The sequence below is a fragment of the Falco punctatus genome, assembly GCF_963210335.1.
Source record: "Falco punctatus genome assembly, chromosome: 16".
NCBI lineage: Eukaryota > Metazoa > Chordata > Aves > Falconiformes > Falconidae > Falco > Falco punctatus.
Window position 1 is genome coordinate 8,757,118 of NC_137596.1, and position 67,133 is coordinate 8,824,250.

General features: G+C 46.2%; 3 protein-coding genes and 2 long non-coding RNA genes across 6 annotated transcripts in view; all 5 read right to left on the reverse strand.

Annotated features, from left to right (window-relative positions):
- LOC308054227 (ankyrin repeat domain-containing protein 26-like) overlaps positions 1 to 7,581 on the reverse strand; it is a 15,947-nt gene extending 8,366 nt beyond the window's left edge. Inside the window, exons 1-6 of the mRNA XM_080366674.1 lie at positions 5,507 to 7,581; positions 4,703 to 4,815; positions 4,145 to 4,286; positions 1,989 to 2,270; positions 1,056 to 1,291; positions 71 to 302 (exon numbers count right to left, since the gene is read on the reverse strand). Coding sequence (XP_080222800.1) covers positions 71 to 302; positions 1,056 to 1,291; positions 1,989 to 2,270; positions 4,145 to 4,286; positions 4,703 to 4,815; positions 5,507 to 6,478 — 1,977 coding nt within the window. The 5' untranslated portion in view covers positions 6,479 to 7,581. The remainder of the gene's footprint in view (positions 1 to 70; positions 303 to 1,055; positions 1,292 to 1,988; positions 2,271 to 4,144; positions 4,287 to 4,702; positions 4,816 to 5,506) is intronic.
- Positions 7,582 to 10,781: 3,200 nt separating this feature from the next.
- On the reverse strand, positions 10,782 to 19,464 carry LOC308054228 (uncharacterized protein). The gene is made up of 5 exons (XM_080366675.1): positions 16,903 to 19,464; positions 15,096 to 15,334; positions 14,113 to 14,262; positions 13,095 to 13,128; positions 10,782 to 12,863 (listed from the first exon to the last, which is right to left on the reverse strand). The coding sequence occupies exons 1-5, from the start codon at positions 16,960 to 16,962 to the stop codon at positions 12,651 to 12,653; spliced, it is 696 nt and encodes a 231-aa protein (XP_080222801.1). The 5' UTR covers positions 16,963 to 19,464; the 3' UTR covers positions 10,782 to 12,650.
- A 5,360-nt stretch (positions 19,465 to 24,824) lies between these two features.
- Positions 24,825 to 27,245, reverse strand: LOC308054353 (uncharacterized protein; the record flags this gene model as incomplete). The annotated part of the gene is made up of 1 exon (XM_080366984.1): positions 24,825 to 27,245. A coding segment is annotated over one exon (564 nt), but the record flags the coding sequence as incomplete, so codon positions are not given.
- A 767-nt stretch (positions 27,246 to 28,012) lies between these two features.
- Positions 28,013 to 38,315, reverse strand: LOC308054229. Its single transcript, XR_013924043.1, has 3 exons — positions 35,745 to 38,315; positions 34,830 to 34,969; positions 28,013 to 29,037 (listed from the first exon to the last, which is right to left on the reverse strand). It is a non-coding gene; the product is annotated as an uncharacterized lncRNA (long non-coding RNA).
- A 3,884-nt stretch (positions 38,316 to 42,199) lies between these two features.
- Positions 42,200 to 60,662, reverse strand: LOC308054267. Of its 2 annotated transcripts, XR_013924053.1 has the most exons (4): positions 59,862 to 60,662; positions 57,096 to 57,268; positions 44,644 to 44,779; positions 42,200 to 43,497 (listed from the first exon to the last, which is right to left on the reverse strand). It is a non-coding gene; the product is annotated as an uncharacterized lncRNA (long non-coding RNA). The 2 variants fall into 2 exon arrangements; XR_013924054.1 differs by having other exon boundaries at positions 43,485 to 44,779.
- Positions 60,663 to 67,133: the final 6,471 nt, after the last annotated feature.

The window sequence follows — 67,133 nt, forward strand, 5'->3', positions numbered from 1 at the left end:
ACTGAAAAGCACAACCTTGCTTACAGATACTCTTCAACACTAGTTGAGAACAGTATTTAAAAACGCTTACCTTAGCCACATAGGCTTCAACTCTGTTTCTTGATGGTAACGTATTCACGGTCGGGGTTAGGAAGCTTCCTGCTAGATTTAGACTTCTATTCAGTGCCGGATTGTTGCTAATATGTCCCAGTTCAGTTGAATACAGAACTGGACCACTGACAGCGCTGCTTGCAGTTAAAGGTTTGCTTCTATGGCACTCCTGAAGGAGCTTAGCGTTGGCTTCTGCTAGTCTCTCATTAGCTCTGAAACATTCAGAAGCATACAAAGAATTATCTTTGGTAATAACACCTCCGCAAAGTTACCCTCCAGGTCTTTGATTATTATCTGACTTCTGAAAGTGGAAGGGATTAAGAGAGTCCAAAAAAATCTCCATAACTGGATCCGGTTTTTTTTTGGAGAGCCTATTTCTAAGTAGTCACTCTACCTGCAAGAAGCAGCAAGAGTTAACCAATACCTTGGACTTCTCAGCATTAAGGCCTCAAAGCAGTCTGTGCACACCGTGTGTTTACATAGTTTTTTCTGAAAGGTACATCACCTGCATAAGAACTCTGGGCTACCCTTCCTTTCCCAAAGAAAGCTGAAACCTATGACATGCGGCTAAAATGGAAGCCAAAAGATTTTTGTTGTTCTTCTTCATAGCATCAAATGCCGTTCTCTGAAGGGCCTATCCTTATTCAAGCAGTAAAGGACATGACATTATCTTTTCTGCCATACTTAGAGTAAGAAGAGGAGATTAGAGACTGGCAAAAAGGCTGCCTGTTAAACTCAACTTCAAAAATATCCTATTAACGCCCATGATTGGTGGTATTACTGCTGGAACACTGAAGAGAAATGAAGATAGTTCCAATGAACAGGGGGGAGCCTTATGGTACTTTCATCACAAATATGCTATCTTATGCATAATGCTGACCAGATGTAGAAAAGGTATTTAACGAAGAAAACTGCTTGAGGAAAAAGTAGTATCTTATTATCACCCCAAAAGAGCAGGGACTTACCTTTCCAGTTTTTTTGCTAGGCATCTTCCATTTTTAACTTCCTCCAGATACAGGTCTTTATACTTTTCCGCTTCTGCCTGTGCGGATTCTTTTTGAAAAATACTGTCTCGTTGGGTATTTTTTATCCTGTCCAATTCACGTTCGAGGTCTCCAATTCTGTGTTCTAGCTGGTTTGTCACCAAAGCATGATGACTGGCTCTGATTTGTTCTAATCTGTCCTGGGAGGCTGCCTGCATCTGAAGTAGATACACGCTTTCAACCACCGCAAAGAAAAAGAGAACTCTCCTCGCCAGTCAATTGCGTGCACCCAATTTCAAGGGCCCAGCTCTATTCAGCGAGGCAACTGTGCCTCCTCACTGCCATCAGCGACCAGGGCAGAACCCTGGAACTACCACACCAAATGATTCTTTTCATTCAGAAAGAACCCCCATCTTAGCACTATTACTCATCAAAGCTACTGATGGAAGAACACTATCTCTGTAGGACAGGGCATAGCATTCCTCAAAGAAATCATGGAGATGCCGCACCCCCAGCCCCCACCCTGCAGCTTTGGTGACTTCTTTTCTGAGCGTTGCCCCTTGTGCAATGACTAAGGAAGATGTGTATGGCTGGCTGTGACAACTCTAAGTTGCAATACCCATTCAAGGATAAAAAATGACAACAAGACCTAAACAATGAGAACAGACCAGTGGACAGTGATACCCCTCCAAGAACTGCAAAATGAAAATCTACCTTGGCAAGTTTTTGATTCAGGGCCTGCAGGCACACTGCACGCACATGAAAGCATCTTGCCCAACCATATTCCCTTCTCCCACTGCCCTTCAGGAAAAACAGAAGTACAGCGTAACACATGGAATCAGGCACCACCCCCACCCCTAAAAATGACAACCAAAACAGAAGTCTATAACAGACATACACAAGAAATTAACTTACCTGCAAAAACAGATTGACTTCTTGCAGTTTTTGCCTTATTTCTTGTGCAGCTCGTTCTTCCACCTCTCTTTTGTATTGTTCTATTTGGCTGCGATCCACCGTGTTAGTCTCCATATGGTGTTTGAGATTAGCCACCTCTTCTTTCAGCTGGCTTTTGCTCTTTTCCAGTTTTTCATGGCTCCCACGCATGGTGGACAACTCCTCTCGCAAATCATGATTTTGTGCTTCTAGCTGCATGCCTTTTTTAGACTCTATCTCCAGCTGCTGGGAAAGTTCATCAACCTGTAGACAGGAAAGGGGAAAAAACCAGGGAACTCAGAGGGATCTAAAATTAGTCAAATCTGTGAAAATTGGTAAAGGAGTTGGCCATCAACACTGTATTTACCATCTGCTGATTCAGTGTTAAAACAAAAGCGAAACCAGGCTCTTCTTTTAAAACAAGAACAGCTTTCACATCATTTCTGACAGCATTCCTCAGGTTCCCATCCTTCCTCAGTTCTGCAGTGGGTCACAGACCAAGAGGTACCAAACCAGCGGCATTACACCCGCAGGGCTAGGCTGAAAAGCACTAGGGCTATTCTGCTGCGAGATGTTCATACGATCATAGGAAATCAAACACACCCATACCCAGTTACATCACAGCCACATTCTGGTTTCATCAGAAAAAAACCCCATGTATCATGCTTCAGAGGAACTGTCACATGCTGTCACACGGTCAAAGCTTCGTCACAGAACTGACAAGACAAGAAACGGATACCCTTTCCTTCCATTACGCTAATAGATCTGGAAATAGTGGTTCAGAACACCGCTTTTGCAGCACTGGTGGCAGAAGACAGTCTCTTTAGGTCAAAGCTACAGTTTGTTTTCAAAAGATTTCCAGGAAATATCAGAGTTCCCATAGGTCCCAATGGTCAACTACAGCTTCTATCCCCTTCTTTCCCCCTCCAGAAACATCCATCGTCTATACCTATTAACCATAAAACATGATATCCCACCATCTTTTGTTTTTAAAAAAGTGGGGGAAACCAGCAGAGTCAACACTTGAAAGAGTCTCTAAAATACGTAGAAACTTTACACTTATTTAAAATTGCCCAAACGTAATTCCATTCCCTGTCATTCAAAATAACTCTTCCAACAGGAACACAAATATGCTGCTAACCTGTGAACTAAAAATGAGCCACTCTCAAGGCAGTTGACTCATTCTACAATAATATCTTCTAAAAAGGAGCATAACTTTGAAACACAGCTACTTTAGCAACAAAGGAGCGGAGAAGCAGATAAAAGGTTCCATGCTACCAAACAGCCAGAGCAACCTCAAAAGCGTTTCTGGGTCTCCATGACAAGGGAAAGACGGACTGAGTCAGCTACTAGTAAGCAATAAGTTACTGCATTCATTTTTTCTGCATCACCTCACACTGCATTGTGCCCTGGGAAGCAAAGACACCATTCCGAAAAGCAAACCCCCACCTGCCTCCTGCTCAACTCGTGCCTGAGACAGGCTTCAGGGGGTGACCTTGGGCAAGGCCAACTGCACAGAGTTGTTCCGAGTGACGGTGGCGTTACTCCCCTCTCTTCCGAGAGGGAATGCATCCGTCGGAGCCCGACGATGCTGCCACGGCCTCAAGCTGCAGCCAGGCCTGTGCTGGGCCTTCACTGCTCTCAGCCCTGGCCCTCACCCATGGACGTGACGTCCCAGTAGGACTGCAGACCTGCCCATCCCTATGGACCGGCCTGGTGATCTGCATTCTTGGAGGACTCTGCTTACTGTCCCCAGAACTGTCCCCAGAACTCTTCTGCTCTTCTTGGTGAGGGCCTGTGGGGCTGATCCCTGGCCCGTGTGGTCACAGACCCTGCCAGCCCTGCTGTGGCTCTTGCTTTGCCCTTCCTCTGCAGGACAGCCTACCCCTGATGCGCCCTCGCAGATACTGCTGTGTACGTAACACTTCCATCTTTACCCCTAAGAGCTACATCAGTATTACAGTTGCCTACTACTGTGACCATAGAAGGAACATCAAAAAACAGCCAAATAATTTCAGAAATACAGCCAAGAAAACAAAAGTCAAAGTCAACAACATGAAAAGAAGTACGAAGAAAGAACAGAGGTTCCAAAAGAAAAACCACCACCACCAAAATAACCCAAACAAAGCAAAGCTCACCTTTGCTCTTAATCTGTCAGCTTCATTGACCATTTCAGAATACCCGTTCTTCATTTCTCCCTGCAAATTCAGCTGGGACAGTCCCCCTCTCTCCTCATACACCCTTAGTTTCTTCGTAGCTCTGCTCAGCAGCCTCTTCAACCTGCACAGCAAATTAGTCACAAAAACAATGAAGCAAAGAAACAAAACTGGACTTTTTCACATACTCTCATGTAAACAGCACAGACACGGCTTGCTTCATCTTTAACATGCTTGACACACCAGGAATTACCAGGAAAAACCAGTATTCCTGTGCCACATATGCTTGGAGAGTCCAGATTTCACCTGAAAAGAGGAATGAAAGACTCCCTTTTTCCCTGGAGAACTGCAGGGCAACCTGCATCTGCAGTTGTTTTGGCAGCTATTGAAAACCAGGGGCTGGTGTACAGAAGTACCTTGCAAGAACTAACGCGAGGCTGGCATCTGCTCACAGTTAGGTACACCTATTTTTTACATTACAGTTCAATAAAACATGACTCCTACGCAGGGATACCTCTTCACCACGCTAAAAAGCCGTACCTCTTACAGTCTTTCTGCAGATCGAGGTTTCTTTTCATTTCTTGGTCCAGACGTAGTTCAACTGCGTGTTTCAACTCTACCAGCTTCTTCACTTCCTTTCTTTCACTCTCGCACTTTCAAAAGAGAAAAGAAAGATGTATCACACACACAGAGCACAGGAAAAATACCTACGTACAGTCTGTGCATCTAGCGCTCTCCACAGAGAAGCTGCCGGACGTCTCTATCCGTTAGCCGCGTTCCACAGAATGCCATGGGACGGAATTCCCGAGGCTATTCCACCCATCCCTTCAGGTTTCACATCAAACAGACCAATACGTAACTACAGAAACAGATGCCCTCGCTGAAGCAAAGGCCATCCTCTTCTAGACAAAAAGGTGGAAAAGATGCTGGAGAACACTTTTGGCAGTGCCTCTGCTCACAGTAGGGATTACGTAGGAATGCACTTCATGGGACAACACTGACCCCATCTAAAGCTTTCATGGGATCTTCCACCAACCAGCAGGCAGGGGCTTCTAGAGGAATCTGATCTTTTGGAGTTCTTCAACATTTTATGAACTAAGTAAGAAGAATCACCTTTCTTGATCAAAGCTTAGACTTGGATACCTTTTTTCTGCTCTCTGCTTAGATCTGAGGACTAACACCCCGTTTGCCAAAACCTTCCGCAATTCCGAGAGAAACATAACAAACCAGAACAAATCAGTATTCTTTGGTCCCATGCATATAACATACTAGGTACACTGTAGAAACAAAATAATTTCAAGAACGGACAAACTTTAAATTGTTCTTTCTAAGCATATCCTTTACCTCTCTTTCTACTTTGTCAGTCTCATATTCGAAGACTTGTTCCCTTAAATCAGTACACTTGGCATTTAAATCCTTGTTTTGCTCTTCTATGAGATAAATTTGCTTTTCCCTATCAGCTCTGAGTTTGTTCAGAGTATCATTAAACCGGTCCTGCACATCATTCACTACTTCTTCTTTCATGATCCTCTTGCTCTGTGTATCTTCCAGCTGCTGACGCAGTAAAAGGTTTTCACTCTGGAGCTGGGCCAATCGCTCCTGCAAGGACTCCTGTTTTATTACAAGTTCGCTTACTGGATCTTTCTCAAGTTGTTGAGCACGATCACATTCCTTTGCCTGACGCTGGGCTTGACTTAATTCTTTTTGTGTCATTTCTACAAGCAAAGTTTTTTCTCTGAGGGTTTGCTCCAACTGGTGAAGCTCATTTTCTAGCCTATTAGCTTTGCTTTCAGCTTTACACAGCTGCTGAGACAAGCTCTTGTTGGCTTCTTGCGTGTCGGAGAGGTCATGATGGAGCTTGTCTTGCAAGCGATGCCATTCATCACGTTCTCTGTGAAATCTTTGTTCAGCATCCTTTTCTGATGACCGATGACGTTCAAGTTCTTGAACAGCAGCATTCAGGCGGGAATGAAATGATTTGATTTCTGTCTCTAGTCTGTCTTTACTTTCGTTTGTCTGCTCAAGTTTGGAAGTCAGCACTGCAGATTCTGTCTTTAGTAAGTCCAGCTGTGCATTGTACTGAAGAACCGTTTGTGTTAATGCTTCCTTGTTCAGTTTAAGTTCCTTTTTGAGAGCTTCATTTTTTTCTTTCAAGGTCTTATTTTCCTCTAAAGATTTTCCTTCTTCCTCCTGGTGCCTAAGTCTTACTTGATTGATTTCTAGCCTTAGCACAGCAATCTCATCTTGTAGTAACTGATTCTCGTACAACAGATCCTTTTCTCTGTCAGTGTTGGATTCCTGAATGACAGGGAACATGAATAAAGAGCCAATTGGGAAATGAATCTACAAAAAAAACTTCAGCAATAAACTGCATTTTAACATTTCTAATACTGAAGCATGACTTCAAAGATGAAGTTTCAGGCAATAAGCTACTCTGTGAACCCACGCACATGTACAATGTACGTACACAACGGAAGTGCAACATATCCTTAAAACCTAAATGAACATCCCAAATACACAATACCCCCTTAAATCTACAACCAAATAATAAAATTATTTAAAACATCTCAAGTGTAAAGCTTTTAAAATGACAGTGCTTTCTTGTATGTGCATGCCTTTATAATATTGCCTTTAAGGTTGAATTAGTTGTGCTACAGGTCTGGTAAAAACAAGGCTAGAAAGGGTATTTTCCTTCTCAAATGTCTTCTGAACACTTATCCTTTTGTGTTACTGGAAGTTAGCTATGAAACTCAATCACCCCCGGAATGCAATAGTCCTGTATATTTCCTCTTTATTATATGTATAACTTTTTTCGACTTAAACACATTCATCCTACATTTATTGGGCAGCACAGCCAAGAACAAACAAGGCTTCCAAGCACTGCACATTCTTAGGAAATTCAGTAAACTCTTTTCAAGATCTTTTTGAATACAGTGTTTATGGTTGCTTTTTCTCCTCCAGTTACTCTAACTCCTACAGAGAGTTGAATTCATTGTTGATATTCGATCATAAAATTTCAGTATGTGGAGGTCGAAAAGAAAGGCATACTTGAAGTAAGTAAGTTCAATAAGGGAATAACTAAAAAAAAAAAAAGTAATGGAAACACAAACACTGTCAAACAACTTTCTTCCTGGTCAACCTTGACATAGGTAGCTAGGTGTCTCATTGCTAGAAACCCTAAAAAATGACAATAAAATGTCTGTGAAATGACAAATAACAGATAGGTTAAGAAACGGGGTAAATAGTGTGTTCTATTAGTTTCCGACTTGCACAAGTAATTCAGGTACATACAGGAGTGATGCTGCTTTCCAGAACTTTTAAAGACATAAGAGAAAACAGGAAAGGTATTTACACAGTTAAGTTACACCGGTAAACAGTAAATAAACCATCAAGAAACACGGGAAGTTATATAAGATTTATTATGACTTTAAAACAAATATGGTGAAATCTGACTTATTCGAAAAAAAATATCTGCTTACCTCTGAATTTTTTCCTATAGATCTTCTTGTCTCTTCTTCTAGTTCCATTTGTCTCCCAAGGTGGTTGTTCAAAATTCCTTCTTGAAGGGCTCTGGCCCTCTTTTCCTGAGAGCGCTGTGTCTGTGTTTCATCATGTTCCTCTTCAACCTACAGTAATACAACTGCTTGCATCTCGAGAAAAATCAGAGCTAGCAATACATCTTCCCACTCTCCCCAGAATACCTGAAAAGATTTTTGATTCCCCACAGCTATGACAATCCACCTATAAAGAATAAATTTTAATTTTCTTCTGAAAATTTAAGAAGAAGAAATACAGGATGTTTTGTAGTAATTTTGAAAAAAGTCAGGCTTTGCCTGAAATACAAATGAAACCTACATTCTGAAAAAGAAAAAAAGGATTAATAAACTGCAAAGCCAAAAAAACCCAACAAAACAAAACAACAACAGACCAATTGTGAACCAACTGTTCTCTACTGCCCTCAAAATTTGGCAATAGTTATCCAATGCCTCTTCCATGAACAAAGCACCTCCTTCTCTAGGCATACTGGAATACAAGTGAAAAGAAGCAGAAAAGAAAGTGTTTAATTCATTATTTAATATACCTGTTTCAAGAGCTTTCTCAGTGTTTTTATCTCCATTTCTAAATTCCTTGAGTGTAACTCAAGTTTCTGTTTCTCCTCCCTTTCTTTACAATATTGATCGTCTTTCCTTTGCAGTTTTTCTCTCATTTTCTCACAGAGCACTTCTACTCTGAGTCTCTTTGCTTCTTCTTGTTTCAAAGAACACCTGGGATTTAACAGAGTATTTGAGAAACAAAAGCACTGATACAAAAGTAGATGTTCCACATGATGAACTTGCAGAGACAACTCAAACCATAAAAAAACATAAACGTTTCCAGATTCCATATTTTTACTGTACTTTTCAACTTTTTAAAGAATTCTAACTTCATTCCATTGCCCACGGTATCAGTTGTACAAAATACGGAAATAAACCATTGATTGATTTACCAGTTTTTTGTAAGGTTACACAGGGAAATGCACACTAGTGTGTACACTTCCATCATAAAAAAAATAAATCCTCTTCATATTAAAGCCATTATGTTGAAAAAGGAGTTTGTTGTCTCATCGGATCAAAGCATCATAAACTTTTACTATGGTTAACATACATTTTCTTAGTATACTGAGCCTACATATTACGGATTCAGTGACTAGAAGTAATACTGGTGAATCAGCACGCCACTTATCTATGCCAACAATTTTTCAGCAGCCTTCTGTAAGGCTGCCCACAGACAGAACAAGCAGCTTCTGTTTACTCAAGAAGGATGTCAGTGTTCAAAACCAGATTCAGAAATGCATGGGGTTTAAGCTGAATACGATTAAAGACAGGTTTAAAACCTCAGTGGATCTACCTCTGGGAGAAACTACAGCAATTTCATTTTGAAGCTGACTTACAAGGAAAGCCTTATGGAAGGTCAGCTTCTTTACCAACTGAAACAATCAGCAATGAGCACTGACATGGTAAAAAACGGTCCACGGTGTGCCCACGGTACCCAAACAAGAAAGCAGCTTTGTATTTGGTCATTATTTTGACTATTTTTTCCCATATATTCACAACAGTGAACAAGAAAAAAAAAAATCAAGTGTCAACGTAAGGAAAGAACTGCCAATTGAAAGCCTGCTTTAGAAATTCTGCAAGACAAGAATCAACCACCACTAAAATTACTTGAAAGACTGACAGAAACATTTGTATTTGAATGGCGTATATTGCAAGGAGAAAGCTTTACATGTAGTTTCTAGTGTAATTTCGCAAAAAGTGTAACTTTTGAAAGTATAAATTTAACGCTGCTTGGAGAATTCACTTAGAATGAAAATACTACTTCTTTATACTTGACAGATGTTTGAGGATTTTGAACACCTGCTGAAGTCAAACCCAGGCCAAGCTGGCACCGGCCTCTCTTCCTCGTACCCCCCTCCCCCGCGCTGGGAGGCCCAACTCCCCCAGGCCCAGCTCCCGCAGCCTCCCCTCACAGGGCTGGTGCTCCTGCCCCCGGGCCAGCCTGGCATCTCCCTGCCGACCTCACACGGACTGGGCAAGATCTCCTGGGCTGGGCGGCCAAACACCGGGCCCCGGGCTCGAGACACAGCTCAGCAAGCCCTGCGGAGGGGTGGGCACTCACTGCCCCCAGTGCCCTGGCACTGCTGCCCTCCATACAGCCCAGGCCGCTGCGGGCCGCCCCAGCTGCCAGCTCACGGTGGCTCCTGCTGAGCTCGCTCTCTGCCTGGGCCGCTCCCCAGCCACGCCGTCCCACCGGGGATCACCACAAGGAGATCTCCCCTCCCAGGCCAGGGCTCTGCAGTTGTCCTTGCTGAACTGCCTACGGTGCCTGCTGGCCACCCCTGTCTGATGTGATGTCAACAGCGATGAGAAACCTCACGCCTCCGGGTCTAGCTCAGGAGTGTGGGGAAAGGGGCAATCCCAAACTAGACCTTTCCAACAAACAAACAGGTAAGCAAACAAATGCTCTAAGCTCTGGTCTGACTTGCACTGGGTGGAGTTACCAGAAACCCTAGTATTATAGGCCCACTGAAGCCGCAAGGACAAAATGAAAAAAAATAAAAAATCCAACCATCTCTCAAATCTCTCTTATAAATCTGATTTCCCCATACACACTCTCTTGTTCTCTTCTCTTGCTAGAAAACAAAGTTAGAACAACATCCAGAACATCGTATATGGAGCTGATATCCGGACATTTTTCCCCTCTCACATTATGTACCTCATAGCATAACTGGCCCACGGGATTCAAAATACCCAAACCCAAAAGACTGGAAACTTCTCATCCTGTTGCCTGCACCATCAGAGTCTTTCGGAACAAAACCACTGACAAGATAATACATTATCAGACCACAATTTACATACTTAAGGCTTTGGATATCCCTTTTCCATTCTGCTTCTTGGTGAGCCAATATGGATTTCAAATCTTGAGTCTTCTCCGCTCTGAACCGTGACTCCCTCTTTTCATCTCCCAATTCCCTTACTTCGAGTGAGAGAGCTGTATACTGATTTGTCCCACGTTCTAGTCTCTGTTCATATTCAAGAAGTATGTTTTGCAGTTTTAACAAAGTAGCAGAACCTGGTTTGAGACAGAAAAGACACAAAGCTGCACAAATACTGCCCAATGTATAAGCTGTTCAATGCTTTGCTGCATTAGGTGCAGGTGGCAGGTCTCGGTAGCGGGAAGGTCCCTGTGAAAAGGAGCCAGGGGTCGTCCCGTGCTGGACATGGACGGTTTCGATGGACCCACCGCAGGGCACAGCTGAGCCTCTCAGCCGTGCTGGCAGCTCCTCAGGAAAAACAAACGTAGGAAAGGGCGAAACCACCACACGGGCAGAGAAGGGGAAAAGCATGTGAAAACCAGCCCCGCAAACGAACACCCAGGTCAGCGAAGGAGGAGGGAGAGGTGCTGCTCCAGGTGCCAGAGCAGAGATTCCCCTGCAGCCCCTGAGAGAACCATGCTGGAGCAGATACCCACAGCGCAGTGCTGCGCAGGACCCCGTGCCAGAGCAGGCGGATCCTTCCCGAAGGACCTGCGACCCATGGAGGGCCCAGGCTGGAGGAGATTTTCCCCAAAGGACTGCAGCCTGGGGGAGGACTCACACTGGAGCAGGGAAAAGGGACGAGGAAGGAGCAGCAGAGAGAAACTGCTACGTCCTGACTGCAGACCGCAGCCTCCCCGTGCTGCCTGGGGAGGTGGCGGGGAAGGAGCGCAGCAGAGCTTGAGCAGGGGGGGTGCCGACGTGTCCTTCTCAGGTTTGGGGTCTTTGTTTCTCACTATCCAAATGTATTTTAATCGGTGGAGTCTGTTTGGCCAGTGACAGTCACTGGGAAGTGACAGCCCTGCCTTCACACTGACCCACAAGCTTTTTCACCCCGTTTCGTCAAGGAGGGGCAGTGGCAGCACTGGGCGGGGAGTTTGGCCTTCGGCCAAGGTTAACACTTGCCTAATGAAATTTTAGCATAGTTTAAGAGCCCTAGTAAGTGATGCTTATGTTTATATAATGCCGTGTGCATATATGCAAGCATCTTATGACAGTTGAAATTTGTTATATATATGTACTTACTATTTTTAAGCAAAGCCATTATTTTGCTGTACTCTTTGTCATTAGCTGTTGAGGGGTGTGCTGGTTGTGGCTGGGATAGTGTTAATTTTCTTCACAGTCGCTGGTACGGGGCCATGTTTTACAGCTGTGCCGCAAACAGGGTTGGTAGCACGGGGATGTGTTCCTTATGGCCCAGCAGCGCTCACACAGAGCCAAGGCCTTTTCTGCTCCTCACCCCACCCCACCAGCCAGCAGGCTGGGGGTACGCAAGGAGCCGGGCCGGGACACAGCTGGGACAGCTGACCCCAGCTGACCCAAGGGATGTGCCATGCCACGCGGCATCATGCTCAGCATATAAAGCTGGGGGAGGACGAAGGAAGGGAGGGACATCCAGAGTGATGGCACTTTGTCTTCCCAAGTATTTGTTATGCGTGACGGAGCCCTGCTGTCCTGGAGATGGCTGAACACCCGCCTGCCCATGGGACGTGCTGGATGAATTCCTTGCTTTGCTTTGCTTGCGTGCGTGGCTTTTGCTATTAAACTGTTTTCATGCCGACCCATGAGTTTTCTCACTTTTCCCTTTCCGATGCTCTCCCCCACCCCACTGGGGTGGAACAAGTGAGTGGCTGTGTGGTGCTTAGGTGTTTAGGTGTGGCTGGGCTTAAACCACATCAAGGGGATATAAAGAAGAAAAAGCTCTTGCTGACTTTTGATGACCGCATTAGAAGGAGCTGAACTGTACTTTGCAAGAAACTGCTTCTCCAGCTCTGACTAGACAGAGAACCAATGATAACGTAAGGCACATCGGCTGGTAATGCAGGCAACATCTCAGGTTAGGTGACAGTTTCACAGCTTTTGAGGGGGATCTCTAGTCACAAAGAGATACTATATCAAAATATGAAATTAAAATACTTAGGAATGCATACAAAGAAACCATGTTTTAAGGGGAACTTGTAACAGCTGAAGACGGTGACTTGAAAACATACCAGTATGATCCACACGAAGCTGTTCTAACAGCAGCATAGCCTCCTTGTAGGTTGAAGTTCGTAATTCCACATCCTCTGAAGTTGGGTCAGATGAGCGAGTTAAACCAGGGTCATCAGTTACTTCCATTGGTATGCTGACCTACAAAAAATACAGTACTTTCTGTAATTCCACTGTCTAGTATTACAGACCATTCCAAATGCATGAATGATTCATTCTCTCCTTCACAGCCCACAGATTTGTCTCAAATACAATCAAGCTGCATACCAGCAGCAATTTGTACATCTGGTTGATCACTACATAAACACTGCTCCCACCTAAGTGATTAAAAGCTGATAGAGACTGCTTATCAAGAAACTAGTTTTACAGTACCTCGTTCCTTTCACTCCTGGTTGTTGCTGCAGGTCTAGAAAACAAGAAATATATTTCAGTACTGAAATGCTTACTTTGCATTATGAATAATACCTACAGTTGCTTTGAAAACTTAATTGCAGAACTGAATTAAACTAAAATCTGGTATAGTAACTTTGCTAGATATAGTTCAAGACTGAAACAATTATTGTGTGCTATTAATGTCTACTGGAAGGCTAATTTTTCCGCAAGATATTAAGCAAATAGTTGAAATAACTGTTCCCTAAACTTCACGCAAAGTGACAGAAATCTTACAGCTACAGACATGTAGCTATACGCTTACGTGCATTCCCTGTTTAATACCAGGGGTTTAGCTCTCTTCAGTACCGAGAATCCTTCTCCTACAGGTCAAAGAACTGTAATTTTGGATTCTCTGGTGTCCTGGGTCTGGCTGGGATGCAGTTTATTTTCTTCACAGCAGCCCACACAGGGCTGTGTGTTAGATTTCTGACCAAAACAGTGTTGATAACACACCAGATTTTTAGCTAGGGCTGAACAGTGTCAACAACTTCTCTTTCTCACTTTGCCACAACCCACACAAGTAAGTTCAGGGTGGGCAAGAAGTCAGGAGGGTACACAGCTGCAAGAGAAAAGGTGGAGCGGGGAGCAGGGCAAAAAAATCCTGAGATACCTGCAGTGAAAGAGTGATGTTGCTTTTCTGTAAGTCTCTCCTCGCCCTTTTTAAACACATAAAATACTTCTATGCCTGTGCACACACTCATGTAATTTATCAGAATTTGTGCACAGTAACCTTATCATTAACTTGGCCAGCATGCTCAAAGCACTCTAAACAAAAGCGAAGTGTTTGTCAACACGAAGTGCACCAGGTAGTGTGGTCACAAGATAGAACAAGAATCTTCATATGCATCAGGTTTACAAAAAGCCTCAACACACAACAAAACCTCAAACTTGCCTCTAGCTCTTAGGTCAATTTACATCATTAAGTAAGTTTTGTTTTCAACATTCCTTTTATGCATACCTTCCTTCATCCTCAGATGTTTCACTGGAAGTGCTATCATCCCGTACTTGACCATGATTGCCACTGGAAGAGCTCATCTGCTGATGAGCCTTCTGCTTTGAAGGCTGCCTTCTACTTTTCTTTGCAACTTTGGCATTCAGGGCAATTTTGCTGCATTAAACAGAAAGGGGAAAAAAAATAAATCACCAAGTGAGCAGGCTTACAAAAAATATTTCTGTGAAACAGACATAAGATGATGTCCAGAAACGACTGAGACAAAAAATATCTACTATAAAAACACAGACTTGACTGCAAAGATCGTGGAAGATACCCAAGTACTTAAAACACCTGCCCCTAGGAGTGAGGGGGACACGTGGAATCTGAGCTAGAGCCAGGTTAAGCTGGAATACCTATAATATCCATGTTACAGAAAGCATCTAGAGCAGAGATTCCTTTGAAGGACAGACAGGAAAAAACTCCTGCTTTAGGTTTACATAAAAATACGTGTGCCTTCTTTAGACTTTTGAGATTCGTTTGGTAATACCATCTTTTCCCCTCTCCCGACAAATATTAACTTAATGAAAAGGAAAACACCAACTGCACGGAGATCACTAAAATCACCTAGAAAAGGGAGTAGTAGCAAACCCCAAGTTCCTACTTTTCTTTTCTAGGTGGCCATTTCCTACAAAAATAACTGCTTTTTCCAGTCTTCAGTTCTGGTTTTGAAGATGCATTTTGCCTCAGTATTGACAAGGAAATCACAGGAATTTGGGTGGGGGTTTTATTTTTTATTTCCTTTTCTTTTTTTAGAGCAGGCAATAGATTTGAATATCGTGAGCGTTGTGTTTTCTAAAAAGACATTTTCTTCACTTTTTGAGAAGCAGTGGACTACTCACTATGGCTTTCACCACTGAGGAAACTACTTCACCTACCACAGTATTAGAAAACCTAAGACACTTACATAGTACTACAAATAAGAACTAGAGAGTATTTCCTTAGCTTACCATTTCATTGGCATTTTAATCAATTTTGAGCTCTCCTCAGATGAAAAATTCTTTTTGTCTTTTTCTTCTATAGTGTTTTCATTCTCCATTTTCAAACAGTCATTCTTCCTTACAGTAATCTTTTGTTTCATTTGCCGATTAGTGATGTTGTCTGATGGTATATTTAATTTACCAAGACATTCCTGTTTCGCCACCGCCTGCACTTTTGAAATTCTTCGTTTGCTTTTTTCCTTCTCAACCTATAAAAAGAAAGTTAAGCTTCATGTATTTCTTAGTATTTCTAAAAGACAGAAACACCACATCCAAGATTGATTAATTCAGGGTTTACCCCTGAAATAATATAACATTAGAGAAGCCTTTTCACAAAATTACACTACAAAGCGTATCATGTCATTGAAAGTGCTTTGAATTCACTCATGATTAAAGATAACAAGAATACAGCCCTTAGAAAGAAAACAATAATGTCTCTTAAAACATGAGAACAACAATGAAGTGAAAGCATTACTGATGGACAAAGAGTTAGAAGGACTGCACAATGTCAGTTGTAACACCACCAGAAAAGAATATCAAGTGGAACTGTGCTGGGCTCCTGCTCCCTGAAAAAGGGAGGAACAGAAAAAAAAAGATCCCAAACCCACAAACACAACTGGTTTCACAGGAAAGAGGAATTTTAGTGAAAGGCAATGAAGACACACCACGCAGATATCACAGCACATGAATTATTAGTCAGGACCCTGTTCAGAAGCTATTTTCATTCTTTGATTCAGAATCAGAACCAATAGAGTTCTATGGACACAAGGGAAGGAGTTTTCCCAGTTTCATTAATTTCACCAAGCAGCTGCTTTAGCTCTGCTGTAACGTTTTTAAAACTTGTTTTCAATTTCCTCTTCTCATTTTCAACCCACATTCTTGCATCTCTTTCTTTCCAAGGTTTTGGACTTAGAACTGCTTGTCAGCACTGTGCAATTCCTCATTTTCTGCTGTGAAATTTCTGATGTGAAAATTTCTGCCTTATCAGTGTGATTTTCATGTGCTGTTTTTTCTATCAAGTTGATAGTTTCTAAAATATATTTATCCTTAAGTAAACAGGTACAGACAGAAAGATTATCAAGAAAAATTACTACAGTTAATCTATGCAATTTCTGTTGCAAACTCATCCTATAATAGAAATAAGGCATTTTGAAAGCCATTTTCATTACAAAAATCAAGGGACACTAAATGAAAGGTTCACTGCACACCATCTTCTTAACAAGAGAAGGACTCAGAGACAGCAGTTTCTTGGGTTAGGTTTGCCTAGGCATTAGGGTTGCTTTTACCTTTTAGCCTGCTTGCTTGCTGTAACTGCCGGCATTTGTCACAGAGCATGTTTATTTTTCATGTTTTATTGCTTTAATACCGTTTTTCATTAAAACTGCCAACATTTTTCTCACCCACCCTCCTCCCTCCATCGCACTCTACCGTCTGGCATTGTACAGTCCCCGGCCACCTAAGCTAACCCAACGGGAATGAACATGACAAGCTTCTTACCGTTCACCACACGGAGAACTGGCTAAGGGAGGATTATTTCTTCACCCAAGCTTCAGAAATAATAAATTCCACTCCAAGGTGCAAAGGAAAGGATTTATTAGGGAAACCTGCCTGCTCCTGCCCTCATCCCAGAAATCAGGAACCCAAGACTGTAACGCAGCCTTCACCTACAGGACTCTCTCTTCAGCAATATTCACAGACTGGTAAGTTTTTCTTTACCTTAGTGTATAGTACAACTTACTGAATCAGACTGTAATCCAAAATATTTGGGCTTACATACCTGCACCCCATAATATTCAACGGCATCCTTCACGTCGTCTTTTTCAGCTGATGATGACATATGAAAGGTAGATCCCGAGTTCTCACCTGCAGTGAAAAACCACACATTTTTATAACCAGCATGACTTAACACTACTTATTTACACCTAGAGTGCATCTTGAATCATCCTACTTGTGACAAAAATCTTAACATAAAATATATCCCCTCAAATTTGTGCACTCCGAGAGAAGATTATCGTAACACAGATTTAAGATGCATCTGGGTGAATTCCTTTCTTCCAAGGCATTCTACTTTTTAATGTATAAGAGAAATTTGCTGAAAATCACTACATATGGTCACAAAGAGGCCATTCCTGTTTCTTAAACATGCACAACCTCTCTCTCATACATAGATACACACCTCTGTATCTCTGACACAGTGTGCCACACAGTATTCCTCCAGCAATTTCAGTTTCCCTATGTGTTGCGCACAGAAAATCATGAACAACAAAGTCACAGGCTTGAAATCTTTAAGACCCCAGCTTTATTCCTTGCACGACACAAATGTGTCTCTAGACATGGATCTAGACAGAGTATTTCAGTCAAACTGCTGCCCCATCTGTTCCAGAAGACATGGACGGGCCACTGAATGAAAGACAGGCTTGTGAAGTGTGGAGAAATAACCCATGATCCGGATGTTTTTGCTGTTGAAAACTGGATTCCATCCTCTCCTCTCTCAGAATTTCTACGTAATACTGGACAGGTCACAAACTCCTCGGAAGCAGGCACTCACTCAGTCTGGGCTCCCCATTATGGGGTGCCTACCTTGAATCTCTGTTATATCTGAGAACTGGACTCCAGATAGTTCCAGACACAATTTAGAAGCAGCAACTCATTGTATTGTTTGTGTGGAAGGCACACTGAACGTTTTGAAGGAACAAGTATTCAGAAAGAAACAAGTCCCAGCAGGTCAAGTGTGGCATCTAAAACCAGAGATGGATTCTTTTCACCTTAATCACTCTGCATCTCCTTTCCTGCTCCATAATCCTATGGCTTCTACCTAATAGCCTTTCAATACACAAAGCTTCGCTGCTGGAGAGGGACACAACATTCTTCCCACAAGAAAAGCGAGCAAGACAGGAAGAACATAGATAAAATCATAAAAATACAAAAGGGTCCGCTATTTATGAGTCACAAGGCCAACCTTACTCTTGGCATTTTCTCCTGTAGGTGACTCCTTTTACAAACTTTCATTGTCTACGTGCTACTCCTAGAAGCCTCTGCACCCACGTACAGCAGCGGGTGGTCAGTCGGTCAGACAGACGGGGCTGCTCCTACTCTGCTTCCACAAAGGTACGCTTACCAGATTTCTTCTGTCACTTCACCAATGTTCATTCAGGTCACAAACAGCAAAATGCAGGCAGCTTCCTACCATACAATTTGATATGTGCCATCACCCCCATCACGTAACATGGGCACCACAATTTTGCTTAGAAGATAGACTTCAATATTTTGTGGATGCAGGAGAGCTGTGACACCTCTCCTGTCTGCACAACACAGACTGAATAAGCTTTTCTGCTCAACTGTATCTGCCTGAAAGCTGGGTAAAAGCAGACCTGCGAGCACCCAGGGTTTTGTACTGCCCTAATAAGGATGCAAGTCACATTCTCTGTTCAGAGTACGTAGGTGCCTTCGTCTTTTGGATTCTGTTTCAGAGTGCAGTCACTTTAAAATTAGGTGCCATGCTGCTAGAATGAAAAGCAACCCTAACTCCTGTTCAGCCTTGCCCATCATGGTCAACAGGAAAGATTTCAGCAGCAGCTATTTGAGCCTGAAGTCTCCCTTTTTAGGTAAGATTTTAACAACATTGGAGCCCCTAAGAATCCTTTTCCACAGGGTTTAATCAGTCTTGACATTTCGGTATGATGGGTACAGAACAAGGAAGAAGCAGGAAAGGTGAAAGGCTACAGTGTTCTTCTACCTGCAAAATTCCAGTTCTCATCCTGTCAGTAACTCGAGTCAGTAATTATTTTTCCAACCACTGGAAAAATAACTCAAAAAACATCAACTAAAAAGCTAAGGACTTCTCCCATTAGCTGTTGCAAGTAAAATTTCTTCTTTTCTTGGAGCAGTAATTCATGAGTCTATTTTCTGTGTTACTGGCTTCTGTCAACACTGTGAAAGAGGATGACTCCTCATTGTCAAGGGTTCTTCACTTTTAGCACAGGGAGAAATTCTTAGTTAAAACACTGGCAGAACCCTACTCCAAGGCTTCTGAAGAGCCCGTCATTCAAAAAAATGTATATAAAAAATTCACAGGGTAAACCAGATTCCAGTATTTTTGCCTGTCATTCCCCCACCTTTTACTCTGTCTGCTCTCTAGCTAGCATTGAAAGATGACTTCTCGTCATCGTAGTTCTTTCCACTTAGTCTTTACCTCTCCACTCTATTCTGAGACTTCCTTCTTCATAAATTGTACATAATGTACATAACGACTTTTTGCAGATTACAGTGGACAGCAGCTACTTTGCTATACAGAAAACATGAGAACACCGCTATTTTATTTTGACTCAAAAATAATTTTAAGAATTATTACTATGAGTCAGTAACAAAGTAAATAGAATGGGAAATTCCAGCTCTCACTGAACATTTAACTGTGAAAGATACTGTACCCGTTCTCCAGATTTATGAAATCAAGTTGGCAAGGATGCCATTTCAACCCTTTTAGAGTCAGAAATATTTGTGCTGCAGGAATCATGATGCTTTGCTGAAGCAACCTAAATTCCTTAAACCCAAATCCAAACATAAACTGTTTGAAAGAAAGAAATTTTTGCATCTACTTCTTAGCACCTGACCTTCAAGATAACATATGGGTAAAAACCAGCATGACGCAAATGAATAAAGCCACAGAGGAAAAACAGCTGACATGAAACAAGCCATGAAAAGGCAACCGTTCCTTTCTGTGTTTGTAAAATTGTAACGTACTGGTCCATTATGGGGCTACACTACACATTACTGTGGAATACAGACATAACGAAAACTCACGTTTTAACTGAACAACCTCTAACAAATATCTGTGTGCCTTACCAGAACACTGTGCAAAATAAAGGGCAAAAGGGGACCTGTTGCTTACCCATTGCAAACACATGAAAGGGAGAAGAGCGAGAGGAGAAGGAGGGAGATACTTCTAGAGAGAAGTTACATCTCTATTATTGTCCAAAGAACAACAATACTTTTTTTTTTTCTTCCCCTAAAGCAAAGATGCCAAAGAACTTGGAACTATTTGTATTCTATACTTAGAAGTTACAAGTCCGCTTACTTTTCTGCATATCTGTTCACCTCTCTCTGGTTTATATTGTCAATAGCCAATTGTAGAAACTCTAAAACCTGAGTGGCAAATTGTTTCTCATCATTAACAAGTGTGATTAACACAAAATACAACACAAATTATCAAATATGCAAATTAAAAAACATTAGAACAAAGACATTAAAAACCCATTAAGGTTACATATCCTCTCCCAAATACGTAGCCGACCAGCTAGCCGCCTCAACTTTAGCCTTGTTTCTGAAGAAAAGAGAATTCCTGAAACACGCTGACACTAATTTCCTCCCATCTTGTCTCTCTTCCTCACCTCCCTCCCCTGCCTCTGAGCCTGCTGGTCATTTTCCATGATACAAGAGAGGGAAGTCTCAGAGGAACGTGTTTGTACATGTTTCAAAACAACTGCCAGGCAAGTAGAGAAAAGCCAGGCAAGTAATAATTCCTGAAAACTACAGCTACGGTACGAGCCCAAGAATTACCCTTTGTGGCTCACGGGCAGCTCCTGGACAGCCTAGCCTACAGATCCCTAGCCTGGAATCAGCCACAGCACATGCTCAAAGGACCAAGACAATCAGGAAGGGGGGGGGGGGGGGGGTGAGCCACGGAAAGAAAAGCAGACTTCAGGACTGCCTGAAAAGGGGAGATGACAGCAAGTACGGTGTAGGAAGCGTACATCATGGAAGGGTATGGACAGTGCTGAACAGCAGACTAGAGGAGGGAGCAAACACATACACCGAGGTATATTTCAGCACACCTTCTGCTCCCGGGATGCCTTGCTAGAGCCATTAATTTAATATTAGAAAGAAAATTGCAAGTACAAAGTGTCTGTCCATAAAAGAACACTACAAAGAGATTGTTATGAATACCTTCAACACCTTCTGCATCTCCTAAGCCGAGTTCCTCCAAAAGATCTGCAAAACAAATCAGATGCTTTAATAAATACTCCTATCTAGAAAGATTACGAAGCTAAACCCAGAACCACATGAAGTGAACGTTACCTGACTTCTGTTGCTTTTTGTTAGGAGAGGTTTCACTCCTTTCCAAAACAGATTCAGGGGCCTTCAGCTATGAAAGACAATCCAATGACAAAAAAACCACCACACTTAAAGTAACTCTATAATATTTAATGAGCAGAACAAGTAGTCAGTCTGACATGAACAAATACTTACCTGGGAATTGTTGGAATTCTCCAAAAAGCCTGGAAGTGAAAAATGTTTCAGAAAGTGTTATTTTATTCAAATTTATTTAATTTATAAAATTTTTACTCCATTCAACATCAGTAGTTTCTACAACTAAGTATTAGTTGCAAGCATTATTTCATCGAGACTGCGATACTTAACATTCAATTTACCTCATCATCCAGCATTTGTATCAGTATACAAGAAATGGACAATGCACGCTTCCCATCATGCACATTGGATTTAAGAAATAATACAGAACTAGGACAATCTATAGGAAGCAATAAGGATTTGCTTGTTAACAAAACAAGATCAAAATACTTATTTTGAGGAGCTGAATCCTGCTTTCTACAAAGATTATTTCAAAAGCCAAAGCTGGTCTGCTGTAATGAATTATCATAAAATAACACTATGAATTATATAAAATAACAGCTCTATGACCGTGATGTTGAGGGATATTTTCCTTTCCATCGATAGGACAGAGAAAACATGGGTGCAGACATAGAAATCTCATACACATCATTCAATGAGGAAGAATCAAACTAGTTCTTATCAGGTTGTTCTGGTTCAGCTTGCAAGAAAAGAAAAAACCCAAATTACAATTGGTTGTAATCTGCATTTATAGCACAGTTCCAAACAGTTTCATTTTTTTTAAGATTTTTTTCCAACATTAAATCACTTACAAACCCACACAATCTACTGGCCCACCTATATTTCTCAAGTCCTCTGCTTTAGTCATCTTACAGTTTGAGTCCTCTCATGAAAGAAGTGTATGGAATGTTATTAAGAATGACTCCATAGCAAAACTTTTGTATTTAAAAAAATGATTAAAAAACAAACAGCATTTGATTTCAGGAAACTTGGTGGTCTAGCAGTATGGAAATACCTTAGCAAGATTATCATAATCACCTTTTATCCCCTTTTTACACTGATTTTAAACTCATCTTAGTAGATTCATACAAAGCAGACTTTCATGACAACTACTCGACAAGTAGATTTACAAACTCCCAGGAGCTTTTAAAGTTTTGCTTCCAGCTTACTGGATTAGCTTCTTCAGCTATTCTATTGTACTTACACTACAAGCAGGACTGACCATTTAGTAAAAAAGAAATCCTTCAGATGAGAGTTCTACGCCAACAGCAAAACTTCCCTGCCATTCTACACTCCAGATGCTCAAGAGACAGCGTCACAAACTACAGGCAGAAGCCCTTCACAACAAACCCTGAACTTTCAGTCACGTTTTAGCTCCTAGGCAAAGCGTAACAGTAAGGTATCAAAAATTAAGACAGGGGGGGAAAAGTGCTTGGCCAGATCATAGCTTTCTTCTGCTACGTTATCATCCAAGAATGTCCAGGTGTTCAGACAGGTCAGCCCTAAACCACATACACTTTCAGCACTATGCCACAAGAACCCGAACCCAAAGAGATACAAACACATCCAAAGGGCACACGTAACGCAAACAAGGTAACTTCCTTTACAACTTGCCGGCAAGCGCCGTGATAGCTGGTGTTAATTAACAAATACTAAGCACTCCATTGCTATAGCGCGCACCCACACCGTAAGTGCATTCCTAAGGCAGACATCGATAAAAGCTCACTTCAGCCTATACGTGTTTACAGGCAAACATTTAGTCCACCAGGAAGTTACCGGTGTGGCGCTCCCCTGAAACAATCCGTGAGCGCGCTCCATGTCTGTCTGCAGCTGGAAGCAACACACCAGGTGATCCTTCTTCCAGACTTTCAGAATCCGTCTGTAGAGCATAAAACACGGGCGTGAGCATCGGTACAAATTCTCAACTCATTTCTACGCAAAATGTTCCTGCTAAGCCAACTTGCACAGCATGGAATCACAAAAGCCTTTGATCAGCCCCTTGGAAAGGGCACATCAAGACACAGTATATTGGAAAATCACAGCAGACTTGTGTGTTTTCAGATCTTAGGCAAAAACCTCACAACTCATCTAAACTAGTCTGCCACGCTGGCAAACTGCACAGCCGCAAGGGAGAATTAACACGGTAACTCGAGCTGTGGGTTGCCAACCCGTAACTGCAGGTCTGGGGGGGACACAACTTTCGGACTGAACTGGTACCCGATACTCAAATTTGTGCTGACGTTCCCCAGGCACACGTCCTGCAGTGGGGAGCGAACACACTGCTACTCCCAGTTGCACGGGTTGAACAAAGACTATTTGGGCTGAACAAAGACAAGCAAGACAAAGCTTACAGAAACCAAAGCTACCTAAACCCCCCCAATAATATTTTAGCCTTGTATTTTTAAGAAGCGGGTGGGGAAGAGTTCCTTCTTCCTCACAAGAAAAGTCAGAGGGCGTAAGCTACAGACTCTGCCCGCTTTCTTCTAACCCATTCCCACAGACAGGAAGAACTAAAAGGGCAAACACAGCCAGCACGTGTGGTATCTCTGTTGAACGCTACTCTCAAAAAGGGCCAAAACGGTAGAAAGGCTCTTTCCCAAAGCAGCTCATCATCTAGGCTGCAGACCCTAAGGGCAACCACTGAACACGTCAGCGGAATAGAGTTGTGTGGTGAAAAAGCAACAATCCCGCCAGCCCCCGTGAGGAGCTCAGACTATTTTAAGCAGCAAGAAACTTCACTGCCGCAATACTGTACCAGAAACCCAACTCCAAGGGCCAGCTGCCATGAGACCCAAATCATTAGCTCGACCTACCTTCATCCCAAGCCTCGCTGAACAGCTAGCACACAGCACAAGTATTTCAAGGGCCCCCAGTTACAAACATACAGCAGAACCAGGAGAAGGGGAAATAAGCCTCAGCCGCGGCAGGGCCCAAGCTCCGAGTGCTTCTGGATCTCGCTCCCCACCCCCGCCCCACTGGGAACCCCGGTGTCCTTCACGGGAAATACCTCAGAATCCCAGGGAGATTCAGCATCTTCCTCTTCCTCTGCTCCCACCGCAGTCAGGGCACCTACAAAGGCAGTAAGAGGTGAGACACTGAGCCCTTCTATTTCACTCTGCTTTTCCCCATCACCCCTGCGCCCAAAAGATGCACAGCGGTTCTGTTGCTGAGGACAAACTAAGGAGTGAGTGTTGAATTCAAGGGTTTCTTCACACCCAGCACACAACATCATGGTCCTTCCTTTGGATCGCCACCTCTCCAGCAGAAGATGACTATGCACAACAGCTGACACAGCTACAAGCAGCACTGAAGACGTGTTTGGGTCACACTCTGGAAAAGGCTCCAGCACGCTGCAGCCCTGTGGCATACAGAGTTTAGGTCACCTGCTCTCCAGTCCACAGCTCCAGAAATTGCCACTGACTACCACCATCCACTGTACAAGAAGTACCATAGAAACACCACCCGACACATCTTCACGCTAAAATCACCAAGAAACAATGCTCCTTTTGTAGCACTACCAGAAAAGACCTTCCTTGACTAGCAGTTTTTACCCTGCACCTTCCCAGAAGGTATACAGCTAAGCGTTGCCATTGAAAAAGAGGAGAGGCTCACAGCCCAAAATCTCACCCCAAACACACAACTTGTCTCTATCTCAGGGGGCTAACATCCGAATCTCTTCTCTACTAGGCACACGCAAGGCTCAGTCTCGGTAGGTTCCTGGCCAGATTAAACTATCTTCATTTCTCTGTTTTAAGCTAGTCCGTTAGGTAAAACTGATTCAGGATTCGCTCTTGTGGAGACATGCACACAAAAAATGGGAAAGGAGCTAGAGACCAGTGAGGGCACCCGTCCTAGCAGAGGGGAACTGCTGGTTCCAGCCTCAGCTAGGACTACTCACACTGTGCCAAATGCAGGCTTATGGTAAAATGCACAGACAGAAGAGCATGTATAGGCACAACACCTGGAATACAGCAGGTTCTGCCAGGCCCGCTCTGTAGCATTTGATCAGCAGCTACACACGCTCTGGTAACATCTACCACACCACTCTACTCTCTGGAGACACACAGTGGAAAGTGTGCCTTCTCCTCCTGCTCCAAGACCTGAGGTGAGTACCAGAGTGCTCAGCCCTGACTGACATGGCAATGCTTTCAAGCACACACAAGCGTGGCACTGGAGAGACTTTCTACGTTTTAAAACTGGACAAGGTGAGGCACTGGAACAGAACAGCTTTCTCTCAGATCGACTCAAATCTTTCCCAGGCTTCAGCCAAGAGCAATCACAACTTCTCAGTCTGACAGTACGGGCCAGAAAGGGGAATACTACTGTCACACCCAAGACTCTCTAATCCTCCTCTTTTTCAACTGTGCGTTTTGTTCTGATCGCTTCAGGGAGAACACAGCAACAAAACCAAGAATGACACCTGCTCCATGTAGCATCGTTTGGAATCCAAGGCCACAATTTGTTCTTCAGGAATGAACGAAAAGGAACAAAAGCTACTTTCCTCCTTGCCAATGCCCACTAGGGTTCACAGGCAAGGGAAAAACTTACTGTTTCAGAAGTCAATCACCATTTCAGTTCATTTTCTGTGCATTAATATTTATAGAGGAAGAACGGGGATCAGTATTCACTAACTCACTTCTCTCACCAGTGTTGTCTTTGGAAGCACTGTGGACTTGATGGCTATCATTACAAATAGAGTTTTTCACACCCTCAACAACTGCAGTTCGTAGCTCTTCACCTGTGTCTTCCTTTTCCTGCTCCTTCTCCTCTTCTTCCTGTTCAGGTGATTTTTCCTAGAAGATATTGACCAAACAGCTGGAAATAGCAGAAACAAGCACCTTCTTAGCCACCCATCGACAACTTTAAAAATGCTTTTCCTGTGTAAGACAACAGGGAAACTTTGTTGAGCTTTGTTTTACAAGGCCTTCAGTTTTTCCATGGGAATCTCTGAGGAGACAGCAATGACATTAGCCCTAAGTCATTAGCCCTGGCTCTGCAAAGCTCCGGAGAAGCAATTCTTCATGTCAGCCTAACTCTAGCTTTCATTTCAGTTACATTGTTTTGGAACACGCTCCTTTTCCTCTACTTTGCTCCAGGAAAATCACTAACTTCCTGCTCTCAATCTTACTCAAACTTTTTGGTTCCTCACTTTCAGCCATCACACCAGGTATTTTACTAAATGGCAATAAATCTTGACAGATAAAAACCGTACATACAACTGAGAAAAACTGAATTTATTTCAGAAAAATTATACTGCCTATTTGTTTTCCTGCAAAACCACTGCAACCAATAAAAAAAAATACTGAAAATACTGCCCAACACTATTCTTATACCTAAGAAACTCCTTTGGTTAGGAGTAAAGGCATTTTCTAATATAAAAAAAGGATGATCAAAAGATGGATATACATGAAATATTAACAGAAATCCAGTTTACCTTTTGGTTCTTACCTTTATCACCCTTAGAAAATACCTTTGTGATTGAATCATCCTTATATAACTTACTTTGGTGCCTGAGTGAAATGCTGCTCTTACATTTTCTTCATGCCTATTCAAGCACAAGTGTTCACTTTCTTGTTTCAGTGCTTCACAGACTTTGTTATCTACTTCACATTGCTCTTCTTCTGTATCTTCATCATCCACATGTTCAAGAAAGACAGAGTTTGGTCTTTGACTTTCAAGCCTTGGGTTTTTTCCTGCTGACAAAGAACTATTATCACTTTCAAAGCCATTACTGAAGCTTGACTTTTTCTCCTTAAGACCACAACTATCTGAGAGAAGCTGAGGTGTCTCTTTTTTCCAGTCTGTCATCTTAGATTCTGCAAAAAGGGAGTCATCATTTCTGCGAAACTTCGCCTGAATCATGCTTTTCTTGTTCCAACTTTCTTGTTTATCTTGCAAATTATTTAGATTTTGAAAGACAGTTTGCTTTGGTACCGACTTGCAAGATACTTCATTATTCACCGTCTTTGGAGACATGGCAGTTATGTCAAAACAACAACAAAAGGAGTTATGGAAATGGCAACAGGCATGTTACCAGATTAATGGAGTAATCTGGGAACGTCTGGAAAAGGAACCAAGTCAAGGATGGGCAGGATGGAGGAAGGACTTGGCCAGGGACAAAGGCTTAGGAGGGGATAATACCTTCATTTTAACAACATGGCTTATGTTTTCTGAAATGACCAAGTGCTGTGTTTTCAAAATGCTACTTTTCTCATTTACTATAGGAAAAGAATTATATAAAAGTAGATTTGCTAAGTAGTTTTTTAAACATTAGTATACTATGCAATCTGTTCCAAATAGCTTACTGTTTTTCCTGAACTGCTGGGAAACATTCATTAACAATGTCAAATTTGGCTTCTGCAGCTTCTGTAAATAAATGATTATTTTCTTTTAGAACACTAACGACAACAACAAATCCTTTGGTCACATCAAACCTTGAACACTAAATGTAATCAGGCTGTCCTTTTGATAGTGGTCAGGTGTTGGCTCCATCCTATACTTCTAACTACAAAAACACTCCTCACGTATGCAATTCAGTGAGTATTTCACCCCCAAAATACCATGCAGGCACCCTTCTGAAAATTGTTTCCACAACTATGGTTACATGCATAGCAGTTTTAAAAATCTGGGTTTAATATTTGTAGTACTTCAGTAAAATTCAGTTATATTTAAGATTGCAGCTTCTGGATGCTTTCTTGCAAGTGTGCAAAAGGGAAGTAACTGTTAAGAACCCTAGGTTTAATGCATTGATTAGTCCCTGCAAGTACACTTACCAGAATATCCTTACATTTCAAAAACATGCCCCAAAAATGCATAATTTATATTTAAATCAGTGCAAGAAAATGAAATCATGTTAAAACTAAACATGCTTGCACCTCCAGTATTGCAGAGTAGGTTGAACTAGAACACCAGTTCCTCATCGCTGCAGAATCCCAGAGCAACAGAACAGATGCTCCAGACATCACTGCAGAAGTTAATAATTCTTCAGAACACTAGCAAAAAAAGCAGGCCTGAGAGCTTGTAGCTGACAAAAAGAATACTGCCTAAGCCTTCAAAAAAAGGAGGGAAAACATGCAGTGTGAGATTACGTGCAAGCACAGAATGCCATCTCAATAGAAGAAAAAAAGATGACCCATTTGAGTAACTCATCCGCTGAGCACTCTTGAGTAACCTGATGAGGAGGAAAGGAGAACTACGTGATGAAGGCTTTCAGTACATCTTCATTAAAAAGTGCCCTTTATCAGTTAGGATTCTACCACGAAATTTACAGGAAACATTAACAGTGGTTGGGGAAGAACAGAACAGGTTATATTAGTAACTTATAAACTTAAAATCTGACTCAAATGACCAAGAACAAACAAAACTGTGGTGGTTTATCTCGTCGCCTATGGCTCTTTTGCCTCAAACCACAAATCTACTGCGTGCTCTGCCACAGCTACAGGTCTTTTAGGAAAAACTCACAGCAAAAGAAAGGCTGGCAGGTCAGAGAGTGCTTCTAAGGAGAAAACAATATTGGCTAGAACTGTAGTTTCTTTCAATCCCCCAGAAAACTTGCCTTCAGATCACTTATTTTTATAGGACATTTACTGTAAATACACCATACCTTGGGAGAAAAATCGAGTTCTTCCTCAGAAGTATGCCAACTGACATCACTCCCCTCTTTCTCCAAGCTTCTTAAAAAGTAAAGCAAAATGAGTACTGTGTCTCTCCAATCATTCCTCAGGTATGTGCTGGGTATGTTTAAAGTCTTACCTGATTGAGTCTCCTTGCGACAAGTCGTCTATTGCTGTTCAAACATTAATTGACATGTTGAAATTAGATTTGGCATGCTAAAAATCAACCAGCACATACAAACATTTAACCTGGACAACTCTACATGTCATAACAGAATGAAATTTTGGGGAGTCAACTTAATGTAAGACAGCATGAATGAATGCATGCATTTCCAAACAACTGCTTTTTCAAGTCACACTGAATTGACAAAACAAAAAAGACCAGAGTTTTATCTCCTTTGAACTTTTATACCTAAAAGTTTAAGAACTACCTCTAAACTAAAAAAACCCAGCATAGCATGAATATGCTACGTTAATAAACAGTTAACAAAATACTGGTGCTTTAGCAAGACAGTAAATAAATGAACTGCTGAAGTACTCATACTGCACACACAAGCACACACTGTTGACAGAGATTTTACTGGTTTATATACTATACTAGCTGTTGCTCTACCCACTTACAGGTTATCCTGAAAAGGTAAAAAACATCAAAAAGCATAACCAAGATCTAATGTCTGTCCTCAGGCAGAAAAATCCCCAGCAGTTCTCTATGCTGCACCAAAAAGGGTATTCAACAGGCAAGACAGGCGTAACCAGGGCATTCTATACTACGCTCCAAGCTTTCATCCATGTTAAGACAGCAACTTGCACACAGGATCACAGGATAAATCAGGTCACAAGGGACCTCGGCAAGTCTCTCAGCCAACCGCCCCCTCAAAGCGGACTCAGCTCTGAGGTCAGATGAGGCTGCATAGGGCTTTTTCCACTCTGATCTTGAACCATTCAAGGAGGGAGACTGCACAACCTCTCTGTTTTACTGTTCTCACCATGGTGAAGCTGCCCACATTCCATTAGAAATTCTCTTGTTTCCATTTATGCCTCTTGTACCTTTGCTTCATGTGACGCACCACTGGGAGGCACCTGTCTCTGTCTTCTCCATACACGTACTGGAAGCTGCTGCTGCTGGGTCCCCTTCAAAGTCATCTCTTCTCTACACTGAACAAGCCCAGTTCCCCCAGTCTCTCCCCAAAAGGCAAGTAGCCCTGCTCCTGGCAAAGTTTGATGGCCCTCCACTGAACTCGCTCACGGATGAAAGACCACTCTCTCTTGCACTGGGGGCTCAAAATTATACCCAGGGAGCTGGACACAACCCAGGGACTGCCAGGTAGCAGCGTACAATCCCCTTCCTCAGTCCCCTGGCTATGCTGCTCTTCATACAGCCCAGGACACCGTTAACCTTCTCAGCCGGCAGGGCACCCTGCTGGCTCATTCTCAGCTCACTTTCTGCCAAGACCCTCTGGCTATTCCCAGCAAAGCAGCTCTCCAGCCAGGCAGCTCCAGCACGTGCTGTAGCAAACGGTTGTTCCTTTCCATGTGCAGGACTTGGCATCTGCCCTTGTTGAATTCTGTTAAGACAGGCCTGACAGTCCATTTACCCAGCTTGTCAAGATCCCTCCGAATGGCAGCGTGGCCCAGATGCACATGTTGCAAACTCAACGACAGCGCACTCTAGCACACCACTGATGTACTAAAGAAATCTGAACTCTAGGAATCCAGCCTGAAGAGTGCGAAAACCTCTCAATTACCAACAACTAAGATGAAATAAAAGGCCTCTTCAATTCCCAGGACAGAAAGGAAAAAACCAAATAAAGCCTCCACATCGTATCTATTTCAGCATTCCTCAAGTCCTCGATAATTAGTTCTCGTTAACTATCATCACAAAATGAACTTGCTTATAAATAGGAGATTGGTGGCCTTCCATAAAGTTGTATGATGACAGCCAAATCGAGGTCTTAGACAAAATCATTAAAAGGAAAAGAAAACAAAGGGCATATCGTGTTGAGTAAGTTATCTGAACTTTTGCTTTCCATGGATAGTAACTTTAAGCAATGATCAAAACCAGTTCCCATTCTCCTTTAAAAAGCAAGAGAGAAAGTTTATGAGCTAGTTTTCAGACAGATCTTGATGCCCTACTGTAGAAATGGGATCTAGAAAAGTAGTATCTAGGGATCACTTGTTTCTACTTTAATTGAAGTCCATTTTCATTGTGGAGTAACAGAAGAGCATATTTTTTTTTTAAATATTATTTACTATCACTAATGACACAAAGCAATCACTCAATCCAGTAATAAAGGACCCGTGCAAAACACGCAAACAAAAAGCACCCAAAGCCTGCTCTCAAACCTGATTTATAAAACCAAAACCATCACAATAGAGACCTCCAAGATAATAAACATCACAGGTGTGTTAGTATTTGTACCTCACATAACATGTTTCACAGTTGAAATGCTACTGTATAGAATACCTTTCTTTGGTTTTCCTGTTCTTGATGTCTGGCTAGGAGATTGTGGCATTCCTATATCCATTTAGGGAAAGGCGTGTCAAGGACAGACCAAACAAGGACACCAGAATAAATGTGAATTCCCAGAAATTTGGAAAACATAACCAGTACATTAACAAAGCTGTAGCAATGGGAGAATGTACTGTGACCATCAGCCTACTCTACAGTTACAAGAAGTAGAAGCCAAACCTATCACAACCTACAGAACTCTACTCTTAAGGGACAGTGTCAAACAGTGTAACTTAATTTACTTGCTCCATTGTAGAATACCTATATTCCAATATTTTGAAACACTGAAACAGATTCTTGGCAGTTTACTGTACTGCCAACTTTGAATTTCTCTCAGCTTGACTAGTCCTTGCCCAGCACTGACTGCCAATGCAATTCCTTCATATTTGTAGAGTGTTTTATACATACGGCACACTTAAAATCCCTCCTTCTAAGCATCCCAAAAATCTGTAGGTGCCAACAAACTTTGGAGATATGCTAGCCAGTTGTGTCAGATGGTGCCAGATGCAAACACAGCCCCCTCCTACCTCAGTCGGAAGGTAAAAGCCCTGCATATGTTGATTTGACCATGCTGAACTGTTCACATAGAGAAGCTACGCCACCAGCCAGAACGCAGGCATGACAAGCAGTCAGAGTGAATACCCTGTTCCCCCAGGGCTATAGGGCAGGCCACAACTGGGCCAGAACGGGTGCACTGGCTGGTGTGAGTGTCATGCATGTGTGCTTGTGTGTGTACGCGTGTCTATGTGTTGTGGAACAGAAGCTTTAGAATATAAATCACCATCCGCCTGCTCTACCCATCCTACTTAGTAAATTTTTTTTTTTTATATCAATGAATGGTGTGGTTCTGTTATTGCAGCTACCCAACACCAAATGTCTGTGTGACAAGGCCATAACATTTGCCTCAGAGCAACAGGGAGTCCTGCTTATATTGATGTTACCACAAATACATGGAATGGATGTGGCAAGAGGACTCCTATCAAAAATACACATGTAAGAGTTAAAAAAAGGACCTCAAGATCGTTTCTCATTCCTTCTCCATTTCTCAGTTTTCTTAAAAGGCGATACAGCAGATATAAAGCACACTGAAGCACTCGTTTCTTTTCCAAGAGCTCTATGATGAAAAACCAATGGTTTCTGTAGGAACAATACACCAATATGCAGTGCAGCAGCTAAAAAAAGCTGCCACTGAAGACATACTAGAAATCTGAACCCTCGCTTTTAGAAAAAATACATAATTACTTTTTGCCAAAGAAATTCCAACTTCAAATCTGAAAAGTCTGTCATTCGATATGCTAGAGGTGGAAGCCATTCATTTGGAGGTTTTTGCAAGTCTGTCTGTAATCAACAAAAAGGTTCATGTTCTGACAAAAAGTAAACACTCAAATAAGCATGAGCCAACCTCTTAAATATACCGACTTGCTCACTAGAGGTGAATATTTTGAACAATGTTCAACAAGTGCAAAAGTAGCAGCAAAAGGAGGAAGGACTACATTGAAAATCCCAGAAAAACAGGAATGAAGAGCAAGATTAAAACAAAGAATTCAAAGTGGGTATTCCTCCGTTGTCTCACGATCAGTTGAGCTTCTCCTCTAACAGGGGCTTCAAAGCTTTTACTGCAGCCTGTCAAAGGGACCCAGGATGCAGGACCTGCGCTTTGTGTGTGCAAGCAAGAGACTGCAGAATCAATGCCACCAAGTGCTCCCTGCATGCTACTAATCCCTCTCACTCAACAGGCGGGGGTCATTTTCCAGGAGACTGAGCACAAGGAGAAAAAGATTCGTACCACTCAAGGAAAACAAGCCCTACTATAAACAGTTTGAGACCACAGCACACTCTTTCTCCTCCCAAGTCCTTAACCCACATAAATATTCTCTTCACACTTACTAGGCCTCTTCAAGTGAGGATTTCCCATAACATTGTGGACTTATGCTAGTAGTATTACCGTCTTCAAGGAACTGAGCAAATTACTTGGTTCAAGAACCCATGTTTCCCTGAGGGCATATTAATTTTGGAATCACACAACAGTATTATTCTTCAAGCCACATATTTTAAAATAACCCAGGCCTGTCAGTCATCACAATGTGGTACCACAGCAATTATCTATGTGCACAGGAGGCAGCCACAGAGTGCTGTTTGGGTAAAAGCAACATTTTGTTGATTAAACTACCTGTACCATGTGCTTTCCAAAAATAAAATAAAATATAAAAACCTCTGCATCTTCCTTCAGTCTATCAAGAAACTTTACACATCGCTGACTAGATCAAAATAACTATTCCTAAGTCAAAGGAACAAAGTTTGGCTCTAAATTAAATTCCCCTATCTGGGAAAAGTGAACTCAGAAAAATATCCCATGTTTTGCTCATATTTCACGACGTATTTAAAAAAGGAGTAATAAACTGTGTTTGAACACTGTCTGCTGCCCATTTGCCACAAAGTTCTGATGTAACATCCTTAAAAAAACCAGAAAGGATAGAACTTCCCACTGTAGGGCCTGAGATGTAAAGTACAAGAAGTTCGATCTATATTAAAAGATTAGTTTTCTAAGATTCCTCTAGGGCTATATGAGCTCATAAGCATAGACTGGATCTTAAAAATTAAGGAGTTGTTTGTTTTGGTTTTTTTTAATTTAAAATAAACTCACTGAAGGAGCTAATTTTTTGATAACAAGGCAATTCAATTGTTTTTCTGGATCACAAGTTAATATGGACTTTTTAATGTTTATTTCATAAAATTACTGGAAGTAGAAGTGGTTTTTATTTTTACTGGAATCAAACTACGTCCATGAAGATACAGTACACACAGAAGTTGCATTATTGTTTCTAACAAAGTGACTTTTCCAAGACAATTTTTCCTAAGTATGTCTCTAGAGCACCTACACAGCAACAATCGTAACTGATGCTGAGAAATAAGACAACTCACTAAAGGCAGCTTAGTGCAGGTGAAACCATTAATATTAAAACACCACTGCACAAACTCAGTGGAAATCAACAAGACATGTACGGCCCTGCTAACTCATCTGTTGCTTCCCAGCTACAGGAAGATGAACAACTACTCAGGACGAACCTACTGCTTTTGCAATTCATTTTCACAATCTGAATGGCCATCTACAGGTACAAGTACACACCCCAAAACCAAAACCACTCTCACCTAGTTCCTTCTCTGTCCCCCTTCTCTCTCTGTATGAAAACCTATACAGATGGGCAATCTGGCAGGCAGAATGCAACAGCCCGGTAAGTGGCCCCGTAGCACACAAACCGCAGCTGCCTTCACCCCTGACAAGAAGCACCTCCAACCAGCAACAAGTCAGCATATTCACAAAGCTTCTTGCGCTACCCCACCTGATGCCTCCACTAAAGTCAACGGCAAACACAGTGAGCGCTGACAACACAAACCCCCTAAAGAAAAGGCCACAGTGATTTTCCTCGTGAGCTCCTGCGTGATTAAAGATCCTACCTCCTCTGTCCACAGCAGGTGCACCCAACGTCAAGCCAGCAGCTCTGGCCCGGTGAGGAATGCCAGGTACTGTGTCGCCTTGTGCACCACCTTCGTCTCTGTCTCCCCGGAATGCGTATTCCACCAGTTGTTTACAAAGACTATATAGGGAAAGAGAAGAAACATATTTGGTAAAAACAACCACATACTTGCTTACACAGTTTAACAGAACAGTTAACAGCCACTTATCCACCCTACATGTATTCATAGCCATGTGAATTCGTATACTTGTATGCATTCACTGAGAGTAATACACACAGAACTTACTGCACGACTACTACATACTTTAATATTCACTACAGTCATGTTCACTCTAGAGGTGCATATCCACACCTACGAAGCTATTAGCTCCAGCTCGGCACAATATTTTCAGCCTAGCTGTTAAGCACACATAACCACCTCAGAGAAGGGGTACGCACAGGTACAAAGCTATCCATAAGAGGGGTGAAACTGCTTAAGACTTTAACAAAAGGGATATGTTAGATCTCTGAAACAAAAGGCTAATAGTTCCTGCTCATTGTAGTGGAAGTCAGTAAGGACAATGGTGCTGGTCTGAGGAGAGGACTGACATGCATTTCAGTTTGCCACGTTCTACCTCTGGGTAACTGTAGGATACAGACATGTTTTAGAGCTTGTACTGGGCAGGTGCAAGCTTAGCATCAAAACTTGACATCTACAGACAATTCCGGGTGGAAATTTTCTTCAGCATCCAGATTAATACTAGACACAGGGAACGATACGTATCAGAAGATGCCACTGAGCACAGCTTCAGGACAGCTTTCAACACACCATTAAACCGTGCTGCTATTACCAAAAACATTCAAAAGCCACACTGACAACTGACAACCTATTCTAACAATAAAGTCAAAAATTTACCTAGAATATCCATGAGTAACAGCATAATCCTCAGCTGTCCATCCGTTAGTGTCTTTATGGAAAAGATCAGCACCATATTGAAGAAGAACTTTTATTAAATTAAGCTGTCCACCAGATGCTGCAGTCATAAGTGGGGTTCTGAAACACCAAAAATATGTTATGAAGTAGATCATTTGACACAGACACTGTAATTATTTTTATTCCTATTTGCTCTCAAAAACTACTTTCCTCATTACTGAATGAGCAAAAGAAAACGCGGTTTTCATTAAATATTAAGAGCAACCATAAAATGCAAGAGGGAGTCAAAACAACCAAACCTCCAATCTTCAAACAAAGCTTCCACATAGACAACACTCACATACAAACTATGCCACTATGCAGGAGATGTCTTTTCAAACTGAGGCAGTGCTGCTGAGCTAACAGCATGTTTCCTGCCAGAAGGGCCACCACAGACAATGCCTTCTTGTAATCCTCTACGAGGAAAGCACCCACTGAGGTATGACAACAGCCAAGCGCAGATGTGCTTTCACAAGTCACACAGAAATAGCTGCTGTGTGGCTCCCCGGGTTTTTTTTTCAGAGCTCACTCTCATGCCTCTGATTAATCCAACCTAAAGAATACTAAAGAGACCCATGCAGAGTTTTGACAAACCACTCACCTTTCAAAGTGATCTCGAGCATGCACATCAGCTCCTTTCTGCAGAAGAAACTCTGCTATATCTTCATGATGTTCAGAGATAGCAAGAATAAGCGGAGTGTTTCCCTCCTGAAAGGGCAGATAAATTTAAAAATAAAAGTAAAAAAAAAAAAACCAACCCTACCAGAGAAATACTAATACAACTTTTTGAAAGAACTTCTTCAACAAATACAAAAATTTACCTTATTCCGAGCATCAATATTGGCATTATGCTCAAGTAACAGCCCCGCTACAGCTGTATTAGGAGATCGGACAGCAAGGTGAAGGGCAGTGTTGCCGTCAGCATCTGCCAGATGTGGGTTGGCACCGTGCTCTAGCAGAATAGCTACACATTCTTCTTGCTGGCACTGTACTGCCTGGGAACAACACACAAAAAAGGAAGAACTTCCAGCGCTCTGTTACAATTGCCCCAGCTTCCCAATGCTGGAAAATAAGAGCACCTTCAAAGCTGAGCTAACATATGCCTATTCCACGCTGATTACCAGATGCATGCTTCTATGCAGAGCTGTGTAAAGAATCCTACCAGCCACCTCTCATTTAATGCACAGTTGACAAGCCCCACTTGAAAGAGCATAACATATTCCACATACCTTCATCAGCGGCGATCTGTTATCACTGTCAGTAAGATTTAGTTTACACTTGTTTTCTACGAGATATGTAACAACGTTCACATGGCCATTCGCAGAAGCAAGATGCAGAGGTGTCCTAAAAATTAAACATATTAAATTAGCACAAACAGACAACTAGAGAAATAATTTCAGGCTCTGATAAATTGATATAACCACAAGTTTCACTTTGCACAAAGCAAGCTTAAGAAATGATTTCTCATTCTGTTACCAGTAACAGCAGTTGCGCACCAAACACCCGAGACTGGCCAGCAAAACCCCTCCGCAGCATCTGCTTAGTAAGGTGCCATTTCCTTCACTCTAGAACTTAATCTGCAGATTCCTGTGCCCAGGCGTTGGTCACTGCCTCCAGCAGGACTACACCTGTGGCACAGCAAAAAAGCTTGGGAATCTGAGAACTATGGCAAGCAACCCTCTAAGTTCTATAATTATTCATGTGCCAGAAGTATCAGAGATGTAGATGGGCTTTATATAAAGAGTATTAGCGTTTCCCTGCACTTCGGGGATTTCTGCTTTTTCTCTAGGTTGCTTACTACTGCAACAAAACCAAGTACTCACTTGCACCAAAGTGCCCTCCATAACATGCAGCAAACCAGACAGCAGAACACTGTAATCCTGAGTACAGGAAAGTAATACCTGATCCTTCAGATATGTATAACTACAATAGTCATAATAAGCCTACTACAGAGGAAGTCCTCTCCAGGAAGGGCATACTGTGTTTCCATAATACATGACCAGCATAAGAAAATGAAACTCTTTTCTTCAAGTTAAAGCCTTGCCAGAGGAAAAAAAAGAAACCACAAAAAAACACCCCAAAAAACCCCTCCTTCAAACCACAGAACATCTTAGGTCTGATGTCAATTAACCAGCCTACTTATATTGAAAGAAATTGCCCAGAAAGTCCTTGCATGTGTTTCCCCCTAAATCAGAGGCACAAATCAGCACAAGCTTCACGCTGTGCAAAGGCAAAGCACCTGCTGCTCTGCAGGACACCTGTCCCAACAGAGCAGAAAACAAGCTAGAAAACAGCTGGGACCTTCCTCCCTTGAAGGTGATGCAGTAACAATCCCACAGTTCCTCAAGAACTGAGGGGAACACCAGCACTGGCTCTGAACCACATCGCTGCAGGTAGGTCCTTCTCTGTATTTAGGAAAGCTCAACTAGCCTTGCAATTGTTTTGGTACCTTGCTGAGACCGGAGCACAACAGCTCCCTGGCTAAGTGGGAATGGAAAGGGAGAGGTACACAAATGCAGTGGCAGGTGATGCAGAAATGCAGTAATCTGTAACACAGATAGTTGTTACAGGGCAGCTGACATCCTCCTCCACTGCAACAAAGATGAGGATGAGAGAAATACAGAAAACTTCAAAGAATTTGTAATGTCTTGCTACAGACAGGGAACAGACTGGAGCACTGACAGAGGAGTAGCTCAAGAGCAACTACCACCACTTTTTGAGAAATTTCCATGGAAACATGCAGGATTCTTCATCTCTGAAGAAATGACTGGCTGAGATTATCTGAAAGCTAACCAGGACTGGTTATGAAGGAGTCCACAATCATCTGAAAGCTGCTACTACCAACCACTAGGAAGCATGACAGACGTGAAGTAGTCACTATCAGCTCTGCAAACAGAAAAGCCTTCAGAAAACTTGTGGACTTGTTGCTGTCCTCCTCAACCAAGCCTCTCAGTCTGTCAACAGGAGACGGCTCTGCTTGGAGCAAGGCCTGCTGTGCTCCACAGAAGATCCCCTTCAGGGAACAGGCTGGCAGAGACCATCAGTGTTCAGGGTTGCCTGTCCCTGCAAGAGGCCTCCAGTAACACCGAAGTTCTTCTGCCACCCAGCCCTGGGGACACTGCCCAGATTCTGTTCCTGCTCCTGTTGCTGCTACGCTGATCACCTATAGAGTAGAGGAGAACTGCTGATGCTGAGCAGCCACGAAACAACCCCACTGGGAAACAGCAGGTTGGCAGTACGCACTTTGAATGGCCCTTGAGCCGACAACCCAGCAGCTACAAGCCAAGCAATGAAAGTGCTGGAGTTCAGTCTGACAGGCAGCTGACAGGGTAAATCTCCCTTAGCGATGAGCTCTGACCCAGGATCCATGACTAGCTGGCATTGTGCCTACAGTGCTTCCAACTCTGTGCTGACTTTTGCCCGTGTCTGTCAGTGAGGCTGAGGGTTTTGCTAGACCACCTCTGAAAGCTGCCTGCTCCTAACTGATGCTGTATCAAGCACACTTTCGGGAGGTCTTATGGGCTACAGGACCCACTTTATGGAAGGAACCTGTTGGTGTGATCCTTGCCATGTTCCTGGTGCAGGATTTTGCTTTTGGAAATCTTGAGCAGCAAAACTGAGATATTCATACAACCAATGCACACATTTTTGCCGTTACTTTGCATTATTTCCTATTCTTCACCTCTATTTCCAATGATACCAAGTCTTCCAACACGAAGCCCTGAAACGCAACTGCATCTGGTGGTCACTCACAACACACATCACACCCACAAGCACTAAGAGGGCACAGGTGGCCTTGCAACCCCCATGGCTGGTACAGAGTGCAGTGGCTGCAGCAAGCAGGCAGGCTCTGTCCACCGAATTGCTCTCAGCCTCGCTGTTCAGCACTGGGCATTATCATGGCAAAACCACCACAGTGCTCATCATAGTATGCTGCCTTTTCTTTCTTCCGTCCCTCTCCACCCCTGCCCCCGGCTTGTTTTTTACAGTTTGTGACTGCATTTTGTCCTGTTATAACACTGATAATTGCCTGGCACACAGAAGGAAACCCTTCAGAGGAAAAAAAGCTTTCTAGACAAGATGAACTTGAAACGCAAAAACTAGCGAAATTTCATACCAGGGTCTGCTAAGAGCTGGTGACTCACTGATGACTGAATCAGTAAGCAGTAAGAAGAAAAAGAGAGAAACGTTCCGAACTATTTCCATAAATGCCATCGGGCACCTTGACTCTGGCAGCTGATTTATGCACAAAAGTGCACTCAAGCCACCTTAAATGGCATCACCCACCTCCAGCTGCATAAACAAATACTGGCTGGCAACACTCAGGCACACAGCCCACGTGCTGACTGACTGCACTCTTCATTGCCTTCCTACAAATCTAGACAGTTTCAGGTGTTTTCAGGGCAATAAGCTAGCTGGCTGGCAAAAGTCCAGTCTTCAGAAAAGACAGCCCAGGATGCTGAAGTACTCTGATTAAACCAGCATCTCCTCTGAATGTCATGGATGTTTTGACTCAGTCTTTTCAGAAAAGGCATTAACAGCTCGACACATCCAAGACCCAAAACCTTCAGCTGATTCCCTTAGGCTTATGGTGGATCATGAGGAGCTATGCTGCAGCCCAGGGCTTCTCCCTAAGATATAACTGCCAAGTACTTGCTGTGCTCGACTCAAAAGCACACATCCTAACACCTGCCAGAAGCAGCAGCTTCCTCTGCATGGCACTGCCCAGATCTTCCAAACCAAGGCACTAATTAGCTGTACCAAGGCCACAGAGCAAACAGCAAAGTAACTGCCACCTAAAATCAGACTGATGTTGCTTTGGCTGCAACATCACAGTCACAAAAGGCACATCAGGCAACCGTCCACACAGCACCAATACACAGCACATTTACTATATGTGCTATAACCCTTTCCTAAACGCTTACCCTCTTTCACTCCCAGCTGAGGCAGTGCAGCTTGCTCAGCTCAACTACTAACCCCGCACGCTGAGGCCTCCGAGGTGCATGCACTCTGCCTTCCAAGCCTGCCTGGAGAATGGCCCTGAGGCTCCTTCTGCAACCCGCCCTGGCCAGGCTGCTGCCGGCCCCCTGCCGCTCCTGCGCCCCCAGGCAAGGCAACACCCCCGGGAACGAGGGCACGGAGGGGGCCGGGGCAAGACCAGGACAAGACGGGGGATGCTCGGCCGACTCCAAGGGCTCCTGGCAGCACAGGCCTGGCTCCCCGCCCAGGCTGAGGCTCCCCGCAGCGATGCTGCCGTTCGCTCCCAGCGCCCTTGAGCTGCACCTGCGGGTCCCGGCGCTGCCCGCAACCCCCCCACACCCCGCCCCAGCACCGCCCGGCGCTGCTGCCCCCCGCCGCTTACCGCTCCGCCGCGTCCCGCTCGTCGATGCCGCATTTCTTCAGTCTCTGCCGCACCTGACCCAGGTCGCCACGGGCGGCCGCACGGTGCAGCTTGCCCAGGTCCTTCAGCCGGAGCTCATAGGCACCGGTGGGGAAGGGCTTGGCGGAGCTGCCGGCCGCTGCCGGCCGCCCCTTCTTCCTCCTCCCGAACCCGAAAAACCTCTTCATCCCGCGGCACGGTCCCGCCTCAGGGAAGAGATGGCGGGAGGCACACGGCGGGCTGCGGCAGGCCCCGGGCAGGGCCGGGGGATCGGAGGCCCCGGGCAGGGCCGGGGGATGGGGAGTCCCGGGCAGGGCCGGGGGATCGGGGGTCCCGGGCAGGGCCGGGGGATCGGGGGTCTCGGAGCAGGGCATCGGGGGATCGGAGGGCCCCCGGGGCAGGGGGATCGGGGAGCCCCCGGGGCAAGGACGGGGGATCGGAGGGCCCCCGGGGCAGGGACGGGGGATCGGGGGGCCCCCGGGGCAGGGGGATCGGGGGATCGGAGGGCCCCCGGGGCAGGGGGATCGGGGGATCGGAGGGCCCCCGGGGCAGGGGGATCGGGGGTCGGGGGGCCCCCGAGGCAGGGACGGGGGATCGGGGGATCGGGGGGCCCCCGGGGCAGGGACGGGGGATCGGGGGGCCCCCGGGGCAGGGACGGGGGATCGGGGGGCCCCCGGGGCAGGGACGGGGGATCGGGGGATCGGGGGGCCCCCGGGGCAGGGACGGGGGATCGGGGGATCGGGGGGCCCCCGGGGCAGGGACGGGGGATCGGGGGATCGGAGGGCCCCCGGGGCAGGGGGATCGGGGGGGCCCCCGGGGCAGGGACGGGGGATCGGGGGGCCCCCGGGGCAGGGACGGGGGATCGGGGGGCCCCCGGGGCAGGGACGGGGGATCGGGGGATCGGGGGGCCCCGGGGCAGGGACGGGGGATCGGGGGATCGGGGGGCCCCGGGGCAGGGGGATCGGGGGGCCGGGCAGCGGCCCGGTACCGCTGTCTACAGAGCGAGCCACCGGAGGGCGGGAAGCCGAGCGCACAGGCTGCTCCTCAGCGCGGCAGCGGCGGACAGCGCCTCCCTCAGCGGCGAGCGCGGCGGTTAAACGGCCGGCGGGCTCTGCTGGCGGGGGCGGGGTCTGCTCCGGCGCGAGTCCAGCGCGAGTGACGTCACTTCCTGCCCCGCGGTGCCCGGCGGCTCCCGCGCGGTGCCCGGCCGCGGCGCTGCCGAGCGGGGCCGGGGGCAGCGAGAGGCCCGGCGGGTGGCGGCGGCGCTGCGCCCCCCGCAGAGCACTCGGGCCGCTGTCGGGAAGCCCGGGGGGGTGCCGGCGTACCGGGCAGCAGCAGCTCCCCGCTGGCCCCCGGCGGGGCCCGCGCTGTGAGCTCGCGGGGCGGCTCGGGCGAGTTGGTTTTAAAAGAAAATGGCTCAAACTGGGAAAGCGCTTGTCGTTCAGGGCAAGGGCATCTCGTCAGGGAGTTATGGCCAAAACAGCTCTGCGAGCAATTCGCCTCCTAGTTTGTTGAGCAGTCCTGCTTGTGTGCCATCGTTAGCCCTGGGCAAATGGATGCCAAAGGAACGAACAGCAAGGGTTAATATAGCGGGAGGGGGGCTGGGGGGGGGCTGTAGGCATCATCTAGTTACCTGCCTTGCCAGGACAGGGTCAGAAAGTTACTTTCCAGTAAATGTGGCTGAGCTGGCACTGCCACAAAAGAACACAAACGCGCACTGAGGGTATGGAAACGTCCAGGAATCAAAAGACAGGTCGTGCCTTTGGTATAGATAAGTTGGGAACCATCCTCCTATTCTACTGCTGCGGTGATGGCACTAAGTAGTTCAGCATGGTGAAACCTTCCTATAAGTACCATATGGTTTTGGGGTGATGTCACAGTCCAGTATACCCTAGATGGTTTGACTCATGGAACACCTTGCCAGCACACTTCTTCCTCTTAGAAACTGTCTCTTGCCAATGAGTTTGTGAAACATGGGAGAGATGGCAAAGAAAACCTCAATCAGAGAGAGGGACACACTTCACTGTGATTAGCGCTGAAAATATTGATTACAATAGGACAGGAATCTAGTACCACTTTTTAGGGAGGAGATTCAGCCCTTTGAAATACCTTCTTTTTCTTCATCACTAATAATGTTACAGCTCCTAAAACCTTCATTTTCGTTTCCGGAATGAGCCTTCACAGCTTTATCAAGCCTGTTCGCTCTGGCAGTGTTCTCGCCGACCAAAGTGGCTGATGTACAGTCACTTTCCTTAGCTGATCCTCAGTGTATTAGCAGCATTCCGTTATTGCCAACATGATCTCTAGAAGGAAGAGCTATAATAATAATAATAATCATAATTTTAAAAAGACAGAAAAAAGACTTTTGCTGAAAACACAGCCAAGTAAATTCAGGTTGCAAAACCCGAATTCTATGAGTTTTGGGAAATGGCTATGAGCAGCAGCCATTTCAAGAGTACCTCTGTAATCAGTCGGACCATTTAATGGGGGAATGGAGAGCAAAATGCATTTTTTAATTGAGTGTATTTGGTTTTTTCCAGACATTAGAAGAAAGGCAGGATTTTATTTACAAGATGGCAATACAGAGTAAACACAATCCATCTCTGCTCTTTCCAGGAGGAAGTATTTCCTCTCCAGTGTTTTTTCAAGTGCACGCATGCTCAGCCACAAAAACTTGGGTTTTTTTCAGGTCACTCCCCAGCCAAGACCAGGAGACTCTACAGTTCCTGTGCAATATTAAATGTTTCAGAATGGTATTAACCCCCCCCCCGTGATTACCCAGTTTTAGTTGGCAGGGACTTGGTAGCTGGCTGGGCTGAAATTCAGTTTCAGGCTTGGAAGATAAGAGGGTGCTGATGGGTCCTGTGGATATAGTATTATGGGCACAACGGGCACTATTTGTTTATTATTAGCCAGAAAGGATGCAAAACTAAAAACTAGAATCTATCACCCAGAGCAACCTCAAAAGCACTTCTGGGAACTCTGCTTCTGGGTCTCCATGACAAGGGAAAGACGGACTGAGTCAGCTACTAGTAAGCAATAAGTTACTGCATTCATTTTTTCTGCATCACCTCACACTGCATTGTGCCCTGGGAAGCAAAGACACCATTCCGAAAAGCAAACCCCCACCTGCCTCCTGCTCAACTCGTGCCTGAGACAGGCTTCAGGGGGTGACCTTGGGCAAGGCCAACTGCACAGAGTTGTTCCGAGTGATGGCTGCGTTACTCCCCTCTCTTCCGAGAGGGAGTAACTGGGAACTCTTCCCAACAGAGCCACTCCAGAACTTACACAAAGATACCCATCTAGCTTTTATTTGCTTCCTCCGTGACCCCCAAACGATAAGGTACTCGCAGCCTGAATGGCAGGGATAACAGAAAGCAATGATATGTAAGAACCTGACCAGAAGGTGCATGTGGTTCTCCTGGGTATTGCCTCGGTGCCCAGAGAATTTTCTGGGCTCACCTGTTCCAACAGTTCAGCCTTTTCCTCGTCAAGATGAGCAACGCGCTCTTCCAAGGTGGGATCGTGACTTCAAGTGCTCCTCCCACCTGCTGTGCAAGTCCTTGGATGTCAGAGCCAGCATGTTCTGCTTCTGCATCTGTGAAAGCAACAGTGGCAGAAGAAAAAGTAAGGTGGCCGGAAAAGACAAGAGCGCAGGAGAATGCAGTAACTCACACAGAAACAGGCCTAAGCCCTCCTCCACCCATCCAAGACCTATGGCCAAGGTTGATGTGGAGTGTAAAACACACCTTAGGAACCATAACCAAGAACAGCAGCTGGAGCTGATGGGAAGAAGGAATACTCTAGAAGTGACAGGATGAGGTTGCAACTTTGGGGAACAAGATGACGTGTCCACGCACACACAAAATTACCCTACAGCTTTCCTGCAAAGCTCCTCTGGTTCCCTCTATACTTCAGTTTTCATAAGAACACTGCAAAACGTGGTGCAAAAGTACAACATTCGCTCCTACTTTCAACAGCTACACTCAGATTTATTCATATAGTTACAGACATTAAGGACATTAGTTTTCAACTTTTTTTCCAACTCCTTTTGCAAGTGCAGCTTGTCTCTCTCCAGGTCACTGTGGTAGCGTGTAGTAACTTCAAGTGAAGCTTCTGGCACAGATTGCTTTTTAGGTGCATCAGCAAGCTCCTGCTGCAGTTGTCCAAACATGCCCTAACGAAACAGTAAAATGAGCATGAAGAAAGTTCTAAGAACATGAAATACACCTTTAACTTACTTTATTATACAATTAGACCTGTCTTTAGATTGAACCCAAAGGTATGAAATTTTGCCTGCCACCAGCAGGCCTCTGCGCAGATGATGAACCTCTCATCGTCTTTCTCAGCTGAGCACCTTTGACTATCAGCAGCTGTTCATGAGGATTTCTGGTTCCTAACACATAAAAAAGGCTCAGGTATTGTTCTTCCTTGAACAATACACAAGCACACACTGCAATCAGGTATTTTTTTCTAACAAAACCCAAAGAAATCTGTTGTGATCTAAGAGCCATAGTTTGACTGCAAATATTACTCTGGTGACTGAAGGCAGGACTTTGTGTTAGATTGTTCTTTGTTCTGTTTCTTCACTATACAAATATAATTAAATGAATACAAATATCTGAAAGCTCTTTTGAGATACACTTTAAGAGTATGTTGAATCACATCCTCTTGTAGTCTTCTTACTGAGCTCGTTTTAGAATAACAACTGCCTTTATACTGATAGATTAGGTTTACAAAATTCTGGATAGCTCATATATATATATATACACACACACAGTCTTCAAAAGGAGCCTGTTATTTTGGTAGTAAGAATACAAAGCAAGTCACAGATTAAAATGATTGACAGTACTGCTGGAGTGTGGCTACATATCATAAAAGAGAAGGGAAAGCTTAAGGTCACCATCTGACATGAACTTTGAGGAACATGCAGGCCCCTCAGAACCCTCAAAACACATACAGAAATCAACAGCTGGACATTACTAATACTCTTCAATCTAGATAGCAACTAAAAGAGAAACTGTAGAAGAATGGCTGCAGAAGCGTGGCCTTAGAATCTCTGAAGATCTGCACAATCCAGGCCTGGTATTAGAATAGGCCTGTAATCAGAACTGTGCTGAAGTTGCTGTGCTGAAGTTAACAAGAAAGGTAGCCTTGAGCTATTCTTGAATCCTGAGACCAAGTAATTATGTTGTGCCAACAGGCCGTGGCTGTAACAAGCTACAGCTGCTGGGAAAGCAGGTGCAGGGCCAAGAAAGAGAGGGAGCGGTATGGGAAAATAGGGAGTAACAAACTACAAGGCTGAAGCACAGCAACACAATTAGCTACATGGATAGAATGCTTATTTTAGTCATGATAATTAGGGGTGTGAGAACCACGCGCGTTTAGAGAATACTAACCAATTATATTTCTGCTTTACGAATGTGCATGTGTATCGGTTCTATATAAGTAGCGTTAGAAACTAATAAAGTTGAGCAAGATGCGTAACTCATATTGAGCGTCTTCTTGACCCCAGCGAACCCTTCTTCCAACAAGAAACTATTTTTTCCCCTCTGTAGAAGCTTCGTATAAATCCAACCCCAACCACTTCACTTGTCTGCATCTTCATTTCTCAGCCCTCGTGTATTGGACGGTTCCTGCTTTTATACCACTCTCATTCATGTCATCAGTGCAATACTTATATAAAAAACATCAAATACAAAAACTATTCTATAGGGCATATGTCTTAGGGTTAGATTTAACTTAAATCTTAAGGTTTAAGTCTTAGGGATAAGTCTTAGGGTTAAGTTTTCGGGTGAAGTCCTATTGTTAAGTTTTAAGGTTAAGAAAGGGTTAAGTCTTAGGGTTATGTCTTAAGGTTAAAGTCTTAAGATTAAATCTCAGGGTTAAGTCTTAGGGTAAAGTCTCAAGTATAAGGCTCAATGTTAAGCCTCAGGGATATGTCTTAAGGTTCAGTCTTAGAGTTAAGTCTTAAGGTTAAGTCTTAGGGTTAAGTCTTAGGGTTTAGTCTTAGGGTTAAATTTTAAGGTTAAGTCTTAGGGTTAAGTATTAAATTTAAGTCTTAGGGTTAATTCTTAGGGTTAAGTCTTAAGTTTAAGTCTTAGGGTTAAGTCTTAAGGATGAGTCTCAGGGTTAAGTCTTACGGTTAAGACTTAAGATTAAGTCTTAGAGTTATGTCTTAGGGTTAAGTCTTAAGGATAAGACTTATAGTTAAGTCTTTAAGGTTACGTCTTAGGTTTATGTCTTAGGGTTAAGTTTTAGGGTGTTGTCTTAAGGTTAAGTATTAATATTAAGTCTTAGGGTTAAAGTCTTAAGATTTAATCTCAGGGTTAAGTCTTATGGTTAAGTAATAAGTTTAAGTCTTAATTTTAAGTCTTGGGGATAATTCTTAGGGTTAAGTCTCAAGGTTAATCTCAGGGTTAAGTCTTAAGGTTAAGTCTTAGGGTTTAGTCTTAGGGTTCAGTCTTAGGGTTCAGTCTCAGGGTTATGTCTTAGGGTTAAGTCTTAGGGTTAAGTCTTATGTTTAAGTCTTAGGGTTAAATCATAGGGTTAAGTTTTAAGTTTAAGTCTTAGGGTTAAAGTCTTAAGATTTAATCTCAGGGTTAAGTCTTATGGTTAAGTAATAAGTTTAAGTCTTAATTTTAAGTCTTGGGGATAATTCTTAGGGTTAAGTCTCAAGGTTAATCTCAGGGTTAAGTCTTAAGGTTAAGTCTTAGGGTTTAGTCTTAGGGTTCAGTCTTAGGGTTCAGTCTCAGGGTTATGTCTTAGGGTTAAGTCTTAGGGTTAAGTCTTATGTTTAAGTCTTAGGGTTAAATCATAGGGTTAAGTTTTAAGTTTAAGTCTTAGGGTTAAGTCTTAAATTTAAGACCTAGGGTTAATTCTTAGGGTTAAAATCTTTAAGATTAAGTCTCAGGGTTAAGTTTTAAGGTGAAGTCTAAACGTTAAGTATCAGGGTTATGTCTTTGGGTTAAGTCTTAAGGTTAACTTTTAGGATTAAGTCTTAGGGTGAAGTCTTAAATTTAAGTCCTAGGGTTAAAGTCTTAGGGATAAGTCTTATAAGGTTAAATCTCAGGGTTAAGCCTTAAATTTAAGTTTTAGTGTTAAAGTTTTAAGGTTAAGTTTCAGGGTTAAAGTCCTAGGGTTACTTCTTAAGGCTAAGTCTCAGGGTTAAGTCTTGGTGTTAAGTCCTAGGGTTAAGTCTTAGGGTTAAGTCTTAATGTTGAGTCTTAGGGTTGATTTTTAAGGTTAAAACTTACAGTTAAGTCTTAAGGTGAAGTCTTAGGGTTAAGTCTTAGGGTTAAGTCTCAGGGTTATGTCTTAAGGTTAAGTCTTATGGTTCAGTCTTAGGGTTAAGTTTTAAGGTTAAGTCTTAATGTTAAGTCTTAGGGTTAGGTCTCAGGGTTAAGTTTTCAGGTTAAGTCTTAGGGTTACGTCTTAATGTTAAGTCTTAAATTTAAGACCTAGGGTCAATTCTTAGTGTTAAAATCTTTAAGTTTCAGCTTTACTTCTTAAGTTTAAGTCTCAGGGGTCTTAAGGTTAAGTCTTAAGATAGGATTAAGTCTAAGGGTTAAGCCTTAGGGTAACAGGCCTCAAAGGCATGAAGAACATGAGAATGGCGGTGCTGGGTCAATGGGTCTGTGCTTTCTCTAGTGCTCTCCTTGCTACCACCTAGCAGTCAGCTGGCATATTCATGGGCACAGCCAGGACCAGCCCAGCCTCTTGTTTTCCAGGGAGCCGATCACCACACATATGGGAAACAGACAGTAGACAAGACGTAGTTCTTCATATTCTTTCCCTTGTTTTGCTAGAGAACCTAAAGTTTGATATACCTTATTTTGTTTATATTTACATTGGCACTTCAGTGGGTCCAGACTAAATGGCAACTCTCTACCTGACTGCTGCAAAAATTGGATTGAGCCCTCGGTTAGTAACCAGCCGTTGGTTAACTTTGTCTTTGAAATACAGCAACCTATGGTGGAATAGGAAACTGAGACAGTTAGGGACATTGGTTGTATTTACTTGAAGGAGGTGGAAAATTTTCTAGGGAATTTTTTTAATAGTGTTAGCATAAAAATCCTGTATGTGGCACATGAGCGACTGCTCTAGGCAAATGGCTTTTTAGAATTAGAAGCCATCCCTGCCTTAAGTGACACATTTAGAAAAAGTCTCTACATGAATAATAAGCTCACACAGCAAAGCTGCAGCTACCTGATAGCACAGTATTTTTCCTGGTTTGGAGGATTTTTTTATTCATCTAAAACTTTCCAACGGTTGTCACTGCTAGTTTACTCCCTGTATAACAAATAAGTAGTAAAGGAAGGTGTTTTCATACAATGGAACAATCTGCATGTTTGCATATTTTTAACAGCTGTTGCAAAGATGTACTTGAAACCCTAAAGAGCTTTTACTTTTTATACTACTGAAAACCACGCTACACAGCTTTTTGCAAATTTCCAGTTTGGAGAATCGCACAGTAATTGTTCATTTGTTTCCATGAAAGAAAAAAACCCCAACACATCCTCCTTTAGAGGCAATATATTGCTGCAGATTTTAGATCTATCTTTTCTATTTCATCTACCTCTTCTCAGCTCAGAAAGGTGTACTTCTTTAGAAATTCTTTTCGTTTGATATGTTAGAACATCTCTGTGTATTAGTGAAAAAGGAACTGGACCTGCCCTTTGTCTCACTAAATTCTCATTTCCATAATACATGCAGTTTTCCTTTACTCATTAAAGAAAATTACCAAATCCCATACAGCTACCTGGGATCATGGATCAATCTGTGTATGTGTGGCCCAGCATTACTTTTTGCAACTGATCTAAAATTCTGTGCCAAATGCTATCATAACCCAGGAATGGAAATAATAGGGATGACGTACTTTGCATATCTTCTCTGCAGGTTGTTATGACCCACTGCAAGTAAATAAGAAAAAATACAGGTAGTGGACATTTCTAAATAAACCTCTGACATCTGAAGAAGTCATTTTAATATCAGATTTATTCTCACCATACTTTCTGCATGGAAGACCAGAAGAATCTATGCTTTTAATACAATTTGTGCAGGAAAGCATTGGCAAAAATACTAGAGTACTTGTAATGTTTGTTCCTACATCAAACATGCCGAGGTGAGGCTTAAAAGCCCACCAGTGAATTCACATTTGCCGCAGTGCTGTTAGTAAAAGCTGTAATTATCCGTACTTTTTTGAGAATGCTTAAAATGAAAACACAACCTAACTCTCAGTTATAGAACAGTGCAGCACAGCAAAGACGTCATCATCTAATTTTTTCATTATAAGATGTGGGTGCATAACCAAGAAGAACACTAAATTATTTCTTAGTAAACCTTTACAGCATAAAACCATTTAGTGGGGCAGTGCAAATCAGAACATACTCTGACTAACACGAAAGAACACTTCTGTTGTATAGGTAGACAAAAAAATTTGTGGGACAAAAAGACTTAGTGGGGTATTTTCATTCTCACAGTGCTGTTTCCTCTCCTTTCGTTGTCAGTAACCTAGCTACCCAGTGATTTTGGGGGGACGTTAGGGTTAACATAGATGTTAGGTTAGCTTTAGATGCTTTACATGTTAGAGATGCATTCCTCGTGATTCTGCTCCATGCACAAGAAAAAGCCCAGTTTGCCTTTGCCTGGAGCGGGACTCAGTATGTTTTCAAACAGTTTTCTGCAAGGATACAAACACTGCCCCACTATCGCTCACAATGCTCCGGCCACAGTCCTAGCACAGATCACCATTCCACCTGGCCTCACAGTGTATCGATACATTGATGGCATCCTCAGCGGGGCAGAAGGGCCAGAAAGCGTTACAGATGCAATGAAAAACATTTGGGCAACACTAATCAAGTTGGGACTGGAAGTCCCAGAGTCAAAGTGCCAAGGGCCAGCACGAGAAGTTAAATTCCAAGGAGTCTGGTGGGTTGCAGGAGCTGCCTCTCTTCCACCAGACTCACTGGAAAAGAAAGAATCTGGGCACAATCCATCCAGTACGCTGGAACTACAACAAGTTCAAGGGACTGTGAAGTACTGGTGTAACCATATTCCTGCCTTTTCTGTCATTGCTCGTCCCTGGTAGAATTTGTTATAAAAGGGAAAATCATGGCAGTGGACATCTCATCAGCTCTGTGGTACCGTCAAGTTCCCCTTCCTGCAGGAGCATAACAGAGCCTGGCCGCGGGGTCTCCACTCCGCTCCAGCCCCCGTTACCCCTGTCAGCACGTGCTGAGGTTGCAGGCTGCGCTGCTTAGGGAGCCGTGGCAACACACACTTAGGATGGTGAATGCCGGCCATCCTGAAAGCGACAGCTGTCTTTTACCCTAAAAACCTTCCTGTAATACTATGCTTCTCTGAGGTCCCAGTTTTCTCGAATTGCCCCCACCCCAAAGCAATTTCCCCACAGGGTCCCTAAGCAAGGCAGTGGAGGAGTGGCTCTCTCAAACTCCCTCCCAGCCCTGCCCTGGCTGAAAGAAGGCAGAAAGAAGCCTTCAGATGAGGGAAGTTCTGGCTGCAAGAGAATACAAGCTGACCAGGTCTTGGGATCCACTGACATCAACAGAAATTAGGTGAAAACTCCCCTTTCACATGAAACTCAACTCCCAAACCAAAAAACAGTTGTGATGGGAAACTATGGTGGGGGTGGGAAATCAGCGCTGAGGGCAGGAAAGCATCAGCAGGATGGGAAACCATTGAGATGGGAAGTTGTTCTGTCATTAAAAGTCAAACTGTCACAACGCTGGCTGACCCAGGTGCTGGCGGAATGATCGCCATGGAGATGGAACCCCAGAACACTGTGTGCCCCAACAAACGCCACGCTGGCCAACTGCCACGGCATAGAGCAGCACGCTCCTCGTGGTGCTCCTGCCCTCCGGGTAACCCCCAACCAGCTGTGCCGGCCAGCATCTCACCCCATCACCCCCCTTCGCTTCTGCCAACAGAGAGGTTCCCCCTCCAGCTGCCGACGGCATCAGAGGTGCCTGGCACAAGCTTCACCACTCTGACCATGCCGCCACCAGTCACTGCTGGTGTGCTGCCCTCTGTCCCAGGGCTGCTGATCACCGTTTGGCCTTCCCAGCTCCACACTGTCACCCATCAGCCCGCCCAGGCAACCTGGCAGGGGGTGCAGGGGCCCCTGGGGGACTCGGGGCAGGTTGTGCAGCTGCCACACGTGCTGCAGCTCCCCAGCGCTGTGCGGCTGCCCCCTCTGCCTGCTCCTTGTCCCCCTGCCTATGGCCAGGGACAGCAAGTAGTGATGGGACACTTGTGCCCCACCAGCCAGTGGGGCTGGGCCCATGGGATGTGGACCAGGGGCAGCCCCTCTACCCTACGGGCTGCACTGTGCTGAACGTCCCTGCCCATGCTGGGCCCCTGCCACCCCAACACCCTGTGGCTCAGCACTGCGTGCAGGTCCCCCCTGTGCTCTGCACCCATCCTGGCAGCGCCCAGAAACTGTTGGAGGCCTTTAACAACGACGTGGTGGCCAGTGAGGGTGGCATCCCTGCTGCCACCCCCTGCCAGCCTGCCCTGGATATGCTCTCTGGCAGAAGCAGGACCAAGCACCAAGGTGAGGTCTGCAGGGTGGCAGAGCCCATAGGGGGTGACCTGCACCAAGGAAGGCTTGCATCACCCTGGGGGTGGCTTGGCTTCGTTTGCTTTTTCAGAAGTGGTGACCACCCCACCAAGCCCAGAGAATCTCCTGGACCTGCCCAAGCTGGGGCCAGATGCCTTCAACGAGGCCTCTCCTGAGCTGGCAGAGGACAATCTGCAGTTTCAGGATGAGCATTCGGCCACCATGGACAGCAGTGACCTGCTCACCTGGCTCTACAGCATCCTGGAGCTCCCTGAAGTTTTCAGCGGCTCCTGCTTGACCACCCTCCTCAACAAGCTCCCGGAGCTCTCAGAGTACGTGGCAAAGGGTGGCTGCTCCAAGGAGCAATCACTGGTGGCAGGGCTGGGGGACAGCAAGGACACTGACTGTGGTGTCCCTGATGTCCCTGTCTTGACCACCACCCTCAACAGGATCCCTGACCTCTTGGAGTGCATGATGGAGGGCGACTGTCCCAAGGACCAAGTGGTGGCTGCAATGCAGGAGGACACCAACCCCTCCTGGCAGAGGGTGGCAACATCCCCCTTGCTGGACGCCAAAGGCAAGCAGGGTGGGCTGGCAGCGGTCTTCCCCACCCGGCTGCCAGAGAGTCCCATGGAGCCCTCTCAGGAGGGTCCTATGGACACTTCAGAGGAAAGCCCCTTGAAGGGATGCTCAGAGGGTCCCCACCAGGGTCTCCCAGAGAGTCCTCAGCAGATCCTGCTGAAGAGTCCCCTGGCCAGCCCCCGACTGCACCCCAGCATCATCCACCCTGCATGGCCCAACTGGTGGAGGAGGTGCTGCGGAGGCAGCCCTGGGTCATTTTGACCCTCTTGCCACCACCACCGGGCATCTCCTCCTGCCAGGTGGTGCCCAGATCAGGCAAGGCTGCTGGCAAACAGGCCAAGTGCCCCACATTGGCTGACACCCTCAGGATGCCAGAGACGTCCCCACGGGGCAGCATGCCACCCAAGAAGAGGAAGAAGATGGTGGTGTGCCCGGTGGCAAAAAGCTCCAAAACCCTCTGGGAGGGGAAGCCGGACAGGGATGCCACGGCGGTGGGCTGTAGTGGGGAGCAGGGGTCAGCAGCAAGCAGAGGGCATCCAATAGCGACTACGTGCCCACCAAGCGAGCCAGAACCCTGAGGAACACCAGGAGACAAAGTGCTCCACACCGCGCCAGTCACAGTTGATATATTGATAGAGAAGGTGTGGAGCACAGATCCCTCTGACGTGTGACCTGCACCCGCCCACTGCAACCCCAGCCCTCTACCAGATCTGTCTGTCTTAATTCATTAAAGGCTTGATGTTCCTTGCACAGTGCCTCTGCCTGCGGTCATTCACGCAGCGGGAGATGAGGGTTAATGCAGCCCCTGCCACATGCAGAGATCTGACCCTCCACCTTCCCCTCTGTCGAGGTGACACCTTCACCGAGCTGACCCACTCTCTAGAGTATTTACAAATGAAGGGACTTCTCATCAAGGGAGGCAGCCTTGGCAGGGGTGAGAAACAAAGACCAGGCAGTGGAAAGAGCACCGTTATCTATGTTGCGCAGGAAGAAGACTTCCAATGAGGAAAGTTCTGGCTGCAAGAGAACACAAGCTGATCAGGTCTTGGGATCCACTGACACCAACAGAAAATGAGTTTAAAATAGGACAAAGATAATTGTGGTAGTGGGAGATGGTGACCTCTAACGGAAATAGTTCTGCCCCAAAGAGGCCAAAATCCCGCTTGGGGAGCATGCGTAGTCCGTAAAACACTTCAGCAGTGCTACTGAGGATGCGTACGCATTTGCATTAGAAGCGAGAAACCAGTCACCAAACCTGTGTATGACACATGACCATGCAACGTGCGGCGCTCTGAGAAAGGCCCCGAACCCCTTCTCAGTGTTCCAATTGGACCGAAAAACTTTGCATGCACTTTTTAATCGCTGCCCCCCAAGTGATTTCCCCACAGGGTCAGTAAGCAAGGGGGTGGCGGAGTGGCTCTCTCAGACCCCCTGCCAGCCCTGCCCTGGGCGCCGGTGCCTCCGGCCCTGCCCCAGCAGACGTTGCTGCGCTGATGGAGGGGCTCCCTCCCTCTCCACTGCATTTGCAAAGGGAATGGCTGGCTCACCCTTTGCTGCCCATGCAGCCAGCCCTCACCTTTAGCTGCTGTCATTCCCAGGGGCGCCGGCTCTCTCCCAGCACCCTCACACCTTCTCCCTGCGACACTGCGAGAGAAGCGTTCACCAGGCACACGGGTGCCGTCACTGCCCTGCGCAGCTGGGCACCCCAGAGTGGCACTGCCTGACTGCCTCCCTCACCAAGCACCTCCACCTCCACAGTCTCAAGCTCCATCCCTTTAGATGGAAAGGGGGGGTCACTTTATTGAGAAGTAACCGTTCCTCATGAGGAACACAGTCTCTTCAGGAGGCAAAATACTTTAGTAGCGTTTAGAAACAAAGCTGGGGCATTTGGGGGGCCACCTCATCACTACTCCAAACAATGTGTCCTTTGTGGAGAAAAACTGAAGAGCTAGACAGTTTCCAGAGGACAGCAAAACCTGACCTGCTGAGAGCTTAGGACAGTGCACGTCATGTTCTTCTTCACACTTGGTGCACATTTGACAAGCTGCGAGATGATGGTAATTTACTTCCTTCAGAGAGGACAGCAAGACACTGTTGCTAACTCAGCTTAGGTTTTTTGGGTTTTTTTTCTGGTTGACCAAGCAAAGAAACAGAGGCAGTTTCAAAGTGCGCAGAAGCACAGCTGCAGACATAATTCCTGCTGTCACGCAGGCAGCAGGAGTGAACTTCATCCCTTTGGGTCCTTTTGAGAACACCAAGCACCCAGATTGTGCTGAAGGATGTTTTTTTACATAGGGGACCCTCGGAGAGAATCAGACATGTCCAGTTTTATTCCCTGGGAAAATGCCCTGACACTGCCCTGCCCCTCAGGTGGCGTAGGACAATTAAACTTATTAGTAAGCATGGGCTGATTCCTGGCCCACCATGATTCGAACAGCAGCCCACAAATCCCTCAACTAGTTTTGTTCTGCCTGTACTTACGACAGTTACATTGCTCTATGTTGTGGGGGGAAGCAGATCACACAGCTTGCTCCTTTGATGCGCAGGGCTGCATTTCAAAGGACTACGACAAGCCCAGAAGAGCACAGCACAGTACGGCTTACGAATCAAGTAAATATTGCATCACAAACCACAATGCATGTGTCTGTCTGAGAAAATGGGGTTTATGTAGGCACATGCGAAATGGGTCTCCTGCTCAAAACCCAGCAAATCCTGTTTAGAAAAGTTCATATACTGAAATGATAAGGCAACATACTTCTGGATTTGTCTCTAAATCCCCATGGAGATGTAATTCCTGTAAACTCACTGCCATCTGAAATCGTACAGCTAGAGGCACTTTTACGTAAAGCCAAGAAAGCTCAGCTAGAAGGCAAAGATCCTTCTTAAGGGAACGGATCATCTGTAACTACAAGACACCTTCCCGCCCACTGAAACATAACAGCAGAGTTAAAAGCAGTTTTTAAATTCCAAGTGGAAACATTCAAAGTTTTAAAAGTACAGGACATTCTCTTCCTAGCACAAAATAATCAACTTTTCCCTACTTCTCTGCAAACCTTAACCCCAGTGTTTTGTATTTTTCACGCTACAGCACAGAAAGCCAATCTCAACAGCTGCACAACGGCTTCCAGTGCCAGTGTGCAAAGCATTGAGGAGTCTGGGCTCAGTCTTGGCAGTACAGGAGTGATCCACCTCAAATGCACTGCACAGCCTGCATCTGGGGGTATCACAGGGCAATAGTTAATCACTGCTTTTCCTCCCAGTAACAATAAAAAGAGAAAAAAGAAAATCTCCTTACTTCCACGGCCCTTCTTTACAGGCTAGAGGTTTATGGAAGTGATGACCCATTTCACCCTACATACAAGACACCTTTTGAACAATTTTTAAAGCTGTCCCTAAAACCCTGGATTTTACACAACAATCAGTCCAAAGAAAGTACAGAGGTCTCTGCTCTACTGGACACATGCAGGAACACTTGTGTTTACTGGACACCTTTGTAAAGGGAAAAGGCATTACACCAGCGTACCAGATCCTTGCCCAAAAGACTTTTCAAACCACCTGTTTGTTGACGCAGTCACTGCACTTCAACCCTTCCACCCATGACAACATCCTCTCAGGGGGCAGACTTGCCTGCACTTGATCACAGAACCAGTCAGCAGAGTTCAGATTGAACCAAGCTAAAAACCGGGCCCAACCTCTACGTTCACGGTTGGGATACACAGCTCCTATCACAGGGCTCACACTGTAGTCCCACCTGAGTTACGTATCTGAAGTTGCATTTCTCACGGGTCAAATATTCCTCTTCAGATCTGCCTTGAAACTGAGGGCTCATGATCAGCGAGAGAAGAGAGTTCCTTGCCTCCTGTGCAGTCAGGTCACATTCCCCTGCTAAAAGCAGCCTGCTCAGGCCTCCCATTTGTGTACAATCTGTTAAAAGAGTAAAACCAAGTCTGAAGGTTATTCATTTGCTTCCTTAAACATCCTACCATTTGCAGCATTCGGCCCCCAGAAGGCGACTTCTGTCATAGCAACTTCTCCAAGCAACCTGCTATAAAAGGCAAGTCAACAGAATCACCAACAGCCAGGTCTGTACCCTCGGGGACAGACTTTCAAAGCTCTTTGGACGATTGCACTGGATCTGCGTGCTTTAGACCCCACTGCGTGGATTTACTATTTTACTGGCAAAGGTTTTATGTACCACACATGAACATCTTCAAAACACCTACTGTAATGATCTCATGCATAGACAGACACAATGATTCTCTAATATCACACAGGAAGAACTCAATGGATGCTCCTACCAAGGCAGTGGCTCCCTTCTGTAGCCACTGAACAAGCAAAAGGATGGATCAGAACGACATTATCAAGCTCTGAAGCAAAATTTCTGTCTTCCTCTAGCTGTAATTTAGAGCTTCATTGAGTGCTGAAGAGTGTCAGCCTGACAGCTCTGAAGCATGAAGCGCTTGATCCTCTGTGCCAGAACCGCACCAGCACTGGCCAAACAAGCTGCCTGTGTACTCACAGGGTCAGGGTCAGGGTCCAGGTCCAAGTTCCGGGTCTGGGTCTGTACTGCCCTGCCAGCGCAACACAGAAGTGAGGAAAGTAAAATGGAGATAGAAGTGTTCTTTCTCCACGTAATTGATGCTGGCAGCTTCTTGCCTCCAGCATTCCTGCACCTCAGGAGCTTGGGAAATGACAACAAATATGAAAGTTCCTGAAAATAATTTGCCTGACACACCACAGCGTAGCACTTCCGTATGCCCACACCACACTTCTGGCTCCCAGCTGCTCTCCCGTGCTTCCCTCTAGCTACCTTTGAGGCACCTTTTCCACCTCCTCAGATCTGGCCAGCTGAAGAACACCCAACTCATGGCTCTAACATTCTTCCCCTTCCTCTCAACATCTTCCTGGTGGTCTCAGCTTTCTGCCCTCCAGATTAGGGGTTTATCATAACAGGACAAGGATAGCACTGGGTTGTTTTTTTTTTCTGTAAGGAAGCCAAATACTTAAAACTCTTTATTAAAATATAAAAATTAAGAGGAAGGGAAAAGCCAAAATGACAGCCAAGTGGAAGTTTCATTTGGTGCTCAAACCACCTGAATACTTATGCTGCAGCTGCAGCCGAAAGCTGGCACTTAGATGGCTGATCAGGATAAAGCCCCAAATCCTGCCAGTAAGGTTTCAAATTACAAAATAATCCACCTAAGGGAGGGCAAAATGGATAAACACAAACATTGCCGTATGTTTACAGGGCCTTCACAGCACAATGGTTCTCTGATGGCACCGAGATCTTAGCAGTATGAAGAATTACAAAGGTCAAGTGCTGTTTATAAGCAACGTACCCTTAAATCAACACTAGTGACAAAAGAGCCAAGCACTTGACTTGCAGAACGGCAGATGATTTGTGACTTTCTCCACAGCTTCTACTACTGATGAAGCTTACAAACACCTCACCATTTGGGAACGACATCCGTTGCTAGTGTTGCTCTGGTTGGAAACTCAGCCAGAAGGAATTTGTCATTACAGGAATTCTCATGCCACTGAACTGGCAGCAAGGTACACAAGCCTCTTAATCCCTTCTTATACTTTTACACTTGTGCCATAAAACCATTCTCCACTCTCCATCTCACCACCTCTCCAAGCAGTAAAGGCCCATCTGCCACACACTTGTCACAAACTACATAGGATAATGACACAGGTTTCAAATACATCAGAAAGTATCAAATCAGAAACTTTAAAACATAAAAAATTAAAAAAAGGTGGCAGTGGGACACTATTTTCTACCTTGACTGTTAGGTTCACAAGCTGCTAGTAGTTAACATTAATGGCTCACTATTTCAAGGTCATGCTGGCAACAGTTCTGCAATGTGTGGATATCAGCGAGAGAATTGCTGCCTTTCACCAGTTCAGGTGCTCCACCTATACCTCGCCACAGATTTGTTTTGTTTTGGGTTTGTTTTTTTTTTAATGCTTATCAGGGTAGGATCTGCCTGCCAAGACCAGATTTTAAGTAAAGTTACATTACACTCCTCTTGATTTAAATACAGCAAGATAGCTCCACTGCTACGTTCTGCCACAAGAACGTAAACACCTCCAGCTTCATAGACACCCATACACTATTTTTGTAAGGAACAAATGACTAAACACGGAACAACACTATGAAAAAGCAAAAGAATGCACACAATCAGCATTTCCCTATTTGGACCAAAACCCGAAAATCTCTAACAGCAGATAAGTCTGAATTAAAAATCAACCACATCCAGATCCCAAATGGGGTAGGGGTTATTGTACGCCACAGACCTGGACTTGACTGTTGAAGGAAATGACGCACTAAGGAAAATTTGAGGGGGTTCTGCAGAAGTTTAATGAGAGCCTTGGCAACTTCACCTGGGACATGAAAGGTGAATGCGCTACACTACCACCCGCAATAAAGGAAACTAGTCTCGCATTTTGAGTCCAACACCACATCCGCAAACAAAATGAGGCTGCTAAGTTTGAGGAACACTGATGGAAACCTCACCTGCCATCCCAAAGTTATGCTATGGCATTTCTTCCCTTTTTGCCACTTTCCTCAGCCTTCGTACATCTTTTGCAGAATCCGAAGCAAGGGCCCATAGCTTCTTCCTGTTTCTAACAGTGAATGTCTGGGTTTCACACGTTGGTTTCTTGTGCGGCGCCAATAAGACCCAACACTTGCCTTCATAAATGCATCCGTACACTAGGGAAGAAAAGGAAAATTACCAGTCATGACACTGTACTTCCCACAGGGCAACAGAATGCCCCACTTTAAGAGAGGGTTTAAGACAGTAAGTAACCCTCAAGTATCTTCATAAACAAGCACAGTTTAATCACGTGCTTTTAATCTGACTACCGACACAATCTAACAAGAAGACACATTAAGGGAAGGAGAGCTGTATTTTAAAAAGTGGGGCTTCTCTTTCCTCTCCTGAGGGTTTACCATCCAGAGCTGGCTGAAGTTCTGAACCTGTAAACCACTCCCCCACGCTTCTATGCTTGCTCTGGGAAAGAAAGACGGCTGTTTGAACTCTTTTGCAGGTACAGTCTTTCTTTACTTTTGAGTTGGAATGAAATGAAAAGCTGCCATCAGTCCCACTTATGGCACAGAGACACACCTATGTTCCATGCACATGCCTGCACAGAAACGCACACAGAGGGAAACCATCCCTTGGGTCTCAAATACAGAAACAGCACTGAAAACCTTGACTTCTGTGAGTCCCTGCAGCATTCTCCGAGGTCAATATACAGCATGCTTGTGGCAGGATCACCACTGCATGTGCGTCACTTGCTTTCATTTCCATCTTCATCTAACCTGGCACTTGCCACCTCCAGACTGCAGCATTCATAAAAGCAATTCCATTTACTAGAAGCACAGCATGCATAAAAGCAATTCCGTTTACTAGAAGCACAGTGTGAACCTTCTGCATGAAGTCTGGTATTTAAAGAAATTGCTGTAAAGAACAAAAATCTGCCGGCACCACTGACACACATACACACTGTGTTTTCTGAACAGGGACGGTATATGAAACCTGCTAACTAAGGACTGTGACAGCTTGCTCCTTGCCCCTCTTCTTTTGCCCTCAGGCTGGTGCAGGAGCTCCTTTCACCAGAGCAGGCACACCACAGACACAGCCTCACCGAGGGGAAGGGTGGGGAGGGGATAAGGGCAGAGGGGGAAAGGAAAGACCCACAGAAGCAGCTTTGCCGCCCACTGCCAAAGCCACAGCCTGCTCATCCTGTCCCCTCGCCCTGCCTGTGCTGGTCTGTGCCTCTGTCCTCCTTCCCGCCCCTCCACTCCTCTCCCTGTCCCTCTCTCCTGCTGCTGATCCTGTATTCCCTGCAGCACCCCCCCGCCTCTCTGTCTCTGTCCCTCTCCAACTCTGCCGGCTCCTCACCAGTCCCTGTCCTTTCTCCATCCCTGCCCAGCCCCTCTCGCTCCCCCTGCCCCTCTGGCCGCCTCCTGTCCCTCTCCGGCCACCCCACCACCTTGACTCACCTCTCCACTGCCGCTCAGTGCCTCCCTTCCCCTCGTCCCTGCCCCACGGGGGCTCTGGGGCCAGGATCTGTGCTTGGACAAGCCCGGGCAATGGCCCCGGGCCTGCAGAGCCACAGGGCCCGATTGCAGGGCAGGGATGTCCCATAGCCTGCTGGGAGAAGGTGTGCCCCGGGGCATGCTGGGAGCTGTAGGCCCGGGGCTGCTGGCAGCCAGGTTGTTCCCAGGGCATGCTGGGAGCTGAAGGCCCGGGGCTGCCCCATGGCCATGTTGTTCCCAGGGCATGCTGGGAGCTGTAGGCCTGGGGCCATCCCACGGCCAGGTTGTTCCCAGGGCATGCTGGGAGCTGTAGGCCCGGGGCTGCCCCATGGCCATGTTGTTCCCAGGGCGTGCTGGGAGCTGTAGGCCCGGGGCCATCCCACGGCCAGGTTGTTCCCAGGGCATGCTGGGAGCTGTAGGCCCGGGGCTGCCCCATGGCCATGTTGTTCCCAGGGCGTGCTGGGAGCTGTAGGCCCGGGGCTGCCCCATGGCCATGTTGTTCCCAGGGCGTGCTGGGAGCTGTAGGCCCGGGGCTGCCCCATGGCCATGTTGTTCCCAGGGCGTGCTGGGAGCTGTAGGCCCGGGGCTGCCCCATGGCCATGTTGTTCCCAGGGCGTGCTGGGAGCTGTAGGCCCGGGGCTGCTGGCAGCCAGGTTGTTCCCAGGGCATGCTGGGAGCTGTAGGCCCGGGGCTGCCCCATGGCCATGTTGTTCCCAGGGCATGCTGGGAGCTGTAGGCCTGGGGCTGCCCATGGCCATGTTGTTCCCAGGGCGTGCTGGGAGCTGTAGGCCCGGGGCTGCCCCATGGCCATGTTGTTCCCAGGGCGTGCTGGGAGCTGTAGGCCCGGGGCTGCACCATGGCCATGTTGTTCCCAGGGCATGCTGGGAGCTGTAGGCCCGGGGCTGCCCATGGCCATGTTGTTCCCAGGGCATGCTGGGAGCTGTAGGCCCGGGGCTGCCCCATGGCCATGTTGTTCCCAGGGCATGCTGGGAGCTGTAGGACCGGGGCCATCCCACGGCCAGGTTGTTCCCAGGGCATGCTGGGAGCTGTAGGCCTGGGGCCATCCCACGGCCAGGTTGTTCCCAGGGCATGCTGGGAGCTGTAGGCCCGGGGCTGCCCCATGGCCATGTTGTTCCCAGGGCGTGCTGGGAGCTGTAGGCCCGGGGCCATCCCACGGCCAGGTTGTTCCCAGGGCATGCTGGGAGCTGTAGGCCCGGGCTGCCCCATGGCCATGTTGTTCCCAGGGCGTGCTGGGAGCTGTAGGCCCGGGGCTGCCCCATGGCCATGTTGTTCCCAGGGCGTGCTGGGAGCTGTAGGCCCGGGGCTGCCCCATGGCCATGTTGTTCCCAGGGCGTGCTGGGAGCTGTAGGCCCGGGGCTGCCCCATGGCCATGTTGTTCCCAGGGCGTGCTGGGAGCTGTAGGCCCGGGGCTGCCCCATGGCCATGTTGTTCCCAGGGCGTGCTGGGAGCTGTAGGCCCGGGGCTGCCCCATGGCCATGTTGTTCCCAGGGCATGCTGGGAGCTGTAGGCCTGGGGCTGCCCATGGCCATGTTGTTCCCAGGGCGTGCTGGGAGCTGTAGGCCCGGGGCTGCCCCATGGCCATGTTGTTCCCAGGGCATGCTGGGAGCTGTAGGCCCGGGGCTGCACCATGGCCATGTTGTTCCCAGGGCATGCTGGGAGCTGTAGGCCCGGGGCTGCCCATGGCCATGTTGTTCCCAGGGCATGCTGGGAGCTGTAGGCCCGGGGCTGCCCCATGGCCATGTTGTTCCCAGGGCATGCTGGGAGCTGTAGGACCGGGGCCATCCCACGGCCAGGTTGTTCCCAGGGCATGCTGGGAGCTGTAGGACCGGGGCCATCCCACGGCCAGGTTGTTCCCAGGGCGTGCTGGGAGCTGTAGGCCCGGGGCTGCCCCATGGCCATGTTGTTCCCAGGGCGTGCTGGGAGCTGTAGGCCCGGGGCTGCCCCATGGCCACGTCGTTCCCAGGGCATGCTGGGAGCTGTAGGCCCGGGGCTGCCCCATGGCCATGTTGTTCCCAGGGCATGCTGGGAGCTGTAGGCCCGGGGCTGCTGGCAGCCATGTTGTTCCCAGGGCATGCTGGGAGCTGTAGGCCCAGGGCTGCCCCATGGCCAGGTGGTTCCCAGCGCATGCTGGGAGCTGTAGGCCCTGGACAGCCCCATGGCCATGTTGTTCCCAGGGCATGCTGGGAGCTGTAGGCCCGGGGCTGCTGGCAGCCATGTTGTTCCAGGGCATGCTGGGAGCTGTAGGCCTGGGGCTGCCCCATGGCTAGGTTGTTCCCAGGGCATGCTGGGAGCTGTAGGCCCGGGGCTGCCCCATGGCCATGTTGTTCCCAGGGCATGCTGGGAGCTGTAGGCCCGGGCCTGCCCCATGGCCATGTTGTTCCCAGGGCATGCTGGGAGCTGTAGGCCCAGGGCTGCTGGCAGCCATGTTGTTCCACGGCATGCTGGGAGCTGTAGGCCTGGGGCTGCCCCATGGCCATGTTGTTCCCAGGGCGTGCTGGGAGCTGTAGGCCCGGGGCTGCTGGCAGCCATGTTGTTCCCAGGGCATGCTGGGAGCTGTAGGCCCAGGGCTGCCCCATGGCCAGGTGGTTCCCAGCGCATGCTGGGAGCTGTAGGCCCTGGACAGCCCCATGGCCATGTTGTTCCCAGGGCATGCTGGGAGCTGTAGGCCCGGGGCTGCTGGCAGCCATGTTGTTCCAGGGCATGCTGGGAGCTGTAGGCCTGGGGCTGCCCCATGGCCAGGTTGTTCCCAGGGCATGCTGGGAGCTGTAGGCCCGGGGCTGCCCCATGGCCAGGTTGTTCCTAGGGCATGCTGGGAGCTGTAGGCCCGGGGCTGCCCCATGGCCATGTTGTTCCCAGGGCATGCTGGGAGCTGTAGGCCCGGGGCTGCCCCATGGCCATGTTGTTCCCAGGGCATGCTGGGAGCTGTAGGCCCAGGGCTGCTGGCAGCCATGTTGTTCCCAGGGCACGCTGGCAGCTGCCATTTCTTACCCTCAGCCTCTTGGCAGCCATGTTGGGCTGGTCAGGCACATGCTGGGGTTGTGGCCCGGCTGAGGGTACCTGTGGGAGGCCCTTAGGCCAGCGCAGGGGTGTCTGCTGCCTGCTGGCTGCCCGGGGGTTCTGTGGGGAGGCTCCAACCCCCTGGTGTGCCGGGCCCCCGGGGCAGCTGGAGTCAGGCCCGGCCGGGGCAGCCCTGGGGGTGAGCCGAGAGCTAAGGAGGGAAAGAGGTGCCGGCAGGTGTCCTGGGCACAGGCACCGGACACCCCGACTCGCAGAGCACCCCGCAGCCGCCCCGGCGTTCGTAGTTCCTGCAGGAATAGGGCTAGTGTGTTTTGCTGCTGACTCCGGCAGGGCTCTGGCTACACCTGTCCTGCTGAGGGACTGGCAATATGCAGCTGCCTGGGAGAGTCACCAGCCAGAGTATGAGTGCTCAAGCCTTGTTTCCCTTGCTGGAAAACACTCATTTTTTAAATACAGCCTCTCAGCGGCGAGATCCAGGCAGTCGGGATTGCTTCCATTAGGGAGCAGCCTGGTGACTCGAGGCTGCTGCCTTCAGTGGCACAGCTGGACGCTTCTCCTCGCTGACAGGATTAAGTTATAAAGAATCACTAGGAGAGGCTGCAACTAAAGCAGTGATTAACTCGGCCTATTGAATAAGCTCAGTAAGGGGTGGCAAGCTTTCTGAGGCACCTGGGCTATACCAATAGATGAGGGTAGTGGGGTAACGGTGTGTTGCCTTCAATACAGCACAGAGAATAAATGAAGTTCTATAGGAACAAGTAGAGCACACGTTCCCCAAGAAAGTTCAGCTGGAGTTCAGGAGCTTGCTGACCGCCAGCAGTCTCGAGAGACCCCAAGAAAGACCCCCAGGAGCAAAGTGACATACGCAAGTGCCTTATGCAGATCTAAACGATTTTGAGGAAGTAGTTATAACGTGTCTTATATTTTGGAGAAATGTGATGAACATGTATGTTTTGTTGTAATGAATTGCAGAAGGCTGTTCAGGTGGCTGCACGTGATTTGAGATGCTAATCTCCGTGTGCCCAGTGCTGCAATAAAGAATGCCTGCCTTCTAAACTTACAAAAGGAAGTCACGAGGGTTTTCTTTTGGCCCGTTTTTTGGTATCATGGCAAGTGCTCAGCCAGAGGTTTGGCAGGTACAGGTGGCCCGATGGGGAGCTTGCTATCCTTGCCGTGCTGCTGCTTTGGCAGCCACCTCGGGGTAGGAGGGGGCAGGTGTTCTGGCCTCCCAGCTGGTGTCTTGCAAATGCACTGGGTGAGGTGTGGACTGCAACCTATAATGCAAACCCTGCGTCCTTTGGAAGTGAAAAAGGGAGCATATGTAGTATTTTCTGGGGGATTTTTTCCCCCCCTTGTTAGTTCTCTGGGATTCAGATAACCTTTCATAGATAGTTGGTGTGATTTAAACCAAGAGTTAGCTTGTTGGTGACCTGATACAACTATACCGTTTGGCGTGGCAGTTAATCTCCACCATTGCCATGAACTCAGGGGGTCTGAGGAAAGTGGCCATCAAGCACTGCGCCAGGAGGGTGGCTGCAGGGGACAGCAAGCTGCAGCTGACGGCATCAGCACCTGTAGTCCTTCCTGGCCACCATGGCCTGTCTCTGCCTTGTCCTTGCTCTGATCTCATGGCGCTGCTGCACAGAGATACCCAAACCTCGCCAGGACGTGGTCCCAGGCAACTTGCTTGAGCAGATGTTGGACCAGATGTTCTCCATGGGTCCCTTCCAGTTGCCACCCTCCTGTGTGATATTGTGCTCTGGTTTCGCACCTAAAGCACCTCAACGCAGCCCTAATGCCCAATGGAAAGGTCACTGGGAGAAGGGACCATCCCAAACTCCTCCCTGAAGAGAGGAAGAGAGAAAAGAATGTTTTATTGGTAATAATGGTTGCGGGGGCCCAGCAGACAGAGTGGTTCAGCTGCTGAAAACGAACCAGCACCTGCAATGAGAGAGTCAGAAAGCTCTGCTAACTCCCTGAAAGCAGGAAGAGGCAGGACTTTGTTCCCCTTTGTGCAGGGAACAGCATTCAGCAGGAACTCTTCGTGGCCCAGAAGAGAGAGCTGTTGCTGCCATCAGCTAAGGGGTGTCTCTGGTGCCTTGTCCCCATGGGGAATGCCCTTAGAGGCCTGCGTGGGAGCAGAGATGCGTAGTGCCCCTGTGCCATGAAGCAGGGCTCCGTGGGGAGCCCCTGGGCAGCTGCCACAGAGCTCGTTCCAAACCCTGCCCAGCACCATCCCTCGCCCTCCCTTGTCAGCAAGTTGCACTGACGCAGATGAGTGCTGAGAGTTGAGAAAGACGGGTGCAGTGCTCGGTACACACCTGGGCTTCCTGACCTTCTGCACCTTCCTGCATCTTTGCACTGGTGCAGCCCCAAACACTTTTTCTTTCTTCTTCCTCTTCTTTTCTGTGCAGCTTTCACTGTCCTCTCCCCAGGGCTCTTTTCTCTTTGGCTGCCTTTTGTTTGTTCTTTGTTTCTTGTTCTGGAGAGAGTCTGCAAACCTTTCCATCCCACAGTGGCATTAGTTAGGGGGAAAGCCACCATCCACTGGAGTCCGTTCTGATTTTAACCAAAGTGATTCCATTTTACCTTCTGTCCTCTGAAAGGCTGGCCAGATCGACTGGACACCCCAGGGGGCCTGCTGCACTCTTGGGGGCAGTTGGAGGCAAAGCTGGAGGTGCCTACAAGATAAATGTTGCAGTT

Excerpts from the sequence above, each read along its gene's own strand:
- LOC308054228 (XM_080366675.1), bottom strand. The coding sequence starts at position 16,962 with ATGTCATCATCAGCTGAAAAAGACGACGTGAAGGATGCCGTTGAATAT. Across the intron at positions 15,335-16,902 it reads TTGAATATTATGGGGTGCAG|GTTGAGAAGGAAAAAAGCAA; the intron begins GTATGTAAGCCC and ends TTCTTTTTATAG. Across the intron at positions 12,864-13,094 it reads CCAGGAGTGAAAGGAACGAG|GTCAGCATACCAATGGAAGT; the intron begins GTACTGTAAAAC and ends TATTTTTTGTAG.